The following is a 72,089-nucleotide window of genomic DNA, read 5'->3' as shown; positions in this document are numbered from 1 at the left end:
GATATCTCTGTTGTTTGACCACCTATGACAACCTACTTCACATCGTTGTAAAGGTGCTATTTTCTACTTTCCTTGCCAGGTTTTGCTTTCGATACACCTCTTACAGAAGAAAGATATTCGCTTAGAAATAAAACGTTGGCCTTTTCTCCAAGTAAGTTTTTTTTTCAAATTCCGACCCCTGAATACTATCCGACCATTACCAAATTAATAGATTATTTCTTCTGCGGGACCCCCATAAACACCCAAAATTTCGTGACGATCCAATCAAAATTGCGACGTGTAGCGTGAATATAAAAAATTAAAAAATGGGATGTATTACCGACTATTGCGATATCTCCGTTATTTGGCCACCTACGCAAACCTGCTTTACATCATTGTAAAGATGGGACTTTCTACTTTCATAGTTAGACTTTGTTTTTGAAAGGTCCCCAACCAAAGCTATGATATTCGTCATTATTATTAAAATCGGAAAAATGAAAAGTTGTGTTCTTTTAACGGCTATTGCGATATCTTCGTTATTTGACCACCTTCGACAACCTACACATCGTTGCAAAGGTGATATTTGCTACTTTCATTAGCAGATTTTGTTTTTGATATACCCCTTATAGAAGCGGAGATATTCGCTTTGAAATAAAATGTTGCCTTTTTCTCCAAATAAGTTTTTTGCCAATTCCGACCCCTGAATATTATCCGACCATCACCAAAATCAATATGCTTCTTCCCCTCCCGGACCTTCATCAACACCCAAAATTCGGTGACGATCCGATCAAAATTGCGACCTGTAGCGTGACTACAAGGTTTAGATGGACAGACGGACGGACACACATAGCCAGATCGACTCCGCTCGTCGATACATTAATTTTGATATATATATGTATGGGTCTACGACCATTATTTCGATGCGTCACAAACTTTTTGGCCAAAACAACGTATAATACCCTCCCCACATAGTGGTGTAGTGTACAATAAAAAGGGGTACTTCTATAAAGCCTTTCTGAAAGAAGGGCCTCACTAAAAGAAAGGGTGGCCCTCTCTAAAAGAAAGGGTGCTTCTATAGAGACGTTCTCAAAAAAGGGTGCTTTTATAGACGCTTTCTGGAAACCAGAAGACCTTCTGAATGTCTAATATAGGTAGAAGTAGACGGAATATCTGTTAAAAGCTTCCTGTAGACAGAAGACCTATTAAAAATCTTCTATAGGCAGAAGATCTGTTAAGGGTCTTTTATACACAAAAGGCCTGTTAAAGACCTGTTAAAGGGCTTCCATAGACGAGAGACGGAACAAGGTATTTTATAGTCAGATGACTTATTAAAGGTCTTCTTCTTTTTAAAATATGTTGTAACTGTCCTCTACAGAAGGAGGAACATGTAAAGGCATTCTTTAAATTGAAGGTCATTTAAATATTTTCTAAAGACAGAGTGTCTTTTATCGCCAGCAGATATTTCATATGTCTTCTAAGGACGGAAAACATTTCTTGTCATCCCGAAGAAGATTATAAACGCACATCCCTTATTTTTTGCAAAATATAAAAACATCAACCAATAAATTTTATTGGCGTTTCCCCTTCCCCTCCCAGTCACCAACATAATCTTTCACTTCCTCTTCTCCCTTTGGAAGGGATTCAAACGGATTCAAACGCTTTACAACAACATGCTTACAACAATAAATTCCCACAGCAAAAAAAGAAAAGAAACTGAATATGGTTAAGAATTACAGTAACTTGTCTATGAATGTCTACATTAGTGTGCGTGTCTTTGTTTCCATGTATTTTTCTGTTGCCATCCATATATCCTTTTAACTGGTCCTCAAAAAGGGAGTTTGAGCATTACTGTCAATACAGATGATGTCTCCAAAAATATCCAACATCGTTATTTTGACATTACCTCAGGTGTCACTTGTCGAGTAAATGACACAACAACAACAAAAAAACTCAAAGCAAAATCAAAATAAAAAAAAAACAAACATTGCAAAAACAAAGCGATGGAAATTGCCAAAGACGAAGAAGTAACGGGGCAAAGTAGAAAAAAAGGGAAGACTGATGATGACGATGACAACAACAATAAAAGTAAAACAAGATGACAAGTGGTCGAGAAGGTTTGGCAGCGATGGTTGTAACAACGCCCTCCATACAACATCGGAATAACTCAACGCTTAACTCTCAGAAAAATCCATAGCATGGGTAGTAAAAACAACTATAACAACAAGTTGGGCAATAATAACAGTCAAAGCGGAATATGTAACAGTAATACATATTGCCATCTTCTTTGTTTTTTGCTGGGTTTTATGTGTTTTTGATATTCAAGCAGCTAGTCAGTCACTCGGTCAGTCAGTCATTCAATTGTTGAGATACTGCGAATTGTAACCATACATATGGGCTGAAAAGTTTCGTACCTAAGAAATAAATATTTCACTAAAAATTAATTTAAAAAAACTTGTAAGAAAGTATCAGTCAGCTGTGCCAATAGAGATATACCCTCAGCCTCGGACCTACAGAAAAGAAGCAAGCGTAATTCTTAAGAAGTATGGATTTTGTAATGTGACCGTTTCATACCATCCTTACATCTCCATCGACCCGCTTTAATGTGCATCCCACCTTAAGGTATCTATTATAACTTATAGCAGCATCAGGCAAAGGGTGCACGCACGCTCATTTATTCACGTATACAACATGTGGAGAGAACAAAACAATTAAGTCTCAGCTGAGCAGGCAATGAAGAAGGTTGTGCGTCGCTTCTTTTGTTTTTTTGTGAATGCGTCCCCTTAGCGAAATGACTATTAGGTATGTTACGAGTATGTCCCCAATACTAATGCAAACAACGCAATGTGCGTTGGTATGGTATGCCTGATGTTGACGTATAGCATATGTTAAATTCAATGCTGTCAACGACAACACCATTTTATAATAATTCTCATTCACTTCGTGTAACCGAAGTCGTCGAACACCAGCCGAAATGTACGACAACACTTGTGGCTTGCCGCAGTCTCGTTACTCGTTAGCTACGATTCGAACACTCTCTAAGCAAGCTCCATGTCTCTTAGCAAGCTCTTGGCAAGCTCCAGTCTCTTAGCAAGCTCCAAGCTTTAAGCAAGCTCCAAGCCTCTTAGCAAGCTTTATGCTCTCCAAGCTCTAAGCAAGCTCCAAGCTCTTAGCAAGCTCCAAGCCTCTTAGCAAGCTCCAAGCTCTTAGCAAGCTCCAAGCCTCTTAGCAAGCTCCAAGCTCATAGCCAGCTCAATGCTCATAGCCAGCTCCTAAATATTAACCGAACTCTTCCCCCACAGCAACCCGAATGCCATGAGTCGAGTCATACACACGACGACCGCCGAGCCACTGCCACCCGAGTGCATAACCGAGCCACATCCAACAACTGCCGAGCTGACGGCACCAAGAGTGTATAATAAAGATTTAAATCATAAACACTCGTGTTTTACTTAAGGTTTGTGGGTCCTTAGGCCGACCCTGGCAGCGACTGAGCCTACCTCAGCCCTAGAAAAAACCACCCGTTATAATTTGCCCCAAAAAAAAATTTACCGTCTTTAACGGTCCCAGACGAGTCCTTAATCTGCACACTTTCTAAACTATGTGGGGGAGGTACCCGAAAGAGTGGTCCGATGTAATCGATATTCGGGCATAATTCGAGGCTATAAGAAATAATACGATGTACAGCGTTTGGACCAAATTGGTTTCTCCCTTCGAGGGTTATCTTACGTACTACCCAATTTAGGTGGTAACCGCAGACCTTTTTGGAGATCTTGGACTTGCCCCCGAAAAAAATTTGCGACGTAACCGGGCGCGCAAGAAGAACTTTGAGAAATGAACTGGGCCAATATAGACCATATTCCAACCTGATACATGACTAGATGAAATAATACGATGTGCAAAGTTTGCGAGAGTTATCATGCGGATTTGCCATTTCAGTTGGTGACGTCAAGGTTTCTTGGAGCTTTTAGGCAATTATCTCAGGAAATATGGACTTGCTCCCGAACAAATTCTATAGTCGTTAAGGGAGCCGCAAGAACAACCTGCCTAAGAAAATTTCAAAACGATCTGAGAGGAGCTCTTAAACTTCTCTTTTTCCGAATTTTGTGTGGGAGGTACCCGAAGGAGTAGGACATGGATGGAGGGACATGGCTAAATCGACAACAAGTTGTCTAAAACAGATTTCTTACAAAACATACTTGGGGTCTAAATCCCTTATTTCGATGAGGCACATTTTTGGTCGTATGTACTCGTACCCCCTTTTCCTAAAGGCTGAGGGTATAATTAGACTAGAATTATGTCTGTCGGTTCGTTTTTTACCATTTATTGACAAACTTTCCCGAAGGGACAAAGGAGACTTCTCTCATAACAATAAGAGTTGATAAATATGGGACTGGCTCTGGTTCTATCTCCAGTTCTAGGAATGTGGCTGCTTCGATGGGATGTAACCACAGATCTATTGGAGTTAGTTGAGTAGCTTTATAGAGACAGTTAAAAAGGCGCAGTGCGTCGGGCGGGCCTGCGCCACATGCTGGGCAGATGTTTTGTGCGGTGTCATCAATCCTTGCCCTATAGAAATTTAGACGGTTGCACCATCCCGAGCGTAGTTAAGCCAAAACTACTCTGCTTTGTTGCGGCTGCGATAGATGGTGGATGTTCTCCGAGGACCGCATTGACACGATAATTGTGAATGGCATCTCCGGCTGCATCCCTATTTAAACCCGCTTGATAGACTTGTTGATCTAGAGACCTCTCCAATGTTATAAAAAAGAACCTCTAGATCATTAAGATCACTCCCAACATGCCTGGGTGGGAGGGGGTATTCTATCCACCCTATGGTTATTAGGATGGCTTTCACCCTAAAAAGTAGTGCAAAAGTAGTGTTGCTGTACTGGAAGAATCTTTGCCTCCTCATGTAGGTGGTACACTGGAGATATGAGGAGGCAACATGTTGCTGTTTTCTGGGCGACATCTGACAATTTTGAAGTTTTTCCATCGCATTCGCGGACATTACTAGCGCCCCATAGCTTACCACTGTTCTACCTATCACATTATATGTTGTCAACAAGGTTTCTCTATCTACACCCAAAGTGCTTAGGCTTGAGTACCTTGTACCTACATCTCAGCTTGTCACAGATAGCTGCCGCGAACATACTGTCGAATGTGACAGAATCTTGGGGTAGTTGTTGCTTGGAACTCTACTACCATCGACCATGACCTTCAAGTCAATGCTCACATCTGCATTCCATGTGGTGAACAGTGTGGCCGAAGATTTATTGGCGGATATTTGCATATTCCTCGCGCGGAAAAAAGGTGATAAAATCAGTCAAGTAGGAGCTCAGCCTTTCATAAATGAAATGAAAGGTACCCGATGCCAAGATTGTACAATCATCCGCATACGTTACGATATCAATGCCGCCTGTAGGGGGTGGAATACAGGAGAGATAGAGGTTAAACAGTTCCGGAGATATTACCCCACCTTGGGGAACTCTCTGTTTCATTCTACAGGGCTTGGGCTACTTGTTCTTGAATTCCACGTACGACTGGCGATCACACATACACATAATTGGTTATCCAATATTTCAAACATGACCGGAGGGTTGTTTAATCGAAGTCCTCAAACAGCGTGGAGTGTTTAACAGCATCAAAGACTTTTGATAAGTCTAACGCCACCATCACTGTTCTATCACACGGCGTATCCTGGTTGAATCCCTGTCAAATATCTGTGGAGATGGCGTGCAGCGCTGTTGTCATGCTGTGCTGCTTACTGAACCCATGCTGATGATCAGATGCCTATTTCCGACGCTGGGTAGGACTAAACCTCAAGGGGTTTTGCTGCAGGCGACAAAAGCGAAACCGGTCTGTACGATTCACCGTTGCTGGTATCCTTGCCTGCATTCAGTAGCGAAATCACCCTGCAATTTTTCAGACTTCAGACTAGCGACAGTTTGAGAACTTTTGTAAGTACACGACTTCTGGCTCATCCAGCTGTTTCAGCATTACCATGTAGATTCCATCGGGGCCCAAAGCTTTGGATGATTAAGCGCTCCTGATGACATTCGCAACATCATCAATTGTAAATTGTGGTGGTTCCTAGACGGCAGGAAGAGATCTCATTCGATGTGTTATTATTCTCTTCGCCCCTATTATTTCCGGGGTGCTCGAAAAAACTGTCAATAAGGTGTGCACCTCTTCGGATCAGTTAGCGTAACGTCGCCTTCTTTCCAGGGTTATTTCGGCTCCAATGTTCCAACTCTTCAGATGATTTAACCACTAGTTCCGCTCATGCTCGCCGACCAACCTGTTAACTTTCAGTTTCATCTACCTATCTCTGGAATCACTGGGGTTGACAGGACGAGGCTCATCACGCTCATTTGCTAATCCCGTCGCCACTGCTGAGAAGTTTGGTCCCCCCATACACTCCATGCACGCAAAACTGGAAAAATCGTTGCCACTATCGACAGTATCGATTATTTTTTTAAAAAATCAATATCGATAGATAGTTTTGTCTATCGATATTATCGCATTAAATGCCCTTAACCTAAAATCTATTTAAATGAACAGAAATTACGTGGCTTTTCGGTTTTGTGGATGTGAGAAAGTAAGTCCGTAGTCACAAGTACAAATTTTTCGGAAAAGTAAATTATATTTTGTGTATTTTTTTGAAATGAAATATCAAAAATATCTAATGTTGGGAATATCGATAGTTTGCCAGCTTTACATGTGCGGGTCATTAGATTCAAGCTTAAGCAAGATAGGTCTGTATTGAACAGACTGCTGCAATAGAAAAGCTCATCCCACACCTCCACTTCTGTTGCGATTCTTCCTCAGACCGTTGCAACCATCACAACGCTGTAAGCTGCAGTTTGTTGTTGACACCAACTAAAATGGCAAATTTGCAAGATACCTATCGCAGGTAGTTTCTGATTGGTCCAAACTTTGCACATCATAGTATTTCATCTAGTCATGTATCAGCTTGGAATATGGGCTATATCGGCCGGTTCTTCTGGTACCTTCGACACGAAATTTTGGAAAAGTGTAGTTAAGCAGCTCATTTCGGATCGTTTTAAAAATTTTCCAAAAAGTTCTTCTTGCGGGCCACGTTACCTAGCTTTTTTTGGGAAAGTCCAAAATCTCCGAAAAGGTCTGCGGGTACCAACTAAATTGGGTAGTACGTAAGATAACCCTCGAAGAGAGAAACCGATTTGATCCGAACGTTGTACATCGTATTATTTCATACAGCCTCGAATTCTTACAGATTATCGACTACATCGGACCACACTTTCCGGTACATCCCACACAAAGTCAGAAATATTTTGTTTGCTTCTTTTCTTTAGGTACCTTAAGTTTATTTGACAATGTCAAGCCATTACATTAGGTACCTCCTCCGCAAAATTAAACACTTTTACGCTTCCATCCAGTTTTGCTAGGGAAGCTAATAGTTCCTGAGACATGAGCACCGAAATGTTCTAATATTTACATCCACATCTTTATACACCATTTACGTTATCAACTACACTAGCCGGTGCACGCAACAACTGCCGATGGCAGTATCCTTTTCTTTCTTTTTAGGTTATGTCAAGTTCGAAGTTGGACTACATCGATCCACTCTTTAGTGTTCCTCTCTATCTCTTACTCAAAACTTCATAATACTTTCTGGGTCTTACTGCTATTTCCCTTACTTCATCTTGGAAATTTGGTCCTATTATCTCTACTTAATCGATAGCTACAACCCATTTTTCCACGATTTCCATTGAAAACGTTAAGTTCAAGTCCACGACTTTTCAGACCCTGTCTAAAATTACACATACAAACAAACCTACGTATATTACACATGCATCAATGAATGTGTGTATGAATGGATGGATAAGCACTTAAATCTATGTAGTAACACGAGCACACGCTCTTCAGCACTTCACATGTACATACGTACATAGAAATCTAAATATATACAGTTACAGCTCACTATGACGATGATTTACATACCATTTAACTTGATAGTCTTCTCCGGTATTTACTGTCACAAGCTTTAGGAACAGGAGAACTGTTGTTATTGGAAATGAAAGGAGTTGGAAGATGATGATGAAAGTGACTCTACGTTTTTAGGATTTTTTCAATTAAAAAAATGAGTAACGTAATTCCTACTGTCATCAACTATAACCAAGCCATACTTTATTTTCGTTATATTTTAATTAAATTTTATTTCAATTTTCCCATTTTTATTTACAAAACATTTCTTCTCTTTTTTCGGTTTTGATTAAATTTTATTATTTATTTGCCTCTTACATTTACACTGCACTATGTTGATTTGATTTTTTCATTTGCTTCCTATGTGTTGTTTTTTTTTGTTATTCTTTTTCTTTTCTATTATTTATTTTGACCAAAGCAACCAACCAACAAAAAAAAAACAAAACGTTTCTTTAAGCTATAAAGCAAAAAAACACGCTCGCGCTCTTTTATTTCAATCGGACCGGTAGTTAAATGCCGCGCTATCGATGTTTATTACTATGGCTTACAACCGAAACTGTGATGAAATGTTTGAGTTTGGCCATTCGCTTTCGTTATGTTTCTTTCGTTCATGGAGCGCACAACACGAACGAACGGCAACGACAACGCCAGCTTATTCAGTTATTGGTAATGTTGTTTGGCTTAAAAGCAGATATGTGTTGGTGTGTGTTGTGTCACTCCGTTAGTTCGTTCATTCGTTTCGTACTGTGGCTGCATTCATTGTAGCACCCATTGCCATAACAACATTCACTTTTAACAGAGCCATTCAATTACTCACAGGCTGTTGTTGTGTATCGCTTACTCTTCTCTCAGTGTCGTTTCTCATTGTATTTGCTTTTCCGGTTTTTAACAGGGACTTTGATTTAGTTGAAGTGTTACCATATTTGGAAGAAATTATTGGTATTAAATTCAAATAGACCAAAAATAAAAAACTTTAGCCGTTAAGGGAGCGAGGCACTAAAGGACGGATAAGCGATCTAAACAAAAAAATATTTAAAAACGGTATCAAATCGGCCAAGACGAACCATACATATACATATGTACTTGTTAAGGGTCTATAGAATCACCTTTTCCTTCAGAAAGGATCTATAGAATCACCATTTCCTTCAGAAAGGGTCTAAAGAAGCAGATTTTCCTTCAGAAAGGGTTTATAGAAGCACCCTTTCTTTCAGAAAAGGGTCTACAGAAACACCCTATCTTTCAGAAAAGTAGACCCTTTCTGAAAGATAGGGTGCTTCTGTAGAAGATAGAAGATAGAATAGAAGCACCCTATTTTTAAGAAAAGGGTCCACAGAAGCACCTTTTCATTAAGAAAGGGTCTGCAGAAGTATCCTTTCTTTCAGAAAGGAGAAGCACCCTTTCTTTCAGAAATAATCTATAGAAGCTCCCTTTCTTTCAGAAAGGAGAAGCACCCTTTCTTTCAGAAATAATCTATAGAAGCTCCCTTTCTTTCAGAAATTATCTATAGAAGCACCCTTTCATTCAGAATGGGTCTATAGAAGCTCCCTTTCATTCAGAAATAATCTATAGAAGCTCCCTTTCTATAAAACATAATCTATAGAAGCTCCCTTTCTTTCAGAATGGGTCTATGGAAGCACCCTTTCTTTCAGAAAGGAGTAGCACCCTTTCATTCAGAAAAGAGTCTACTTTCATTAAGAAAGGGCCTATAGAATCACCCTTTCTTTCAGAATGGGTCTATAGAATCACCCTTTCTTTCAGAAAGTGTCTATAGAAGCACCCTTTCTTTCAGAAAGGGTCTACAGAAGCACCCTATATTTCAGAAGAGGGTCTACAGGAGCACCCTTTCCTCCAGAAAGGGTCTGTAGAAGCACCCTTTTCTGAAAGAAAGGGTCTATAGAAGTACCCTTTCCTGAAAGAAAGGGTCTATAGAAACATCATTTCTTTCTGAAAGGAGAAGCACGCGTTCCTTCAGAAAAGGGGCTATATAAGCACCCTTTCTTTCAGATAGAATCTATAGAAGCTCCCTTTCTTTCCGAATGGGTCTATAAAAGCATCCTTCCTTTCAGAAAGAAAAATCACACCCTCCTTCAGAAAGTGTCTATAGAAGCACCCTTTCTTTCAGAAAGGTTCTATGGCTGCACCCCATCTTTCAGAAAGGTTCTATGGCTGCACCCCCTCTTTCAGAAAGGGTCTATAGAACCACCCTTTCTTTCACAGAGGGTTTATAGAAGCACCCTTTCTTTCACAGAGGGTCTATAGAAGTACCCTTTCCTACAGAAAGGGTCTATAGAAGCACCCTTTCCTACAGAAAGGGTCTATAGAAGCACCCTTTCTTTCAGAAAGGCCTATAAAAGCACCCTTTCCTACAGAAAGGGTCTATAGAAGCACCCTTTCTTTCAGAAAGGCCTATAAAAGCACCCTTTCGATCAGAAAGGCCTATAAAAGCACCCTTTCGATCAGAAAGGGTCTATAGAAGCACCCTTTCTCTCAGAAAGAATCTATAGAAGCTCACTTTCTTTCAGAATGGATCCATAGAAGCACCCTTTCTTTCAGAAAGGGTCTATAGAAGCCCCTTGCTTTCAGAAAGAATCTATAGAAGCTCCCTTTCTTTCAGAAAGGGTCTACAGAAGCACACTTTCTTTCAGAAAAAGGTCTACAGAAGCACCCTTCCTTTCAGAAAAGGGTCTACAGAAGCACCCTTCCTTTCAGAAAAGGTCTACAGAAGCACCCTTCCTTACAGAAAAAGGTCTACAGAAGCACCCTTTCATTAAGAAAGGGTCTGCAGAAGCACCTTTTCTTTCAGAAAGAATCTATAGAAGCACCCTTTCTTTCAGAAACGTTATATAGATGCACCCATTCTTTCAGAAATGGCCCAATAGAAGCACCCTTTCTTTCAGAAAGGGTCTACAGAAGTACCCTTTCCTCCAGAAAGGGTCTATAGGAGTACCCTTTCCTGCAGAAATGGTCTATATAGGTCTATATATAAGTAATCTTTCTTTCTGAAAGGGTGTATAGGAGCAACCTTTCTTTCAGAAAGGGTCTATAGAAGCACCCTTTCTTTTAAAAAGGGGTCTATAGAAGCACCCTTTCTTCCTGGAAGGGTCTATAGAAGCACCCTTTTTTCAGAAAGGATCTATAGAATCATCCTTTATTTCAGAGAGAGTTTATATACAAAAGAATTGTAACATTCAACATGCCCGAAGGAACAAGGGAGACTTCTCTCACATTATTTTGGTACTATGATATGGGACCCATTTTTTATCTCCGAGTCCCAAACGCGTGTCTTACGACACCACTTGAAGAGAAGTTTTTCATGGCTGAAATACGCAGGAAATGTAAACCGACACTACGCGGCTGTTGATATTCAGGCCACAGAGCTTCTGAGTGCAAAGGGGACGTGCTTACCACTGCACCATGGTGGCTCCCTAGAAAACTTACTTTTATACACCAAAATAATGAGCGCTTAATTTGGATTTGGTGACAATCTATCGCCCAAAGGGAAATTGGAACTTATGACCGCGGTCTGAGCGATCATAACTTTCAAAATTACTTTTGGGCTGTCGGAGGTATCCATTTAGTAGACAATAATATGGTAACTGTCGATCTGCATCTCTTTGGTCTTCTCTACGATTTTCGGCATGACAAATATGTATTTGTTCAATAGCGTCTTATCTCGTTGACAAGTCAAAGGATACTCATTCTAATCGGGTATTCATCTTGCCAGATGGTGATTACTAGCCAATACATTCACCTTATCAACGTGACTCCTCCGGTGACTCCCCCGATCTTGAACTGCTATACTGTCAAAAATCGGCTCCTGTAGCCTTATTATTTCCGGGCGGCTTTATTTATTTACCTTTGTCACCACTACAAATGGGTACAAACGGTTTGGAAAACTGCTCGTATCAACAGGAGGATGTACCTGAACTAAAGCCTTCCGTTTGTTGTTTCCCTAAAGCCATCAGTGACAATATTTTCTTGGATATTTTTATCTGAAAATATAGTTCCCATCAAAAACTAACCCTATGAAGTCTTTGGCCAGAACTAAATATGTGTCATCAAACTCAATTCCAAAATACTCGATGACAACATTCCGTCGTCTATATTTTGTTGTGTCCATGGTCATAGGCAGTCGGGCATTTACTTCCAGATGTGAAAATCGGATCGAATGTTAATAGCTCCGATAGGCCGATTTAAGCTATTTTGGGCCCTGTACAGCTATATCGAAATCTGATCCGATTTTTAAAATTTTTGGAGGATACGTTTTTAGCCACAAAAATCAACTTGTAAAAAATCTTCATCGATTGGACCGTAAATGCGGCTTTTAGAAATTTTGCGTGAAAATGCACCTTTGCCCCCATAGCGATTACTATGGAAACAAAGATAGCCCGGGTGGCACCATTTCGATGAGACAAAATTATAAAAATACCGAAAATCGGGGGTACCGCTCTTTGGGGGCTATATAAAAACGTGAACCTTTGTCAACAAATGTTGGTATAGAAGTTTTTAACCACTGAGAATCCTAAATGCCAAATTAGGCAGAAACTGTAGATAAAAACGTGAAAATAACTGAAATCTGGTGGTACCGTTATATCGGGCTAAACCAAAACGGGGACTTATGTATATAAACAATTTTTGGTGGAAATGCTTTTTACCCTCTCGAAACGTAAACCAAATCGGTAGTCAAATAGTGTTAATGCCTTCAAACTTCCTTAAAGCTCCGATGTGTCACGCATCAATGTTTATGCTTACTTACTTACTTAGTTGGCCCATTACAGAACATTTGTTCCATAGACCGAACTAAGAAAAGATCTCCATTCCTCTCTGTTTTTCGCTTGACTTTTTGGAATACCGCGCCTTTTCATTTCTTCATCCACTTGTATGCTCCATCGAAGCTTAGGCCTGCCGATTCTGCGTGCACCGCCATGTGGCATGTATTCATACGCCTTTTTAGCGGGTTCATCATCGCTCATTCTCATGATATGGCCTAGCCAACGCAATCTTTGCATCTCGATACGTTTAACTATATTCATGTCTTTGTATAGCTTATATAGCTCGTGGTTCATACGACGTCGATATTCACCGTCAACGCAAATCGGCCCGTAGATCTTTCGAAGAATTTTCCTCTCAAACACACCAAGCACTGCCTTATCTGCTTGCGCAAGTACCCATGCTTCGGAGCCATACATTAGCACGGGTAGTATCAGTGTTTTGTAGAGCGTTATTTTTGTTTGACGAGATGTGGCTTTGTTTTTAAATTGCTTACTTAGACCATAGTAGCATCGTTTGGCAAATACAATTCTTCTTCTTATTTCACAACTGATGTTGTTTGTTGTGTTTATGGCAGTGCCGAGGTAGACGAAGTCTTTAACTACCTCAATATTGTAGGTACCAACTTCCACAGTTGGTCCGAGCTCTATGGACGCTTTGCGCGTCGACACCATCAATTTGGTCTTTTGCCGTTTACCGCCAGACCCACTTTCGCAGATTCTGCTTCGACCTTCCTAAAGGTATCAGTTACTTCCTTTACTGATCGTCCCATGATGTCTATGTCATCAGCATAGGCAAGTAACATGTGGCTATTGGTGTAAATTGTGCCATTTCTTTTGACATTTGCATCTCGTATTACCTTTTCCAGCAAAATGTTGAATAGGTCACACGAAAGGCTGTCTCCTTGTCTGAAACCTCTTTTGGTACAAAATTCTTCGGAGAGGTTCTTTCCAATTTTAACTGAGGACCTAGTATCAGTTAAAGTCATCTTACAAAGCCGGATGAGCTTTGCGGGGATACCAAATTCAGACATTGCGTGGAATACCTTTGATCGGAGGGGACTGTCGAATGCTGCTTTATAATCGACAAAAAGGTGAAATGTGTCGATCTGCATCTCTTGGGTCTTCTCTAGGATTTGCCGCAGGGTAAATATCTGGTCAATGGTGGACTTGCCAGGTCTAAAGCCACATTGGTATGGTCCAATTATTTCGTTGACCAATGGCTTTAGTCGTTCGCACAATATCCCTGACACTATCTTATAGGCAATAGGGAGAAGACTTATGCCCCTATAGTTGGAGCATACAGTCTTATCTCCTTTCTTGTGGACGGGACATAGGATGTTCAGGTTCCAATCGTCGGGTACGCGTTCTTCCTGCCAGATGGTGCTAACTAGCTGATGCATACACCTTATCAGCGCGTCGCCTCCGGTTTTAAACAGCTCGGCTGGTAAGCCATCGGCTCCTGCTGCTTTGTTATTCTTCAGCCGGTTGATTGCTGTTTTTACCTCATCTTGGCCGGGCGGTATACATTCTATACCATCTTCTGGGATTGGATCTGTGGTATCATCGTCTTCGCTACTATTGGATACCAGCAGATTGGAGAAATGTTCCTTCCATATCCTGAGCACGCTATCTGTATCTGTTACCAGATTACCTTGCTGGTCTCTACAGGAGGATGTGCCTGTACCAAAGCCATCTGTTTGATGTTTCACTCTTTGGTAGAATTTTCGGACTTCATTCTGGCTCCTGTACATCTCGATTTTTTCACACTCCCGCTTTTCCATTTCTCTCTTTTTCTTGCGGAAAACACGTTTCTCTTCTCTCCTTTTCTCCCGATATCTCTCTCGTGCGCTACGCGTTGCTACTGATTGTAAAGTAGCTCTGGAATCCAAGTATGGATTTTGCGGCTGTTTGCATGGAGTGGGCAATATGTTGCCATTGTGTTGTTATGTTATCGGGACAAGGAGTGCTCGCGTTAAGCAATTGGGCTAGTTGAGTGGAATATGCTGTAGCTATCTGTTGTGTTTGCAGCCTATCGATGTCCAACTTCCGCGTTGTGTCTGTTCGTGCTTTATTTGCAACGTTTAGACGGGTACGTACCTTTGCTGCAACAAGGTAGTGGTCCGAATCAATGTTTGCGCCTCGGAACGATCGTACATCCAACACGCTGGATGAATGTCTTCCATCTATTACAACATGATCAATTTGATTACTTGTTCTTTGATCTGGAGACAGCCAGGTGCCCTTATGAATATCGAGATGATTAAATCTGGTACTGCTAACTACCATGTTTTTTCCAGCTGCAAAGTCTATCAGCCTCATACCATTGTCAGATGTTTCATTGTGGAGACTGAATTTCCCGACTGTTGGGCCAAAGATATTCTCCTTTCCAATTTTGGCATTAAAATCGCCTAGAATGATTTTAATGTCATGGGCAGGGCAACGGTCATATGTTTCTTCTAAGCGCTCGTAAAATATATCTTTGGTCTGTTCGTCCTTTTCTTCAGTGGGAGCATGAGCGCAAATAAAGCTGATGTTGAAGAATTTAGCTTTTATTCGAATTGCAGCAAGTCTTTCATTCACTGGGGTGAAGCTGGATACCAGATGTTTTAGTCTCCGACTAACTACGAATCCGCAACCAAACTCATGCTTTACGTCATGGCAGCTATAATACAGTGCGTCACCTTTAGGTGTTGTTGTGACGCCTTTCCCAATCAATCGTATTTCCTGTATGGCAGTAATATCGGCCTTGTACTTTTCAAGTACGTCTGCCAATGCGAAGACTGCACCTTCTCTATAAAGAGTGCGAACATTCCAGGTGCAGATTCGCAGATCATGGTCCTTAAAACGTTTGCGGGGTTCGTCAACTTTAGAGAGGTTTGATTTTCTTTTCTTTCGTTTTTTCATAGTAGGATGTTTTTTTCTAGGGGAGGGTTACTAACCCGACGCCCAAACCCAAGTTTTTAACGTTCTTATGGGTGAACGCGCGGCACATGTTAGCTCACTACCTTTAACGGGTGTTAAAGGCAGTTCCCCAGGTGACACCACGGGGAGGTCAGTGTCCACTTGAGATGAAAGAGGGACCAAGATAAATCCTGGGCTTTGGCATGTTAAAGTCGGTCAAGACCGTTGCTTGGTATCATTCATCCCCTATTGGTCACCATATATGTATATACCGCACCCTGTAGACACTTTTGATAGTTCCCAGCTGCGATTCCCCAAAGAACAAAACATTTGGCTAGAGATTTCGAAATTGTTGACATCAAGATATGGCAACTCATTTTCATTGATAAGTCTTCATGAATACTAATGTACATGCAGTGTGCACATGTGTTGTATAAATTAATATTTACGCTGTTTCGTTTATTTTTATTACTTCATTCGGAGTTACTTCATTGCTTCAATAACAGTTAACAACACACATCCATACCCAGCAAAATGTTCGATGCCAAAGATGTCATTCAATCATGGGTGAAAGTGATCCGGCATGTCATCTTTTTAGCATCTTCATCGATGAATTTTATATGAGCGTGGACCCCAAAAGATGCTATTCATTTTTGGATCCAAAGCATGTCATTTACATCAAGGCTTTGAGATACCATTTTTACCAATGCTTTGGCATGTCATTCCCACCAATGCTTTGGCATGTCATTTTCACCAACCCTTTACAATGACTTTATCATTACGACGAGAGTTTTAACAACGTTGGTTGTGATTGTGAGTCTCGGGCAACATCAACCATATTGTAAATAATTAATCTTATATATTTAGAAAAATGTGTATAAATATGAATTGAAATAAATAAATAAATAAAATAAAAATAAATAAAAACGCAAAATTCATCTCTATTGGATCGATTGAATGGGTTCAAATGCTGATGAAAAGATCGGATCTTTCACGACTTCCTATGCATGGGTTCAAATGCTGATGAAAAGATCCGATCTTTCACGACTTCCTTTGCATTGGTTCAAATGCTAATGAAAATATCGGATCTTTCACGACTTCGTTTAAACCAATGCAAAAGATTCTATGAAATCACGTCATCGCATGGAACCCCTTCCTTCAAATTTTGCTGGGTAAGTAAATGTTATGTTAAGCAAAACATAACGGTAATTCTGTTAATGTTAATATCAAGTTAACATAACATAACTTGTACTCTCCGTTGAAGTGTGTTCTGTTTTAATAACATGTAGTAAACATGTTAAACATCAGTGTTACCGTTTCAGTTTTCCGACCAAAAAGGTAACTCTAATGAGCGGAAGCTAAATACAGGGATCATTTGAGGATTGTAGATATCAGTTACATATAAATATGCCGATAATTATCGACATTATAATTTAACTAATCGATTACACAGATGTATAATAGTTTGATCGGAAACACTTCTGTGGCATGTTCGTCTTAAATCCTCCGAAAGAATTGTGGAAATAAAATCTGTTATGGCAACACTGAACGTACATACCTATAAAATTGTCTTCCTAACATTCCAAGTTCCTCCCGGAGAGTATGCCCTGTTAAAATATTGCTGTTGGGGTATGTGAGCCAATGAACATAGGCATGCACTCATGTAATGAGAGTTGAAATATTGTGGCTTTTACTCTGTTGCCGTTGTTACTCTGTGGCAAACTACCTCTTTACCGTTGTTTATTATTATGCAACTAGTGTTAGTTACTGGAAACAACATTTGTGTGAGTGGAAACGGAGGGGGAGCAAGCCTACATATTGTACTGGCGCTCATTTAATTGTTTGTTAAACGTTGCCATGATGCAACAGCCGCAACAACCCGATATTCTCGCAACATTGTTACTTCAAAGTTGACGCTTTGAGGTTGCCACACAGGGCCCCCACACAAAAATTATCTTCATGCGTTGCAACGGTGATTATGGCAGAGTGAATCGTAAAGTTCCAACGTCACATCCTCCATGTCCTTTGTCATTGTCATCATCGTTATCCTCTCTCCTCACTGTCACTGTCAATTGTAAATCACAGCAATCTGTCTATTCCTTGGAGGTTTGTTTTGTTTTTGTTTGGTTTTTTTGTTTGCCTTCATATTTGTGGTTCAAGGTAAAATTTTTATTTTTCACTAGTTTCTTTCATGTTTATGCATGACAGGCATACCTCCGTTATTGCCTTGAGGAGCTAGCGACGATGTTAAGGACATTTGTGGCGACATTTAGAGAGAAAGTTTCTTTTTTAATGCTTTATTTACGCATTTTTTCTTTATTGGCGCTATGTAAATGACGAAGGATTTAGAAAAAGATTTACTATGTCACAGGGGAGAAACATGGGAAAATAAGCATAGGTAGAGTAGATGAATGTGTGTGAAGAGAAGGTGAGATGAAATTTTTAAAAGTGGTTGATGTTATACGCTTATAGCTCTGTTGATAATTGAACACAATATAGGGACATTTTTATAAAAAGGTTTTCCAGCACCCACAATAAACGCGAAAAGTAAAAAGTTAATTTTTTGCCTTCTTAAGGCAAATGTCATTTTATAGAGATATTTGAATTAATTCTCTTTCGAGATGAGCTGCTATGACCTAAGAGGTACATTGAAAAATTAAGAATCCACCGATGTCCCACACATTCAACCATTATGTTACCTCACGGGTAGCTAAGTCCGGTCATCAGGCATCTTAGAATGTTATTTTAGTGGGGTGGAGGGAGGCTAAGCTTGGAAACTAGTATTTATACCACAAATCATTCGAATTATTTATTTGTTTTAATGCCAGTTATTTAATTCCAAACTATTCCTGTAGTCCGACTTGGCTGGCAACCCTATATTTCAATGCTTTACGCCCCGTTTACACATGCTAGTGACAGTTCGAAAAATACCAATACACTCACACATATTCACTGCCATACCAACTATCAACCTCGCTACCGATCAAATTTCCTTGTCAGTAATCAATGTAAGTGCTTTGAAAGTAACTTCAATTTTTTCTGAACGTTTACACATGCACGTGTCATTTCGAACAAATTTAAGTTTCGACTATATTATGTATACACAACTGCCTCCAAGTTACTTGCATGTGTAATCATTGGGTTATTGCAAATACTATGACGGGTTTTCCACCTTTATTTGTATTTGTCCTTATGTATCAGAAGATTTGATCATCAATATTTGTCATCGGAATCTTTGACATGTTCATGGTGGCTTAGAACTCTGAGACGACGGCAACCGTGTCACTTGGTTGTAGAAGACCCAGGTTCGTATCCCAGCCTGGCTCAGGCTGAAATCATTTTTTTTTTGAGTCTCCGACAACCAAGTGACACGTTTGCTGGGTTACAACATAATGGAATTATAAGGTGGCGTAAAACGCCAGCTTCGAAGTAATTTTTTTTGTTATTGTGAATAAATTGTATAAAAACGTAAACAAACATTTTGACATATTAAAGAATTTTCTGCCAAAACTGAGTTGTTGTTGTGCTACTTACGTATTAAACTACTATGCACATAATTTTATCGAAAATTTTTGCACTTTTGTGGGAGATGTAACCAAAGTAGTAGTCGGAAGAATATCACGGTTGCGTCGGTGCAGGAAACCAAACTCAACAACAACTGCAGCATACTTTGATTTCTGTGTTGGGGATGTTGCAGTACTTGGGCAAGGTGTTCCTTGCGTCGGTCCCGGAACACAGATCCAACTGCTGTGTGGACCACCACGAAACAAAGTTTCTCTGGGTGCAAGTATACTGCACACTATTAACAAGACAACCTGCAATTAAATGCACCAAACAGGACCACACAAACAACGAAAGTTACACCAGACCTCACTCTGAAAGAGATGTGCCAATCAGATACGATTTTCGTAAGGAGCTCCCCAACATTCCCCAAATCCCTCAAACCCCATCGAATGATGACATCGGCTCTAATGCCGAGGTAAAATTACTTAACGTATACATCCCGCCGATAAAAAGCTGTACTCCAGATTAAAGGCCCACCATTAGTCCGCTTTGGGAATGTCATAAACACCTTGTCTCGGTGGTCTTTAATGCTCATCATGAGTTGTGGCATTCGGTCCTCTGCAATAAGCAGAGGGGTATAGTGCTCTCTTAACAGATTAATAGCTCTACGTTTTGCACAGTCAATGAGAACGTCCCTACCAGAATAAGCGGAGAGTTCACACTCCGCCAGGCTAACCATCGTGTCAACTGGTTTGACAAATGGCATCACCTGGCAACCCTTCGTTTGTCAGACCATCTCCCCATAATTGACTGCATCAGCAGACCGCCCGCTAGCAACCCACATCGTTCCCGAAATCTAGAAAAATGGGCGCTGTGGCCTCGCTACTGAAACCAGGCAAGGATGCCTGCAAGGTTGAATCGTACAGACCGATTCGGCTTTTGTCGCCGGTAGCAAAGTCTCTTGTGGCGTCAGAAATAGCTATCCCGTTGCCGATCATCAGCATGAGTCCGTAAGCAGCACAGTACGACGACGAATTATTAACATTTGTGAGAGGCTGAACTCCTATTTGACTGATCTTACCGGTCTTTTGTAGCAGCAAGAGGACTCTGGTTGGGCCTCTTGACCTAACTCTCTCCACATTGTGTTTTTTTTTATTTTAGGTGGGAAAAATTGGCTTTGATAGAATCCACACACCCAGGGTTCGGCGCCGGTGCGCCCAACTATCTGTGTCCTTAGTTTATCTTTGCGGCTGATTCTTCTCTTTTGGCAACAAGATCCTTCAAATTCGAATATTAGATATCCGCTTTCATAAGGTTGCTTCAACATTTTAAATGAGATTTCCTTCGGGTCCGACGCCTTCAACGATTTGGCGTTTCGGATGACATCTACAACATCGCTCAACACAACTTGCGTTGGTACCTCGTAGCCTGAAAGGACTCTTATATGTAGCACATTCCTCTTGGGTTTATCATTCTCGGAGTGCTCTATGAAGTGCTACTTACAATAACACATATGTCACCAGCATGGCGTAGTAAATCACTCTGGACCACTGTTGGCATGTATAAATGTTGCATTGCTTGCGGTAGTCTAGTCATGTTTCCGCTTCCTACGAGTATAGTAGGAATGGTCCTCAAGGATCATACGACGAAGAACAACACGCTCGTTTGCTAGTCGCGTGGCCTTTGTAGGAAATTTTTGTCTTATTTTGGGTTATTCGTCAAGGAAGTATACAACAAGCCACTGCAGCAGTGATAATGTCCCGAAAAATTCAATCAGCAAACCTACAATCTAAGTGACTAGGCAGTCCTCTAAAGCTGTTCTTGCTAAGTTCTCTGAATCCTTGCCATCCAGCATTCCCGTGGCTAAGGAAATTACTGCATTAAGAGATTTTGAAATCAGGAGGTCTATTGACAAAGACAATGGTAGGAAGATGGTCTCTGGCAAGAGACATGACGGGTTGCAAGCACAAGTTATTTATTATACCGGTTACCACAATTCGGGATTAATACGAAGTAATGCGGCTGCACTTTTCGAATCTCAATTGTGTCGCTGAGTGCGGCCTTTGCAACAGCATCAGTGTCAATGCTATCCAAGCCTGCCTGATAGGCTGGATGATAAAGAGGTTCCCGTTTGTACTATTGACCTGCCCTAACATGCCTTAGTGGGGGAACTCTCCGTATAAGACGGTATCAGGGATTATCATGACAATAACACCCAAGCAGGTACTGCATCAACAATATCTTGTTTTGCTGTTCTTCGTTGTCTTCGCTAGTATTAGGGGCCTACAGTACTTTTACTACATCCTGAGCACACTATTTGTATCTGTTACCAAATAACCTTGCTGGTCTCTATAGGAGGATGTGCCTTTATCACCAACGTAGCCAGGGGGGTGGGCCGGGGTGCCCCCGAAATGTTAATTTTTCGACATCTTTTGATATTTTTACTCACAAAACATTTCTGACTACGTCCCTGGTGTGAATGCTATCCAAGCTTGCCTGATAGGCTCGTTGGTCTATAGGTTCTCGTTTATGACGATCTCTCGTGACGTGCCTGGGTGGGGGAAGCCTCTCCAGTAGATCGTGACAGTGATGCTCACATCTTGTAGTATTGACGTACAGGCAAATTCTTCGGCTCCTTCTGAAGATGGTCCACTGGTGTCATAATGACGCACCCTATTGCAGTACTCTGGGCCGCATTCTGGATGGTTTGAGTATTCTTCCACTGCGCAGCGCTATCATTTGAATACCACACTGGCGCCGCATAGCTTACCTGATATTGTTTCATAAGAGGTCAACAACGGTTATTTTTCAGCACACCAATTGCTTCCATCCTAGTGTATTGAGGACCTAGTGTCTAGTTCTTTCTTTTCACTTAATAATTTGTGGTAGTTAGTGCCTCTAGAATATTTGCCACTGACTACAGGAGGAAAAAGACCTGTTAGCCTACTAGCTTGATTCACCACTGCTGGCATCCTCGCCTGGCTTCAATAGCGGGACCACTCTGCCAACTTTCCCCACTTCTAGTACAATATAGGTGTCTAACAATAGATTGAGGACACTAGTCAAATACATCCGGTTGCTTAAGCATTACCATTGAGATTCTGCATGGACCCAACGCTTGGGATTATTTCGCGTTTCAGATGACATCTCTCATCTTAAATTTTGGTGGTTCGAAGGTATACCAAAATCCGATCTGATTATCAAAAATTTGTGTAGGATTAGTTCATCGATGGGACCATAAATGCGGATTTTAGAGAATTTTGGTGAATATCTACCTTTGTCCCCATACAAATTATTATGGAATGGGTTAACGTTAACCGATCGCCATAAAATTTCATATATAAAGTTTTTGCATCAAATTGAAAAAATTAGGGGGTAGGCGTTTCAAAAACAAAAACGTTGTCGTGTCATGTCATGTCATGTCATGTACACATACAGCAACACTACCTCGGCAGTCCCATACTTTACTGCTACCACCATATATTCTATGTATGTGTCACTATAGTCAAGCTCCAGCGTGATAGGTCTGTACTTGTCAGACTGGTGTATAAGGAAGACAAGGCCTCCTTCTCGGTCTCATGTGCGATCCTTCCGTAAAGCGTTGTAACCATCGCAACTTTGAAAGCGTCACTTGTGTTGAGCGTTTTTTTTTTTTTCTTGGATGGCTTTGTAGAACGGTATTCATTCAGCGTATAAAATGTGGAATATCGATTTTTCTCTGCGTGGTATCAAAGGCCACTAGAGTCAACTCACCACTGAACAAAACTTCAATACTAGGCAGGTCTCTTTGATATAAAGAGAAGTTTCTCCTTGTTCCTTCTAATATGCCCATAAGTATTTTTTATACATAGGCAAACGTGGATTTTTTAAAGGAATTCATTTACAACAACTAATGCCACTGTTTGGCCCTTTAAAATTATTCCAAACTAAATTTACGATGACTACAGATATTTCGGAATAGTGTTTAAAAATATTATGCTGGCCCTTTGAAAAAATATTCTCCATTATGTGATCGAAGAGCATGACCAACGTTAATATTTTTTTTCTTTCATTTCCAACCCCTCTTTAACATCCATTACCCTCCAATTCAGAGTTCAAAACACCAAGCCTGTGATAACCAATATATTTAATTTTTTTCTTTTTAAATTGCTTTCCAACCTTTTTTCTTCAACTCTATGGTGGTTTGTGCCCACATTTCAAAGCACTTTAAATATTCAATAAAAGTACGCAAAGTATTTCTGATGTGGTTTTTTTTATATTGCCACTCACCATTCACCCACTTTGCTCCAATTCGTTACGTTCGAATAAGGTTTGAAAAGAAGAAAAATTTATTTTTCTCCAAAGAGGTAGTGGTTTCGACGACGACGACAACGAAGCTGACAACAACATCAAAGAATTCAAAAGAAATGAAAATTTTATAAAAAATATAAATTTGTCATTTGGTTGCCGAGTTGTTGTTTGTGTTCGTTCTCAACAGGGCTGGGTAGTGGTTGCAGGGGTTGCAGGAGAAACCAGTCATTTGATTTGTTCGTTTGTGAATATTGAAACAAATAGTTTTTGGTTCTGCTTCAACATTTGCATTTGGTATTCTATAAATTACGTATTCACATTTTTTTTAGTTTTTGTGGAAGACAAAAACAAAGAGTGTTTTTTTAAAGGACCAAGATTGCCATAAGAGGGGATTTTTAAAGAATATTTTCAGCAACCAAAACCGACAGAAGTGTGGCAATCCCACGACGGCGGTTTCTGCGTTACCGGATTGACCCGGACCACGAACCACACAACACCCGTGTTCCAGCCAGTGTCTGCCACCTCAGTCTTCACATGTTTGTATTTCTATAGTTTTTCTGTGTTGGGAGCAGCATATCCTGGACAGATTGCTCCGAATTCTTTTGGTCCGTGCCGGGATGGAGTAAAACCCAGGGCCAAATTTTATGTGTTCAGATTGTCACAATGCAATAGAGCTGTCTGGAGTGGGTGCATCTCAGGGGTTGTCCTGGATTCATCCATGCAAATGACTACGCCAGGGAATATGTTGCTGAGTGAATGCAGCCCCCAGTGATCGTCCTCGTCATCAGAATGGATTTTTTAAACAATATTTTCAAGCGTGTTTTTTAAGAATTTTTTCAAGTGCACTTGTTTTAAAGAATTTTTTTAAGCGTAGATTTTTTAAAGAATATTTTTAATCCAATCTTTTCAGGAGTGGATTTTTTAAAGAATTTCTTTTCAAGGGTGGATTTTTAAAAAAATTCAAACTTGAATTTTTAAAAAAATTTTCAAACTTGGATTTCTAAAGAATTTCTTTTCAAGTGTGGATTTTTAAAAAATTTTCAAACATGGATTTTTTAAAGATTTTTTCAAGCGTGAATTTTTAAGACTATTTTTTCCTGCATGGATTTTTTTAAGAATTTTTTTCAATCGTGGAATTTTTATATTTTCAAGCCGGGATTTTATTAAATAATATTTTTTTCAAGCTTGGACTTTTAAAGATTTTTAAAGAATATTTTTCAAGCGTTCATTTTTAAAGTATATTTTCTAAACATGGATTTTTAAATAATATTTTTTCAATCGTGCATTTTTAAAGAATATTTTCTAAGCGTGAATTTTTAAAGAATATTTTTCAAGCGTGCATTTTTAAAGAATATTTTCTAAGCGTGAATTTTTAAAGAATATTTTTCAAGCGTGCATTTTTAAAGAATGTTTTCTAAGCGTGGATTTTTAAAGAATATTTTTCAAGCGTGCATTTTTAAAGAATATTTTTTAAGCGTGGATTTTTAAAGAATATTTTTCAAGCGTGCATTTTTAAAGAATATTTTTTAATCGTGCATTTTTAAAGAATATTTTTCAAGCGTGCATGTTTAAAGAATATTTTTTAAGCGTGGATTTTTAAAGAATATTTTCTATGCGTGGATTTTTAAAGAATATTTTCTAAGCGGGGATTTTTAAAGAATATTTTCTAAGCGTGGATTTTTAAAGAATATTTTCTAAGCGTGGATTTTTAAAGAATATTTTCTAAGCGTGGATTTTTAAACAATATTTCCTAAGCGTGGATTTTTAAAGAATATTTTCTAAGCGTGGATTTTTAAAGAATATTTTCTAAGCGTGGATTTTTAAAGAATATTTTCTAAGCGTGGATTTTTAAAGAATATTTTCTAAGCGTGGATTTTTAAAGAATATTTTCTAAGCGTGGATTTTTAAACAATATTTTCTAAGCGTGGATTTTTAAACAATATTTTCTAAGCGTGGATTTTTAAAGAATATTTTTTAAGCGTGGATTTTTAAAGAATATTTTCTAAGCGTGGATTTTTAAAGAATATTTTCTAAGCGTGGATTTTTAGAGAATATTTTCTAAGCGTGGATTTTTAAAGAATATTTTCTAAGCGTGGATTTTTAAAGAATATTTTCTAAGCGTGGATTTTTAAAGAATATTTTCTAAGCGTGGATTTTTAAAGAATATTTTCTAAGCGTGGATTTTTAAAGAATATTTTCTAAGCGTGGATTTTTAAAGAATATTTTCTAAGCGTGGATTTTTAAAGAATATTTTTTAAGCGTGGATTTTTAAAGAATATTTTCTAAGCGAGGATTTTTAAAGAATATTTTCTAAGCGCGGATTTTTAAAGAATATTTTCTAAGCGTGGATTTTTAAAGAATATTTTCTAAGCGTAGATTTTTAAAGAATATTTTCTAAGCGTGGATTTTTAAAGAATATTTTCTAAGCGTGGATTTTTAAAGAATATTTTCTAAGCGTGGATTTTTAAAGAATATTTTCTAAGCGTGGATTTTTAAAGAATATTTTCTAAGCGTGGATTTTTAAAGAATATTTTTTAAGCGTGGATTTTTAAAGAATATTTTTTAAGCGTGGATTTTTAAAGAATATTTTTTAAGCGTGGATTTTTAAAGAATATTTTCTAAGCGTGGATTTTTAAAGAATATTTTCTAAGCGTGGATTTTTAAAGAATATTTTCTAAGCGTGGATTTTTAAAGAATATTTTCTAAGCGTGGATTTTTAAAGAATATTTTCTAAGCGTGGATTTTTAAAGAATATTTTCTAAGCGTGGATTTTTAAAGAATATTTTCTAAGCGTGGATTTTTAAAGAATATTTTCTAAGCGTGGATTTTTAAAGAATATTTTCTAAGCGTGGATTTTTAAAGAATATTTTCTAAGCGTGGATTTTTAAAGAATATTTTCTAAGCGTGGATTTTTAAAGAATATTTTCTAAGCGTGGATTTTTAAAGAATATTTTCTAAGCGTGGATTTTTAAAGAATATTTTCTAAGCGTGGATTTTTAAAGAATATTTTCTAAGCGTGGATTTTTAAAGAATATTTTCTAAGCGTGGATTTTTAAAGAATATTTTCTAAGCGTGGATTTTTAAAGAATATTTTCTAAGCGTGGATTTTTAAAGAATATTTTCTAAGCGTGGATTTTTAAAGAATATTTTCTAAGCGTGGATTTTTAAAGAATATTTTCTAAGCGTGGATTTTTAAAGAATATTTTCTAAGCGTGGATTTTTAAAGAATATTTTCTAAGCGTGGATTTTTAAAGAATATTTTCTAAGCGTGGATTTTTAAAGAATATTTTCTAAGCGTGGATTTTTAAAGAATATTTTCTAAGCGTGGATTTTTAAAGAATATTTTCTAAGCGTGGATTTTTAAAGAATATTTTCTAAGCGTGGATTTTTAAAGAATATTTTCTAAGCGTGGATTTTTAAAGAATATTTTCTAAGCGTGGATTTTTAAAGAATATTTTCTAAGCGTGGATTTTTAAAGAATATTTTCTAAGCGTGGATTTTTAAAGAATATTTTCTAAGCGTGGATTTTTAAAGAATATTTTCTAAGCGTGGATTTTTAAAGAATATTTTCTAAGCGTGGATTTTTAAAGAATATTTTCTAAGCGTGGATTTTTAAAGAATATTTTCTAAGCGTGGATTTTTAAAGAATATTTTCTAAGCGTGGATTTTTAAAGAATATTTTCTGGTGCAGGAATCCAAAATCAACATAAACTGTAGGTTACAGCATTGTGATGGCTATAACGTACTGAGGAGGGTTCGCACCAGATATGGAGGTGGGTGATTAGCCTTCCTCTTGCACCAGTCTTTTAAATACAGACCTATTTTGCTAGAGCCTAGCTCTAATGACTCATACATGTAATGTATGGGGGTAGCAATCTGGAGTGACACTGCTGCACACATACATACATTCCGCCGATACATAGCAGTACTCCAGGTTATAGGCTCAAAATTAGCCCGCTTTTGGAAGGTCATAACCGTCTGATCTTGGGGGAGGGAGGCTTTAATGCTCATCATGAGTTGTGGCATTCAGCCCTACCAGAATTAATGGAGAGTATCACAGTTCGCCAGATATAACCATCGGGTCACCTGATCTGAGAAATTACACCACCTGGCAACCCGTCGTTTCTCTTGGGTCAGACCATCCTCCCATAATTGTCTCCATCAGCAGACCACCAGATTTCCTCACCTCTGAACGCTAAAGAGATCTGTCCAAACCTTCTGAAGTTCGGGTAGCAGAAAGGACGTTCCGATACATCGACACCTCCAAATAAAAATATGCAAAGTCTAAAAAGTGAGTTTTGCAGGAGAAGCTGTCAAAGTGTGGAAATTTTTTTTGAACTTCAGTACTATGCTAAGTCAATATTTGTTTATAACTTTTGTTCGGATTGACCGATCATTACCAAAATTTGACAGAATTTAAGTTAAAGGATGTTCGACACCTCCAAATAATAGTTTGCTAATTCTGAACAGTGAGTTTTGCAGGACAAGCTCTAAAAGTTTGGAAATTTCTTTGATCTTCAGTACTATGCTAAGTAAATATTTGTTTATAACTTCTGTTCGGATTGTCCGATTATTACCAAAATTTGACAGAATTTAAGTTAAAGGACGTTAAATATAAAAATGTAAAGAACTTGAAAACATGCTAAGTCGACTTAGCATACTATTGTTTGGAGGCGTCGACATTACCACTACTGCGGCCACCCGCCATATAACTGTTGGTCGAATATTAAACTTCCCAGAAGAACCAAACTTCCCAGCAAAAACGACGGGTTTAGCCAATGACTGACAAATTGCATCACCTGGCAACCCGTCGTTTCTCTTTGATCAGACCATCTCCCCATAATTGTCTTCATCAGCAGACCGCCCGACTGCATCACCTCTGAACGCCACACTTTAATCAATCATGGGAAAGCTAATTGGCCTACTTTCTGAGATTTCACTAATCACCTCTTCAGAGACCTGCCCAACCCATCTGATCTTCGGGTAGCAGAAAGGACGTTTCGAGACATCATCATTGCTGTAACCGCTCACCCTATACCTGATGGTCGAATATCCGAAGTGAGACCAAACTTTTCTGCAGAGGCGACGGGATTAGCAAATGAGCGTGATGAGCTTCGTCGTGGCAATCCCAGTGACCCCAGAGTCAGGGAGCTGACATTGGAAGTTAACAGGTTGGTCGGTAAGCAAAAGCGAAACAAGTGGTTAAATCATCGGAAGAGTTGCAACATTGGAGCAGGAATAAGTGATTTGTGAGCAACGGTTAAGTTACTCTCCAACCCTGGAAAAAGTATGTTATTTTAATCGACAGCTTGTCGGGCACCCTTGAATTGGCAGGGCGAAGAGAAGAGTACTATCTCGCATTAGATTTCTTCCTGCCGAGAATGGAACCACCCCAAATTTACAATGGATGATGTTGTGAATGTCATCAGGAACGCTAAATCATAAAACCTCGATGCAATCTCAATGGTAAGTCGAGTATCTCACTAAAGTTATCAATCTATCGCTAGCTACCCACATCGTTCCCGAAGTCTGGAAACCAGGCAAGAATGCCAACAAGGGTGAATCGTACAGACCGATTTTTGTAGCCCGTTGCAAAGACACTTGAGGCTTTACACCTCCCCATTGTGAGAAATAGCTATCCAGTTGCCGATTATCTGAATGTCTCCGTAAGCAGCACAGGACGACAACAGCGCTGCACGACAACTATACACATATTAGTCGAGTATTCGACCAGACCGAAGCTTGAGATAGAACAGTGATGGTGACGTTCGACTTATCAACAACATTTGATGCTGTCCGCGCTGTTTGAGGGCATCGAGCAGACAACTCTCCGGCCAAGTTTGAAACGTTGGATAATCAATTATATGTGTGGACGTTAGTCGTAGGCGAAATTCAGGAACAAGAATGATATCTCCGGAACTCTTTAACCTCTACCTCACCTGGAATACCACCCTCTTCATACGGCATTGAGATCGTAACGTATGCAGATGATTGCATGATCTTGGCGTCAGTTACCTTCCCTGATGCCATTTGTGAAAGGTGGAACTCCTATTTGACTGATCTTACCACCGTTTTTCATGTGAGGAATATGCAAATATCCGCCACTAAATCTACGGCCACTCTGTTCACAACATGGACTGCAGAGGTGTGAACAGAGTTGAATGCCAGAGACGATGGTAGCAGAATTCCGACCACAAACTATCCCAAAATTCTAGGGGTCACATACAACAGTATGTTGATGCCGTCTGCGCATGCCAAAGCTATCTGCGAAAAGCTGAGATGTAGGATCAAGGTCATCAAGAACCTAACCGGCTGCATTTGGGGTGCAGATAACGCGATAGTCGGTCTGTGGTAAGCTAAGCGGCGCCAGCGTGGCCCGCGAGTATACATGAAACGCGATGGAAAACTATTTTAACCTGTCACAATACCGCTCTGAGAACTTCAACGAAGTGCCTCCTTATGTCTTCAGGGTACCATCTACATGAGGGTACAAAGATTCTTCCAATACAGCAACCCAATGGCATGATTTCGTTGTTGTTCTTGTTAGGGTGTTACTGTCAAAGCTATCCTAATCACAATAGAGTGGATAGGACTCCCCTACCTAGGCATGTCAGAAGGAATCTTCATGATATAGAAAGAGAGGTCCAGCGTTACAAAAGAGATCCGCAAGATCAACAAGCCTACTAAGCAGGTTTAAATTGAATTCATACAGATGCAGTGGCAGATGCCATAAACAACTATCGTGTAAATGCGGTCCTTGGAGGACATTCCCCATATATTGCAGCTGCCATGACAAACCAGAGAAATTTTGTCTCAACTACACTAGGGATGGTTCAGCCGTCAAAATTCCTATAGAACGATGACACCATGCAAAACATCTACCCAGCATGCGGCAGACGAGCACGACAACGGCACATTTTCAACTGCTTTGACAAACTTGACCAACTCATTGAAACAGCCAGATTTCTAAAACTAGACATATACCCCGAGCCCAATTAAGCAGAAAAAGGAACATACATATCAAATACTGTTACAAGAACAACATAAACGGGGGATTTTGAAGTAAATTGTACAAACACCAAAAGAGATATTTTAAGGAATATATTTGTAATAAGTCACAGACCCAAAATCTGGCATGCCATCAGTTTTACGTTAGGTTGATTTTTAATGTGTGGTTCTTTAGAAAGCTGCAATTATTTCTCCTGCCATAATTCAATTTTTAAATCTTTTTCCAATACCACTATCCCAACAGTGTACTTTCAATAACATCCAAGCTTGTTAACATCTGTGAAATCTTCCTTGAATTCGATGTGGTTTTTACACCTGCACCACTTTAATTTACACCATTAAAGCAACACCACTGTGCAGCGGCAACAACACAACACATTGTCAATGCCACCAAAAACAACAAAATACTTTTCAGAGCCACAGAATGAAGTGGCTGAGATTGCACAAATAAGCCAACAACTTTCAACAACAACACACAACACAAACAACAACAACTATAAAAAATCAACCACAATGACAAGACACACACACAGCAACAGAATTGGCAACAATGACATTGTGTAAAAGGATTGAAGTGCTGTTGTTCTTGTTGTTCAACTAAATTCTTCAGTGTGGGTGACAATTGTGTTCACACACAGGAACACACGCACACGCCCACACACACACACACGACCACCTTGCCAGCCAGCAAGCAAGCACTCACCTGCAATGTTAAACAAATACTAAACTTGTAGCACACAACACTCAGTCAGGCGACCCATAAACTTTATCATCACTCCCTTCCATGCAAATGCAAATGACTAAAACAACCAACAACAACAAGAACAACAGCAACAAACATACATTTTCTTAGAAAATCTCACTTAACGAATTTATTTGTTAAAGGGAGGGAGACACGGAGAGAGGAAGAGTAAATCATAGTGAACGAGGAGAGGTTGATGGCATGGAAAGTCAGTGAGTTGCAATGTTGCCGTTTGAAATGTAAATTTCATGTGCAACTTTCAAAGTTGACCAAAGAGGACAAACAAAGGCTATCACAGGACCTTTTTATATCCTTCACCAAGAAGTGTCTTTTGTTTGCAGGCAGGTCAAGTTCAATAGTGAGCTATATCGGCCCACGGTACCTCCCGATTTTCAACATTTTGAGGATTTTTGCTAAAATTTTGAAACGGAATTTGACATTTGAGGTTCCCAGTGGTCACGAAACTTATCCATCAAAAATCTTCAAATAGGTCTATGTCTTGATATAGCCCCCATATAACGGTTCCTTCCGATTTTCGGTATTTTGAGGATTTTAGCTACAATTGTATACCGAACTAGATGTGGTGTATACCGAACAGTGCACAGTGGTCCCACTTGTATGGAAAAGAGTGCCAAAAATAGTTCTAATCGAGCTACCGCCTCCAAATTTTAAACATAGGTTTATAACACGCCAAAAAGATAGAAAACCATTTTTAGTGGATGTAGGTCCACATTTGGGTATAGCTCCCCTAGAAAGGTACCGCCCGATTTGTGGTATTTTGAAGATTTTGACCAAATTAACCAACCGATTTGGATGTTATTTTGCATTTTGAGTTCTGAGTGAATAAACTACCTCCTTGCAAAAAATATTCAATATAGGTCCACGTTTAGATATAGCCGCCATATAAATGTACCCTCAGATTTTCGGTATTTCGACAATTTTAGCGAAATTTTCCAACTGATTTGGCTGTAATTTGGCATTTTGAGTTCTGAGTGAACCAAATACCTCTATGCAAAAAATGGTCAATATCGGTCTACGTTTAGGTATAGCCCCCATATAAACGTACCTCCCGATTTTCGGAATTTTGACGATTTTACCCAAATTTTCCAACCGATTTGGCTGTAATATTGCATTTTGAGTTCTGAGTGAACAAAATACCTCCTTGCCAAAAATGTTCAGTATAGGTCCAAGTTTAGGAATAGCTCCCATATAAATATACCTCCCGATTTTCGGAATTTTGACGATTTTACGGGCGTGGTATAAGAGGTATAACATAGCGGGTGGCAGATGGGGGCAGCTGGACTTTTTTTAGTCGTAAACTAGAGACTTTTCCCTGCATTCTAAAAAAAATTTCGAAACTCACAAATGCTCACAACATTAGTAAAACTCAACCTAAATTAATAGTAATTATATTAAAAATAGCAGAAAAAGTCATTTATTAAGAATTTATTTTTAATGAAGTTAGGAAACGAATTATGAATTTGTTTTTTCATAAAAATATTGCCAATGCCATCGTCTATAAGTTTCATTTTGAAAATTGCACATTTACCTCTCCAATTTTTTATAATTTTACTCATAACCTACGAATGCTTTGCGGATGTATTTTTCGTTTTTAAGGGCTCACATACAAATCATAACTTCTTCGACTTAACTTGGCGTATAACCGCTGTTAATTTACAAAAACAAGGCTGGATGTTAAAAATTTGATATGTTTAGAGAATATTTATTTCAATCGCAATAAAATTTGTCGCCATCAATTTTTCGATTTTTGTCCACGGGCGGAACCACTGTGCAGTGGTCTCGAAACTTATCCACCAAAAATCGGCAGCATCGGTTTATGTTTTGATTTAGCCCCCATATAGAGGTACCTCCCGAATTTCGGTATTTTGAGAATTTTAGCAACAATTTTTAACTGGACTACGTGTAATTTAACATTTGAGGTTATCTGTGGTTTCGAAAGTTTTCCACCAAAAATCGTCAACATAGGTTCATGTCTTGATATCGCCCCCATACAAAGGTACCTCCCGATTTTCGGTATTTTTAACACTTTAGCTACAATTTTAAACCAAACTAAAATTTTTAATCGAACTAGATGTAATTTGACATTTGAGGTTCCCAGTGGTCATTAAACATTCTCACTAAAAATTTTCAATATAGTTCCCCTTTTTTACAGGCCCCATCCTAGCGTACCCCCGATTTTCGGAATTTTTAGCTGTATTTCTTGACCGAACTTGCTGTAACTTCACATTTTAAGCTCCTATTGGTAACAACACTTCCCCACCAAAAGTTGTCAATATAGGTCCATGTTTTGGTGTAGGCACCATATAACGACACCTCTCAGTTTCCGGTATATTGAGGGGTTTGGCAATATTTATTGACGGAACTACCAGAAATTTGGCATTTAAGGTTCTCTGCAGTCAAGAAACTTCCTAACAAAAAGTTGTACATGTTTTTGTATAGCACCCCATATAACGGTACCTTCCGATTTTCAGTATTTTGAAGGGTTTAGCTACATTGTTTGACGGAACTACCCGTAATTTGGCATATGTGCAGTAACGAATTATTCAAACCTGTCTGAATGCCACCCTGAGAACTTCAATAGTGTGCCTCCTCATGTCTACAGTTGCCCATCTGTCATCCATGAGGAGACAAAGATTCTTCCAGTGCAGGAACACAATGATATGATCTCGTTGCAGTTACCGTGAGAACCATCCTAATCCCCATATGCCCAGCATGCGACACTGACCCGTACGACACACTGCACCTTTTTAACTGCCCTGTCAAATCTACTCAACTAACTCCAGTAGCTTTGTGGTTACAACAAATCGAAGCAGCCACATTCCTAGAAATGGGGATAGACCCAGAGCAAGATTAAGCAGAAAACTAACAAAATATCTGTAAGAGCCAACTCGAAGTACTTGGGGAATAGGGTCTACAGATACCTGCGTTGTTATGGTCGACAAGGTAGTAGGGATGGTAGCGTTTGACCCCATATAGGTCATTGGTGGCGCAGAATTTAAGAAAGAAAATGTTGTAGCAGTGCAAATTCTCTACAAGATTGACTTTTATGATATTTTCGTAGATTTTACCACTTTGACGTATAGAGGTTAAAATTGGGACAATGCACTGACTGTATCGCCTCTTTATAAAAAAATGCCATGCTTTGAGCGACAAAAGCAAAGTCGATGTGTACGATTCACCTTTGCTGGCATCATTGCATGGTTTCAACAGCCGGATCACTCTGCCAATTTTACAGAGTGGGTGGCTAGCGATAGGTTGAGAACTTTAGTGACATGCTGTTTCAGCATTACCATGGAATTTATATCAGGGCTCAACGCTTTGGGTGATTTAGTGTTCCTGATGACATTGCAAAATCATCCATTGTAAATTGCAGGAAGAGATCAAATGCGATGCCTCTTCGTCCTGTCACTCCGGGGGTTCTCGACGAACTGTCGATTGAAATAACTTGCGCACATCTTCGGATCAGTTAGCGTAACGCCGCCACACGTGACTGAGATTCTATATACCTTCATTCCACGGTTCGATAGCGATAAATAGACTTAAAGCTGTAAACAGATACAACGTTTGGGTAAAGTTTTGTGTCGTTTTGGCCGTTTTTACACTGTTGGGCATGATGCCGAAAAATTCAAATTCATTTGAAATATATGCCGGCAAACAGATAAACGCTGGACTTTGGTATCGTCGTCGCCCTGTTGTTGTTGTTGTTGTTTTCTCGACGCCCAACGCAAAACTTTAATCAAACGTTGTATCTGTTTTCAGCTTTACAGTTGCCCACAATTTACTTATTTCGGCTCCAATGTTGCAACTCTTCAAAAGATTTAGCCATTTGTTCCGCATATGTTTGCCGAATAATCTGTGCCAGCTCTCTGACTCTGGCATCACGTATGTTGGCACGACGAAGCTCATCATGCTCATTTGCTAATCCCGTCGGAACTGCTGAAGCGGTATTTAATGAGCTCTCTGAAACTAGGCCAATTAACTTTCCCATGATTGATGAAAATGCGCCGTTCAGAGGTGATGAAATGGGACGGTCTGCTGATGGAGATAATTGTGGAGAGATGGTCTGATCCAAGAGAAAATATGTGTTGCTAGGTGCCACGATGGTTAAATCAGGCGAACTGTGACACTCTCCACTATTTCTAGTAGTAGCGTAGATATAAATCTGCTCAGCCCTCTGGTCATTGCCGAGGACCGAATGCCACAACTCATGATTGATGGTGCCCGGATATAATGATTTTAGTTATTTCCTGTTTGCTTTGCGGACATAACTTCCCAAAAATTTTGCCCTCGAAGTAGGTTATGTCCTCTAGTTAGGGTCGGACATAACTCCTAAAATCGTTTTAGGAGTTAGGTCCGTTGGGCAGCCATCTTGAGCATTAAAGTCCCCTAAGACTAAACGTCTATGACCATCCAAAAGCGGGCTAAAGTTGGACCTATAACCTGGAGTACAGTTATTGATCGTCGGGACGTATACTTTATCGTTTTGGGAGTTATGTCCGTTGGGCGTTATGTCATGTCCGCCTTAAAGTCCCCTAAGACTATACGTCTATGACCATCCAAAAGCGGGCTAAAGGTGGATCTATGTATAACGTGGGGTACAGTTATTTATCGTCGGGACGTATACTTTAGGCAACTGTACCTCGGCAATTTCACTTCTGACTGCTACCCCGATACATTCCATGTAGAGGTCATTAGAACCGAGCAAAGCGAGATAGGTCTGTATTGAAAATACTGGTCCAATGTGAAAGCTAATCGTCCACCTTCACTTCTGGTGCCATCCTTCCTCAGTACGTCGTACGTAGTTGTTGTTGAGCTTGGTTTTCTGCACCGCCGCGACCATCATATTCTTCCGACTTATAAAATCAACTGTTTCCTCGACCTTACCTGTGCAATTAAAATATAAAACAAGTAAAAAAGAGTCAGTCGGCTTTGCATACAGATATATACCCTCAGTCAACGTGAAGTGAAACTTTCACCTACAGACAGATCGAATGTATTTAAGGTCTCTTCAGAATTTGGTGGCCCTTTTTGGACATTTGAACTTGCCGACAAAAATGTGGATTAGGAATTAACTGCACTAAGACAAAAATGTTGAACCTTTGTGGGGGAGGTACCTTTACGGAGGACCGATATGGTCCTTTTTAGAAGTTAAACTAAATTTTGACAAAATATTAGGAGATCCAAAGTTTGGACCAAATTGGTTGCCCCATTCAAGTGATATCGTCCTAGCATTTTTTTTAAATATTGCGGTAAAGTACCGGAAGTTGTGGACTGGTATTGCCCTATGAAACTAAGTTTGGATATAATATGACGAAGACCAAATGTTGGACCAAATCGGTTGAACGGTTCGAGAGTTATCGTGCTCTCCCACAGCCACATATGGTGACATAGGGATTTTTTACACCTTTCGGGCTGTTTTCCTAATAAATATGGACTTGCCCCTGAAAAACCTTTTACCGTCGTAATGGAGGTAGCGAATGCAAATCGCTTCAACAAAAATCAAAGCGATTCGAGAGCAGGTCCTAAACTGAACTTATCCGAAATTTTGTGTGGAAGGTACCCGAAGGAGTGAACCCATTTTGGAACCTCATCTAAGTTTAGTAGAAATTTCACGATGTGCAAAGTATGGATAAAATGGGTTACTTCCTTCAAGAGTTATCGTGCGCTCAAATTTTCCGAACATTTTCGAACTTTTGTGGGGGACGTACCGGAAGCAGTGAACCGATATAGCCCATCTTCGAACTTAAACTAAGTTTGGACAAAATATTACGAAAGCCAAATTTTGGATCAATCGGTTGATCCGTTCGAGAGTTATCGTGCGCTCCAGCCAGCCAGCCAGACAGATGGACGGACGGAAATTGCTCAATCGACTCCAAATTGTCTGAAACACATTTCGTCCAAACATACATACTTGGGGCTAAAACAATTATTTCGATGAGGCACATTTTGCCCGTTTGAAAGTGTATGTACCCTCGTTAGCTGAGGGTATAAAGAATACATTTTCAGGAATATAAACAGCACCGACGACTCGCTGGAATGTGTTCACGCAGCAACATAGTCCCTGTCGTAGTCCATTACATGGACAAGTCCAGAGCAAACCCAGAGATGTTCCCACTCCCGGCATCTATTGCATTTCACCGAAGTTTATGTGTGGTCGTGAGTTTTCCCTCTTCCCGACATGGGCCAAAAGAATTCGGAGCAGGCATTCCGGGATATACTGCTACTAACACAGAAAACCGATAGAAATATGTGTACACTAAAGGACATTATCACTGCTGCAGTCGTTTTTTTTTTTTGAAGCAACGGGATTAATTGAGGATCGTGATGAGCTTCCTACCAACCCTGAGATCCCTTACTCTTGAAATCAACAGGCTAGCAGGCATTGATATCCGATTTAGGTTTAGATTACTCTCTAAACGCCTTAGAAATGTTAATAACAGAGATTTTTACTTTCAACAACGTGACATTTCCGAAGAGGTGCTCGTGTTATTTTAGCCGCGGTATAAGAAACCTATAAGCCTTTTCTCTTTTGCCACCACTATAGAAGAATTTTTAAGCAATATTCCTACCCTTGACGAGAAGCTCTTTTCCAGTTGCCCAATATCAGCATGGATTCTGGAAAATGCCCAGCACCACAACAGCGCTACGCGCCATATCCACATATGTCAGTGGAGTACTGAACTAAAACTGATCGTGCGACCGAAGGGTCATGGTGGCTTTTGACCTATAGAAAGCTTTTGATCAACTATATGTGTGAACGCCAAATGTTTGTGGAAATGAAACGTGGAAGACCCTTAGAGTGAAGCAGGGATTTTCCCAAGACGGAGTGATATCTCCGAAACTGTTTAATATGTGCTTTTCGGAAATTCCACACCCTGCAGACGGCATAGAGTTCGTAATGTATGCGGATGATAGTACGATCTTGCTGCCGCGTCCTATTGTCGATGACATTTGGGATAGGTTAAATGTCTACATAGCAGACTTAGTTCATCTGAGGAATATGAAAATATCCGCCACTAAATCCACTTCTACACTGTTAACCACCTGTGCGACTGGTATGAGGTTCCCTATAAAAATATTGGTCAATTTTATACTGATCTCGACTAACTTTTCCAAAATATTGGGTATAACGTTCGATGTCATCTGTAAGTCGTCCGCGCATGCAACAGCTATTTGCAACAAGATCAGAAGTCTTACTAAGGTTCTCAAGTCCCCGGCTGACAGCACTTGAGGTGCTGACAAAGAGCTTTTACAAAGCAATGAGCTAACATGTGCCGCGCGTTCACCCATAAGAACGTTAAAAACTTGGGTTTGGGCGTCGGGTTAGTAACCCTCCACTAGAAAAAACAGCCTACTATGAAAAAACGAAAGAAAAGAAAAACAAACCCCTCTAAAGTTGACGAACCCCGCAAACGTTTTAAGGACCATGATCTGCGAATCTGCACCTGGAATGTTCGCACTCTTTATAGAGAAGGTGCAGTCTTCGCATTGGCAGACGTACTTGAAAAATACTGCCATACAGGAAATACGATTGATTGGGAAAGGCGTCACAACAACACCTAAAGGTGACGCACTGTATTATAGCTGCCATGACGTAAAGCATGAGTTTGGTTGTGGATTCGTAGTTAGTCGGAGACTAAAACATCTGGTATCCAGCTTCACCCCAGTGAATGAAAGACTTGCTGCAATTCGAATAAAAGCTAAATTCTCCAACATCAGCTTTATTTGCGCTCATGCTCCAACTAAAGAAAAGGACGAACAGACCAAAGATATATTTTACGAGCGCTTAGAAGAAGCATATGACCGTTGCCCTGCCCATGACATTAAAATCATTCTAGGCGATTTTAATGCCAAAATTGGAAAGGAGAATATCTTTGGCCCAACAGTCGGGAAATTCAGTCTCCACAGTGAAACATCTGACAATGGTATGAGGCTGATAGACTTTGCAGCTGCAAAAAACATGGTAGTTAGCAGTACCAGATTTAATCATCTCGATATTCATAAGGGCACCTGGCTGTCTCCAGATCAGAAAACAAGAAACTAAATTGATCATGTTGTGATAGATGGAAGACATTCATCGAGCGTGTTGGATGTACATTCGTTCCCAGGCGCAAACATTGATTCGGACCACTACCTTGTTGCAGCAAAGGTACGCACCCGCTTAAACGTAGCAAACAAAGTACGAACAGACACAACACGAAAGTTAGACATCGGTAAGCTGCAATCACAACAGATAGCCACAGCATATTCCACTCAACTAGCCCAATTGCTTAATCAAAGCACTCCTCATCCCGATAACATATCAGCGCAATGGCAAAGCATTGCCCACTCCATGCAAACAGCCGCAAAATCCATACTTGGATACCAGAGACCTCCACCAAGGAATCCATGGTATGATGAGGAGTGTCGTGCTGCCACCGAAGAGAAAAATGCGGCATATAAGGCTACTTTACAATCCGTAGCAACGCGTGGCGCACGAGAGAGATACAGGGAGAAAAGGAGAGAGGAGAAACGTCTTTTCCGCAGGAAAAAGAGAGAGATGGAAAAGCGGGAGTGTGAAAAAATCGAGATGTACAGGAGCCAGAATGAAGTCCGAAAATTCTACCAAAGAGTCAAGCATCAAACTGATGGCTTTGGTACAGGCACATCCTCCTGTAGAGACCAGCAAGGTAATTTGGTAACTGATACAGATAGTGTACTCAGGATATGGAAAGAACATTTTTCAAATCTGTTGGTATCCAATAGCAGCGAAGACGACGAAGATACCACAGTCCCAATCCCAGAAGATGGTATTGAATGTATAACGCCCAGCCAAGATGAGGTAAAGACAGCAATAAATCGGCTGAAGAATAATAAGGCAGCAGGGGCCGATGGCTTACCAGCCGAGCTGTTCAAAACCGGAGGCCACATGTTACTTGCTTATGCTGATGATATAGACATCATGGGCAGATCAGTAAAAGAAGTAACTGATACCTTTATAAAGGTCGAAGGAGAATCTGCTAAAGTGGGTCTGGTGGTAAACGGTGAGAAGACCAAGTTGATGGTGTCGACGCGCAATGCGTCCATTGAGCTCGGACCGACTGTGGAAGTTGTTTCCTATAATATTGAGGTAGTAAAAGACTTCGTCTACCTCGGCACCTCCGTAAACACAACAAACGACATCAGTTGTGAAATAAAAAGAAGAATTGTATTGGCCAACAGACGCTACTTTGGTTTAAGTAAGCAGTTTAAAAACAAGGCCACATCTCGTCAAACAAAAATAACGTTCTACAAAACACTGATACTACCCGTGCTGATGTATGGCTCCGAAGCCTGGGTACTTGCGCAAGCAGACATGGCAGTGCTTGGTGTGTTTGAGAGAAAAATTTTTCGAAAGATCTACGGACCAATCTGCGTTGACGGTGAATATCGACGTCGCATGAACCACGAGCTGTATCTGCTATACAACGACATCAGTATAGTTAAACGTATCGAGATGCAGCGATTGCGTTGGCTAGGCCATATCATAAGAATGAGCGATGATGAACCCGCTAAAAAGGCGTATGAATACATGCCACATGGCGGTGCACGCAGAATTGGCAGGCCAAGGAATAGATGGCGCAAACAAATGGACGATGAGATGAAAAGGCGCGGTATTCCAGAATGCAAAGCAACAAATAGAGAGGAATGGAGATCCCTTCTTAGTTCGGCCTATAGAACAAATGTTCTGTAATGGGCCAGCTAAGTAAGTAAAGTAAGTACATGCAAAAAAGTGATATTGTAGGAGCAATCATATTCTAAGAACAAAATGTTGCATTTTAAAAATCTGTTTCCTGACACAAAATATATGTTTGAAACAACAATATATATTTTGGGATTTTTAAAATACACTATTTTGTTCTTAAAATATAGTTGCTCCTACAATATCTCTTCTCTGCGTGTGTACAACAAGATGTTGTCCACAGTGGACCACAGTGGCTTTCCCCACCCAGGCACGTCAGGAGAGATCTCCATTATGTAGGGAGAGAGAGGTATAAAAGAGAGCCTCAGGATCAACGAGTCTGGATAGTACTCACTCTGATGCATTTCAAACAAAGGTGTAATGTGAATGCCGTATTCGGAGACCACTCCCGATCCATCGCAACAGAAGAACGCCAGCTGTCAAAGCAAACGCGCTTCTATTCGTATTTGGCCCGAAATGATAGCACGATACCCAACACATGTCCTGAATTTAGACTGATAGATAACTGCCCAGCTAAACCCACTCACCTATCTCTAGATTCTTTATGGATGCATATTCAGGTTGCAGAATTTTTGAACCTTGATGCAGAGCAACCAGAACCAGAAAACTGAAACATATACGTACGAACCAATTTGTGTTGCTAACTAACCTAACGATTGCCCATTACAATTTACGCACAATTTCATAATCCGCAACGGTAACCCTGGTCCCCCGTAAGGTGTGCACCATCATGCCGAATGCATGTCAAAGCATATTCTAAAGCTGTTGAATGTTTATGGATGAGTATAACTTTTCTGCTGCTGCTACTTCTACTGCCAAGAGTCCTTGTTTGCCATTGTTCTTGGCGTTGCTGTTGTTGTTGTTGCAGCAGTGATTGTCCTCGTTGCATGCATTCATTCATCAACATTCAGTATTCAGATTTTAGTATTGTCTTTGCCCAGGCCAAGCTAAGCTATATAGCTAGCAAAATGAACAACAAACAAGCAAACAAAATAAACAAACATTCAAACAATATCAACAATATGAAAAAAAAAAACAAAAACAACAGCAACAAGAAGAGGAAGAATACTATGAAACTTAGATCAAAGCTAACCACAAGCAAACACTTACCCGCACACACAAACACACTCATATGTAGGATGAACTTCTATAGCTTTTGCCAACTCATAAGAAAAGTGCAAATAATGGACATGACTTTACACAACAAAAATAAAAAACAAAAAAACCAATGGACGACGGAAAGGCAAATGTGGGTCTGTAGGGTTGCGGAGCACATGAGTTGACTACGTAAAAGTGATATGAGTGGATAGTATGAGTGTGCCAGTTAGAAATTTGAATATGTATGTGTACTTCATGTAAACATCAATAGGACAACTATTGAATGCAGGCCACCGCCACTATCTGCACGCACACACATAAAAGTCAGGTGAATGGAATTACCCGGACATTTCTTCCGTACAGCTTAAATTGTTTATTCAATGAAAATGACTGCTTTTGAAAACCATTGCAATGGACAAAGTCGAGAGTTTAGATAAGTTACAATAGCAAGCGGTAGCAAACTTCGAATCATAGGGTCAATGTTATAAAAGAAATATAAAGTTCTTCTTATTTGGTCGTGAAAAATGCGTCCTCCTTTATCCGGGCTAAGTACCGACAGACTACTTAGTGATCTTGACATAGTTGTTGCCTTGCTCGCAGTTAAACAAATGAAAAGCGAAGTAGACGTAGGGTTGAACTTTTTCATGCTCTACCATGAAATATTCTGGATTAAAATTGAAAAATTATTTTCTGCTGCAAAAGTACCCAGCAAAATTCGAAGGAAATGGTTCCGTGCGATGCCATAATTATCTTAGGATCTTATGCCTTGGTTCAAAGAAAGTCATGAAAGGTCCGATTTTTTCATCAGCTTTTGAACCACTTTCACTGATCCAATAGAGATGAATTTTCTGTTTTTATTATACCCTCAGCATTTATGCTAATGAGAGTACATACACTTTCATACGGGCAAAATGTGTCTCCTCGAAATAATGCACGGTGCTCTTGAAGCAACTTTAAATGGAAGGTGCTTACACCTGGTAAGTTTTTGCGGATTCTGAAACTACGATGTCTGTCCTTCGGGTAGCTCCCACACCCAATTTTGAAAAAGTTGGGTTTAGGACCTGCACTCGAATCGCTTTGGTTTTTGTTGTTACAAGTTGTATTCACTGCCCCATACGTCGGTACAAGTTTCAATAGGGGCAAGTTCATACTTCCTGAGAATATAGCCTGAAAGTTGACAAAAAAAAACCCTATGACACCGTGTGTAGCGGTTGGAGCGCAAGACAACTCTCGAACGGATCTGCCGATTCGCTCCAAAATTTGGCCTTCGTAATATTTTGTCCAAGCTTAGCTTAAGTTCGAAGATAAGCCATATCGGTCCACTCCCTCAGGTACCTCCCCCACAAAAATTCAAAAATGTGCGGAAAAATTGTGCGCATGATAACTCTTAAAGGGAGTGAACGATTTGGTCAATACTTTACACATCCTAATATATCTACCAGATATAGATTAGGCTCGAATATGGACTATATTTGTCCACTCCTTCGGGTACCTCGCACACAAAATTTCGGATAAGTTATTTTTAAGAGCTGCTCTCCAATCACTTTGATTTTTGTTGAAGCAACTTGCATTCGCTTCCTCCATTACTACAACAAAAGTGTTTTTAGGGGCAAGTCCATACTTCTTGAGAAAACAGCCCAAAAGGTGTAAAAGCCCCCTATGGCACCATATGTAGTGGCTAGAGAGCACGATAACTTTCGAATTGATCAACCGATTTGGTACAAAATTTTGTTTTAGTTGTATTTTGTCTAAACTTAGTTACAGTTCGAAGATGAGCAACACGGACCTACAACTTCCGGTACTTCCCCCCAATATTTAAAAAAAAAATCACTAAAATGGTATGCACGATATCTCTTAAACGGGCCAGCCAATTTGGTCCAAACTTTGAATTTCCTAATAATTTGTCCAAATTTAGTTTAACATCCAAAATGGCCCATATCGGTACTCTCCTTAGGGTACCTCCTCCACAAAAGTTTAACAGTTATGTCGAAGTGCAGTTTAGGGTCTGTTCGAAGATCCTTTGGAAATGTATACCGAAGCTGTTTTCCGTGGGCAAGTCCATGCTTGGGCCAGAAGTTGTACGATGACCCGCTGAAATGACTAGTTGGCGCGATATTTATAGCAATGTACCTCCTTTCGATATACTCGATGTTACCCAATTGTAACGATGTGCCAAGGATAGACCAATATTACACACTCCTTTCAATAGTTATCAATCATACTCCTGAGCTATTTTAGTTGTTCGTGGAGGGTATAAAAAATTATCAAATCACCCATATCGTATGAGTTATACAACGGTGAAAAATATGATGTATTCGCCCCTTTGCCGATACCTTTTGTAAACATCCTTACGTAACGGTGATGATGGTGAATTTACCAGATGGAAAACCCAGAAATCAGATCAGATCGGTCATTTGGTGATAGACGGCAGACACCCTTCCAGTGTGTTGGTTGTTCGATCGATACGTGGAGAGAACATCGTCGATTCGGACCATTTGTAGCAACCTGCCTGATAGGCTCGTTGGTCTATAGGTTCTCGTTTATACCTTTGGACATCTCTCTCTAGATCATGAAGATCTCCTGAAGTGCCTGCGTGTGGAAAGCATGTCCATTGTGATAGAGATGCTCACTGCGATAACACCCATCGACAACATCCTGTTGTGCTGATGCATTGGTAAAACCTTCGTCTCCTCATGAATATGGCTGGTGTCATGAGGAGGTACCCTGTTACAGTTATTCTTCCATAGCTTACCACAGACCGGTCTATTGTTTCGTAAGAGGTCAATAAGGTTTCTTTGTCAACAACGCAAGTGCCAACGACTTGAGTACCTTGTTCCTACTTTTGATATTATAGCAAATAACTGTGGCTTGCGTGAACGACTTAAACATGCTTTCGAAAGTTACAACCAATATTTTGGAGTAGCTAGAGGTCGAAATCATGACGATATTGATCAATACGATCAGTGGGAGCCTCATTTCAGCCGTCCAGGTGATGAACAGTGTGGCAGTGGATATAGCGGCGGATATTTTCATATTCCTCAGATGTAAGAACTGCACTAGATTAGCTATGTAGGTGCTTACACCTGGGAAATTTTTGCAGATTCTGAAACTACAATGCTCATAGATGAGAAATATCAAGAAACAAAAAAAAATCGCCGGAGGGATTTTTAAATAAATCGCGATTTAAGTTCACATCTTTAGGGGTTCCTTAGGTTTTCATAGTAAAGAATTTTCACAGCTTCAACATTTTCTTTAGTCCCATTTTGATATGACTTGCGGTTTCCAAGCAAAATCTTGAAGACTTAAGATAAAAACCTAAAAATTTGAACTGAAATCTATATCTCACAAATGGTAAAACCTACGAAAAACTAAAACTCAGTCTTGTAGAGAATTTTCACAGCTACAACATTTTCTTTAGACTTATTTCGATACGATTTTGCGGTTTCCAAGCAAAATTGTGAAAACCTAAAAAAACCCTAGAATTGTGAATTTTAATCGCGATTTATTTAAAAATCCCTCCGGCGATTTTTTCTGTCTTTTTTATTTTTCTTATCTATGAACATTGCTGTTTCAGAATCCGCGAAATTTTCCCATGTGTAAGCGGTTTTCATCAAAAGTTAGTTAAGGCGCACTGAGCATGATATTGTTTTATAAGGAGGCGATACAGTCAGTGCATTGTCTCAATTTGAACTTCTATATCTCAAAAACGGTAAAACCTACGATAATATCATAAAGATAATCTTGTAGAGAATTTTCACGGCTACAACATTTTTTTAGGCCCATTTACATAAGACTCGCGGTTTTCAAGCAAAATCGTGAAAACCTAAAGAACCCCTAAAAATGTGAACTTAAATAGCGATTTATTTGAAAATCCCTCCGGCGATTTTTTTTTTTTGTTTCTTGATATTTATCATCTATGAGCATTGCAGTTTCAGAATCTGCAAAAACTTCCCAGGTGTAAGCACCTTCCATTTAAATTTGGTTAAGGCACACCGTGATATGTCATCAACGATACGATCCAACGCACATACGGCTAACATAGGCCAAAAGTTGATCAAAACCCAACATATAAAAATCGCGTTTTTAAGAACGAACTATTCGTAAGCAGTCACCTGACGCTTTTCCCCATTCGCTATGACCATCCGCAACTATCTGCGGTTAACCAATCCCAAGCAGCCGATTGAACTCAGCTATAATGAAAGCAAAAAAGTACATGTTCAAATATTATAAAATGAAGTAAACATTGAAATAAAAATATTTTCGCGAAAATTTATAATTTTCAAGGTTTTTTTGTTTTTGTATATTCTCCGTACAAGATATGCTTATAAAAGTTCCAAATTGTTTTTGAAGCTTCACTCTTTAAAAATGGTGGTACGTCTCTTCCTTCATGCATATTTTTTATGATAATTTTTAAGATAACTCAAATTTCAAAAGCGAAAAAGTGCATGGTGCGAACGTTTGCGGACCATAATTACTTTTGGTGATTTATGCACTGAAGTCTCCAACATTAGATCCAATAATAATATATTGCGCATATTTGCGCCATTCTGAAAAAATCTCATTTTTATTAACTAAAACCATTGAGATATTTAAATATGGAAGTATTTAAGAAAAACATTTACAAAATAGAAATATATTTTGGTTCCAGCGTTCGCCAAATCTACTTATTTTATTTGTACTCATGTGTATTAGAGCTCATAAAAATCACCAAAGATAATTGTTTTGGCATCTTCACTATTAGTTTATTGTGACACATCCCGTTATTCATAGATATCTTTTATGATAACTCAAATTTCAATGGTGAAATACTACATGATGCGAACGTTTGCGGACCATAGTTACTTTTGATGTTTTATGCAAGATTCTGCAGATTATGCTGATTCAAAGATAATACGCTACGCATAGTTGCGCCAATCTGAAATAATCCTATTTTTCTCCACTGCTGTATAATTATTAGATAGTTGTGCGATGCTCGGTGCATCGAACAATTTCAATAAGAAGAAGCAGCAGACAACTGCTTTGGTTGAGTGGTTGTGAGGCACTGAATTTTTATTTTCAAATTTTAACTTACATACTAGTTTACAAAATATTTCTTAACCTAAGTACAATCTAGCGACTCTTATCTTCTATTCGATAAGTAATAGAAACTAGTGCTAGATTGCTGCGACCTTTTTCAAGTGGTTTTGACCTGCGTGCATATGTTTGTGAAAGGTCATAAAATATTTATTATTCTTTTGCGTTATCATATCGACGCCTCCAAACAATAGTATGCTAAGTCGACTTAGCATGTTTTCAAGTTCTTTACATTTTTATATTTAACGTCCTTTAACTTAAATTCTGTCAAATTTTGGTAATGATCGGACAATCCGAACAGAAGTGATAAACAAATATTTACTTAGCATAGTACTGAAGGTCAAAGAAATTTCCAAACTTTTAGAGCTTGTCCTGCAAAACTCGCTTTTCAGAATTAGCAAACTATTATTTGGAGGTGTCGAACGTCCTTTAACTTAAATTCTGTCTAATTTTGGTAATGATCGGTCAATCCGAACAGAAGTTATAAACAAATATTGACTTAGCATAGTACTGAAGTCCAAAAAAATTTCCAAACTTTGAGAGCTTCTCCTGCAAAACTCACTTTTTAGACTTAGCATACTATTATTTGGAGGTGTCGATATGTAAGAGGCAAGCCCAACATTCTGTTTACCATATGCTTCCTAAATAAATTTCTACAATTGATAAAAACAATGGAAACATATGCCGTAAATGTCTAATATTTTGTTAGGCCGCTGGAAAATCGATTTGAATGTTTATTTGAAATTGTAAGACTTTCCAGCGCCTCGACATAAGCCGAAAGTATGTACAAAAGTTATTTGTACAACTGCAATCATGAAAACCTTTAAATTTGTTTCTGCAGTTAAATTGGAATAATTTATGAAAATAATTTAAAAAAAATTAACAAAATATTTTGGCAACGTTTGCCAACGCTAATTTTTGATCTGTCTTAAAGCCGGGGCTCTTATTTATCAGACTAAATCAAAACTTTTGATATTTTTTTGCGCCATTCGGAAAAATCACGGGTTTTTCTGAAGTAAAATGTCGGTAAGACAGCAAGTGCGCACTAGGGTTATAACTTTTTGCACTTTTTTGCAAATATCAAAAATACCACCACATAGCCGTGTAGAAATTTTTTCCTTAACCTCCATACTACAAATCGTAGATGTACTCGCAAAAACATTTTGTATTTTTTTTTTCAAATGCTAATATATATGAGAGCTATATCCAAATCTGGACCGATTTTCATTATTTTCTACAAAAATAGTCTTTGGACCAAAGATATGATTTGTGCAAAATATTATATCAATCGGATTATAAATGAGTTTTTTAGGAGTTTTCATCAACTTTTAACATACATTGCTCCAATGTGCAACGCCAAGATCGTACAATCATCCTCATACATTACGATCTCTATGCCGTCTGGAGGTGTGGAATTTCAGAAAATTAGAGTTTAAACATCATGTGGTTGTTGTTTTCTTCACCCATACATACACACATACCAAACCATTGATGGAAAATCTTAGGCGACACTGGTTTAAACAGTTAACAGACCACCCGACTTCATAACCTCTTACCTTCATACTTTGTTGAAACATCGAATTTACCAATCAACGCATAAGAGAGCTGCCAATTCCCAAAAAATCCTCAGATAGCTGAGAGAATTTCCCGGGACAGAGAATTTTCCGAAATTAGACCAAATTTCCCAATAGAGGCGACTGGACTAGCAAATTAACATGATGAGCTGCGTCTACATCACCTGAAAACCGAAGTGTTGAACTAACTACTCTTGATGTCAACAACATTATCAAAAAAGTGGCTAGACCACCTGAAGAAATTCATAATTGGTACAGGATTAAGCAAATTGTGGGCAACGGTTAAATCACTCTCGAATCCAGGAAAGAAGGAGTATAGAATAGGCAGTTACTTTCAATGGCGTGACAGTAACTGGCCCAAAGAGCTGCGCGTGTTATTTAAAACGGCAGTTCATAGAGCACCCCGAGAGTGATAGACGAAGAGGAGTGTGCTACGCCGTACAAGGATAACCCTCCGAAGAGGTACAAGAGGTCATCCGAAACGCGAAATCATCCAAAGCGTTGGGCCCACTTGTCAATAATAACGCTTAAGTAACTGGAGGAACCCGGATTGGAAAGTTGGCAGGGTGGTCCCGCTACTGAAGCAGGTAAGGATGCAGAGGTGAATCGTACAGGTCGATTTCCCTCCTGCCGCCTATAGCGAAGATTCTTGAGGTACTACTCCTCTTCATGACTAGAAGCTGTTTCCAAGTTGCCCAACATCAACATGGATTCCGGAGAGTGCACAGCTCCACAACAGCATTACACGCCATATTCACACATATATGTCAAGGACTGAACCAAAACAGACAGTGCGACTGAACAGTCATGATGGCTTTTGACTTATCAAAGGCCTTCGATACCATTAAACATACCAAGCTGTTCCAGGACATAGAGAAGACTTGCCTCCAGCCGTGTTTGAAACGATGGATAATAAACGATGAGTGTGGACGCCAGTCGTTTATGGAATTCAGAAATAATAAGTTGTAGACCCGTATATTAAAACAGGATCCTTCCAAGTCGGTCTGATGTCTCCGGAGTTGTTTAATTCTATCTTTCTGAAATTCCACACCCTCCAGACGACATAAAGATGATTTTATGATCTTGGCGATGGGTCTTATCGTCGCTAAAATACATATGTGATATGATAAACTCTGACTTAGTGCAGTTCTTCTATCTGAGGAATATGAAAATATCCGCCGCTAAATCCACCACCTGAACGGTAGAAATGAGGCCTCCCCCTGGAAATTTTGGTCGATGGTACGGTAAATCCGACCACTTACTATCCAAAGATCGTGAATGTAACGTTGCGACAAGATCAGAAGTAGGAACAAGATTCTCAAGTTAATGACTGGCAGCAAAGAACCCCTGTTGACCTCTTATATAGCAATAGGGCGGCCTGTGGTAAGCTATGCGGAACCAGGGTAGAATGTAAATGTTAGCGCTACGCTATGGAATAATATTCAAAGCTACCAGAACGCCACCGTGAGGAATCCAATAGGATGCCTCGTCGTGACGCCAGTGAACCACCTTCATGAGGAGATGAAGATTTTACCGGTGCATCAGCACAACAAGATGTTGTCTATGCAATACCTGCTTGGGTGTTACCAACATGAGCCCCCGCCACGATCTAGTGGACAGGTTTCCCCACCCAGCCACATCAGGATCCAAAGGTAAAAGCGAGAACCTCTAGATCAACAAGCCTATCAGAAAAAAATACGAATAGTTTTAGCGTTAAGATCCGGACAATGCAGCCGCCACAATTCATATTGGGTCAGAATTTATGGCACCATACCCAACATATGGCCAGCATGTGGATTAGGAAATCACGACACGCTTCATGTTTAGTTGTTTTCAGTTAAAACCACTCACCTGTCTCCACGTTGCAGAATTTTTGAGTCTGTACACAGAGGCACCAAAACCAGGTAACTAAATAAAATATACAAATGAACATAATTGCGTTGTTACAACAACAGTGTCCACTTGAGATGAAAGAGGAAGCTAATTAAATCCTAGGTTTTATCATGTTAAAGCCGGTCAGGACCGTTCCTTGGTATCTCTCATCCCCTATGTCACCCATATCCATATTCTGCAGTTTATATTGTATCTTACTCCCCTCTTATTCCCCTTTTTTTGGGCCTCATAACTGTGTCGGTGCATCCATGAATTTATAAACTGCACGTTCTCTGTAAGGAGCCACCAGCTGCGGAATTTCTGTGGTTTTCAACATCATCTTTTTCATAATCACGAATTCCTCGTTTTTATGTGCGAATGTTTTGCGCGGAACATGATCGCTCACTACTCCTAACTATTATTAGAGATAGCTCCCCAAATGACACTACGTGGAAGTTCATATGTATCCACTTTATATGAAAGAGGGGCCAACTTGAATCTTGTACTTTGCCATCTTAAGGCCAATAAGGTCAATTATTTTGTTACTATCATCCCCTAGGTGACCCGACAATTCTCTCAGTAAAACACAAAAGTTATTTTTGCTGCGTACATACATATATCTTGATAAATTTATTTAGCTTCTAGGTACATAGTATATACAAACTCACTACACAGCTATTGCCAAGCCCAGATACAAATTATTTCAATATTAACCGTGAACTGCATTGAATATCAAAAAAGAAAACGTCCATACATATCGCTGTCTGCCTTATTCACGGCGGCGTCTGATCAGCATTTTAACATTGGTTATGGAATGATTGGAGGGTCTATAGGTTTGCCAATTGATGCCCTTGCCAAATGTGTGATCACCATATTTTCCATTCAAGTTGCTAAAAAAAAAAAAACTTTAGTCTTCAAATCTACTCCTCATTTTCCCAACCCCACCTCTGATGACATTTATTATACCACCAGGCACCGGTGTAACGTTGAGCACAATTACTAACATCTTTATCGAGGTCACGATCACGCGTTGTAAATTCCATATTGATGTGACTTTTTAACGAATCTCCAGCTGTGCCTGAATATTTTCCCAACGATTTCAAAATATAATACTTCTCCTCATCGCCAATGGCAAATGAATTATAACGGGCATATTTATAAACACCCTCCTCCTCGATAACAACCAACAGTTCCTGTGGTCCCAAATAGTTGGTTAGGGCATGCAGCTTATCCAAGCCTATAAAGAATTCTCCTTGTAGGGTGCCAAAACCTTCCTTATAATAGATCCAATCACGATAGAAGTTTTCCGAACCATCATGACGTCGTTGTATTAGTATCCAACCACCGTTGAGGGTCTTTGCATCACATTCCACCAAGAAGGGTTCACTGCTGAACTCCTTAACCAAAATCTTATAGATGCCATTGCGTTTAATGCATGCTGTAGCCTCATCACAGTTAATGGGAAGTTCTTTCTTTTGACTAGAGATTAGGGGTGAGGTTTTAAAATCATTTTGAAAAAAAACAAGATTGTCCTGAACTTACCAATGCTCAGGTATGGCATCAACGCGTATGTCAAAAATTGCAGTTTCTGTGGGAAATATTAAAATTAAAATTGTATAATTTTCAGAATTGACTGTTGTCTCAGTATATTTACCGTTATTGGGTCCAACATTAACATCTTCGAACCTGTAAAAATACAAAATCACTTCGTATCAAAAACATATCGTCGGTATCAAGCTTAAGTATTCCATACGCCATTTTCCCGTATTGAGATAATCGCATTTTAATGTTTTGCGTTACAACTGCGTGGAACTGACTGAAGAAAATATGTCTATCTTTGACTAGATTTATTAGTATTGGTATATGGAACATATTTCCCAAAAGTTAGACGAATATCTGATAGAATATAAAAGTTATAGAGAATTTTTTAAAAATAGATTTTTTTTCGATTTGTTCCATATCCACACTTATGACATAAATGCAAAATATTGTAAATCACATGGAACAAAGTGACAAAAAACTGTTCCCATTTTTGCCTCAATAATTTCAAACCTTCTAAATCGAAAAATAAAGTTCTGATTTTTGGTATGTGTTTTTAAATTTGTTGTCATTAAAATATTAATTGCATACCTGAAAAGAACTTAAGCCTTCGGGCCGAAACTAGAGCAGATAGGAAAAAGCCGACCACAAATTCAGAAAGAGCTTCACCTATATCTCAAAAAGTCAAAAGTGGCGTATGGAACACTTAAGCGTGATACCGAGATATCTAAACAAAGTAAGGACGGTGTTAAGCTCGGTCCCGCCAAACTTTTTATACCCTTCACCATCAAATATTCTTAACAAAAATGGAATAATTAGTATCCATTACTGCTCACAATTTTTAGGTGCAAAATTTTTTCGGCCACAGATACCCCAAATACCTAAATTATCTAATCGGTTCTATATCAAATTGTGTACCTATCTTGACAATTTTTGGTGAAAAACTTTAGTTACGTCAAACTGTGTTGCTAAGACCCTCAAAATACCGAAAATCCGGAGGCACAACTGAGAACCTCAAATGTCAAATTACAGCTAGTTCGATTAAAATTTTTTGCTAAAATCCTCAATGTACCGAAAATCGGGAGTATCATTATATGATGGTTATAACAAAATATGGAACTATGTTGACGATTTTCGGTGGAGAAGTTTCGTGAGCACTGGAAACCTCAAGTGTTAAATTACAGCTAGTTCGATTAAAAATTGTAGCTAAAATCCTCAAAATAACGAAAATCGGGGGTACCGTTATATTAAGGCTATAACAAAACATGGACCTATGTTGACGATTTATGGTGGAGGAGTTTCGTGACAACAAAAAACCCTAAATGTCAAATTAAAGCTAGTTCGGTTAAAAATTTTAGCTAAAATACTTAATATACCGAAAATCGGGAGGTACGCTTTAAAGGGGCTTATACCAAAACATGGACCTATTTAAATTTTTGTGGAGAAGTGCTGTGGCGCCACTAAGAACCCCAAATGTCAAATTACAGTAAGTTTGGTTACAAATTGTATCTAATATCCTCAAAATACCGAAAATCGGGAGGTACCGTTATATGGGGGCTATATCAAAACATTGACCTATATTCACAATTGTTAGTGGGGAAGTTTCGTGACAACAGAAAACCTCAAATGTCAAATTACAGCTAGTTCGGTTAAAAATTTTAGCTAATACACTTAAAATACCGAAAATCGGGAGGTACTGTTATATGGGGGCTATATCAAAACATGGTCCTATGTTGACGATTTTTGATGGAGAAGTTTCGTGACTACAGAGAACCTTAAATTTCAAATTACAGCTAGTTCGATTAAAAATTGGAGATAAACCTTCAAAATGCCGAAAATAGGGAGATACCGTTATATGGGGGCTTTACCAAAACATGGATCTATGTTGGCAATTTTTTGTTGAGAAGTGCTGGAGCCACTAAGAACCTTAATTGTGAAATTACAGCTAGTTTGGTTAAACATTGTAGCTAATATCCTCAAAATACCGAAAATCGGAAGGACCGTTATATGGGGGCTATATCAAAACATTGACCTATATTGACGATTGTTGGTGGTGAAGTTTCGTGACAACAGAAAACCTCAAATGTCAAACACTTAAAATGCCAAAAATAGGGAGGCACCATTATATGGGGGCTATACCAAAACATGGACCTATGTTGGCAATTTTTTGTTGAGAAGTGATGGAGCCACTAAGAACCTTAATTGTCAAATTACAGCTAGTTTGGTTACACTTTGTAGCTAAAATCTTCAAAATACCGAAAATCGGGAGGTACCGTTATATGGGGACTATATCACAACATTGACCTATATTGACAATTGTTGGTGGGGAGGTTTCGTGACAACAGAAAACCTCAAATGTCAAATTACAGCTAGTTCGGTTAAAAATTTTAGCTAAAACACTTAAAAAATCGAAAATCGGTAGGTACCGTTATATGGGGTTATACTAAAACGTGGGCCTATCTTGATAATTTTTAGTGGAGAAGTTTCGTGACTACAGAGAACCTTAAATTTCAAATTACAGCTAGTTCTATTAAAAATTGGAGCTAAAAGCTTCAAAATTCCGAAAATAGGGAGGTACCGTTATATGGGGGCTATACCAAAACGTGGGCCTATCTTGATAATTTTTAGTGGAGAAGTTTTTTTGGACATTTGGAACCTTAAATGTCAAATTTCAGCTAATTCGGTCAAAAAATGTAGCTCAAATCCTCAAAATGCTTAAATCCGGTGGTACCGTTATATACCATTACGTGGACGTATATAGCCCATCTTCTTTCCTGCCTATGGAAAAAAATACACTCGTGTGAAAATTTTTAGCATTCTATCTCAATTATTGCAGACGCTCGAGTAATTACAACAGACGGACGGACAGACGGACGGACAGACGGACAGATGGCTAGATCGTCTTAGAATTTTATCCTGATCAAGAACTTTATACGGTCGCAAATGATTAGTTCGATGTGTTACAAACAGAAAAACAAACTGTAGCAAGACGTTATATTATTTTATTCAAATTATCATTATTTCTTAACTGTCATTTCGTTAATTATCATAAGCTCAATTATGATCATTATTGTTTCATTGTTAAACTATCGTTAATGCTTGCTACAACGTTTTGATTCACTGTGCATTGTTTTGTTTAGTTTTATGAACACCTGCAGCAACGATATTTCTAATGCTTGTAAAGTAAATTCGAAACACATTGAGTGGTTAACCAAACGAAGAGTTACAATGTAACAGTTATTGAGTTTTGTTCGATCACTGATTGAGTGTTATGCTTGAGCTTTTGTTTGTTGTCTCTTTTTTCTTTATTGTGTTAACGTAAAGAGCTTTCGTTTTGATTATTACAATATTGAGTATTAATGTAATGTATTGAGAGATTATTAGTTTAAAGCTTTGTTTGGATCGCTATAAAAGGACGATGCGTTCATACGAAGAACCTTGATTCTCTTATAGACAATCCATACGGTAAGAACTAAGTCTTCTTGGAAACACGATAGTGTGGCCGGTTGACTTTTTCTTCCAAAGCTAATAACATAGAATACTTGGCGAAAGCGATGGCAGTCCCTTGTATTCATGTTTGAGGCATATGGAATTATTGTCAAAACCATGTAAGATATTTTATCAATAAATTAATATTATAACGTTTATGTAGAAATCTTGGTGTTTTATTTGGAATATTGGACAACGAAACTATTTTAAAATAATCACACCAAAACCTGCTACATAATTGGCGCCCAACGTGTTTTACCTGTTTTGAAAATTGTATGGAAATTCCTGAAACTCCAAGAAGAAGCCCACGATTACAAACAATGACTAGTACATCGTTAACAACCGAGCAGTTTGAGAAGTTGGTGAAGGCTGTAGCTGCGGCTAATGTTAAAGTTGGCACCTTTAGTCATTGTACGGCACGTTATAATGGAGAAAAGGATCCGACTAAGCTGGAGGAGTTCATCTCGGCGATAACCACGTTTAAAACGGTGGAGAATATTGGTGATGTTGATGCTATCAATAGCATGCCGATGTTGTTGTTGGGTGACGCTTCTGAGTGGTGGAGTGGCGTTAAATCAAAAGCAAAGAAGTTTGATGATGTGATAAAAATGCTTCGTGATTCCTTTTGTCCAGCGAAGCCTGCTTGGCGTATATATGCTGAGATTTTTGAGGGAAAGCAGCAGAAAAATGAAGCCACGGATGTTTTTATTAGAAAGAAGAGGGCATTATTTGCTAAACTTCTAAGAACAGTCTTGGAAAGTGACCAAATCGACATCCTGTATGGAATGCTTCATGTCCATATTCGTGATCGAGTTCTTCGGCATAAGGTTTCAAATTTCGACGAATTGCTCAAAGATGCACGAGAGGCAGAAGATTCCTTAAGTGAGCGTGGAAAAGCTGTGAACACCGAGAATATAGGTGCAGGTGGTCCAGTTCGATGCACGTATTGTCGCAAAAAGGGTCATACAAGAGACAATTGTTTTAAGAAGGAGAAAGTTGAATCTGAGGCTAGGCAACAAGCTAATTACATTGCTCAAACCAGTACGGAAAAGCCGAAATTAGCATGCTATGGTTGTAATGCCCCTGGATTTGTTCGCGCAAATTGTCCAAATTGCAGTGGAAAGAAAAATAAAGGACATGCGGAAGGACATGTCGGTTTTAACAATATGTCGATGCGGTTAGTTGGAAGAGAAATTCCATTAGCTAACATACAGATGTTTGGTGTACCAGGACAAGCATATATGGACACAGGAGCTCGTACCAGTATCGCTAGTGCTAACCTGAAAAAGGTTATGGATTTTCATGGCTGCATTTATAACAAGGTCAGAATGGAAATATCCTTAGCAGATGGAAGCAGATCGGTGCAGGAATGTTTGTCCACTATTTGCAAAATATTTATTGGAGGCAGATCATTAAATATTCAGTTCGTCATTTTGCCAAACGCCCCAAATAATCGAACACTATTGGGAGCAGATTTTCTAGAACAAGCGGCTATTGTTATGAATATGGGTCAAGGATATTGGTATTTTGAGGACGATCCAAATAGTCATTTTGAATTTCCGGATTGTTTGCCATTAGATCTGAATCTACTCGAAACTGTTAAAGTGGTTGGTCGGATTACAAAGTCAATCCCAAAAGTGGCATCCGCAGCAACATCAGAAGCTGTCAAAAGAAAACGTGCAGACGAAGTACATGTGGAGAAAAAGTACCACCGTGAAGTCTACATGTCTGAATTTGAGAGTTTTGGTCCAGAAGTGACGGGAAACGATTATTCCCCTCACTCAATTCAAGCTATCTTTAAAGATTCTCTACCTCTGCATGAGCAGGATACTCCAGAGCGTAGTAAGAAATCGGAACTTTTTGGTGTTAAATCACAAGACGAAGAGTATCTAGACTCAGTTTTTACTCCCTTATTTATGGTGGACTATAAGATTTTGAAGCCTTCGGACGGAGTTTGTCTGGCCATTGAGGAAAAGTCAGAATTGGATAAGCTTCTACAAAGTCATTGGGAAATTTTTGGAGAAATTGGTGAACCAACACCATTTATGGAACACACAATTAATACAGGGAATAAATCCCCAATATTTTCACCTGCTTATCGACTATCCTTCGTGAAGACTAAGGAATTGAGGACAGAAGTTGATCAAATGCTAGAGCTTGGTATAGTCGAAGAATGTGAATCTGCTTGGGCATCACCTGTTGTAATGGTTCCGAAACGAGATGGAGGCATACGCGTGTGTGTGGACTACCGAAAGTTGAATAGTTTTACTGAGCCCGATCGTTATCCTTTGCCCAGGATGGATGACCTACTCCAAGCTGCTAAAAGTACAAAATTTATGACCACACTTGACCTTCAGAGTGGATATTACCAAGTGGCTGTTGCTGAAAAAGATCGCGATAAAACATGTTTTATTACCCCATTCGGATTATTTCGTTTTACAAGAATGCCATTCGGACTTCGAAATGCTCCTGCAACATTTCAACGCCTTATAGACCGTTTTAAATCTGGCTTGAATGACATGCTTTTATTTGCCTATTTGGATGATCTGATTATATGTTCAGGAAGTTTTAAAGACCATTTGCGAGATTTGAAGTTGGTGTTTTCCCGTCTAGGACATTATAAATTACGTGTCAACAATTCAAAATGTCGTTTTTGTTGCAGAGAAGTAAAATATCTGGGACATATTTTAACCCCAGATGGTATAGCTGTAGATCCTGCGAAAACAGAGGCAATTTCAGGAAAAAGGGAACCCAAAAATGTGAAAGAGCTGATATCTTTCATACAGACTTGCTCATGGTATCGAAAGTTTATCGATAATTATGCCCAAATTGCAAAACCCCTTACAGATTTGACAAAGAAAACTGCAACTTGGATTTGGGGAGATCGCCAGAAAGTAGCTTACAATGAATTGAAGCAAAAGCTAATATCCCCACCAATACTAAAACAAGCTCGAGATGATTTGCCGTTCATAATGAAAACAGATGCAAGTTCTTTTGCACTCGGAGCAGTTTTGATCCAGGGGGAGGAAGGTGATGAACACCCCATAGAGTATATATGCAGGTTGCTCTCTAATGCTGAAAGAAATTACTCTACTACGGAGAGAGAAGCTCTTGCAATTGTGTGGGCATGTTCCAAATTCAGAGGATATATTGAAGGAGCAGAGATAATCCTTATGACTGACCATCAACCCTTGAAATGGTTGTTAACTGTCAAGTGTCCCGTAGGTCGTATAGCAAGATGGGCATTGCAGATACAACAGTACAACTTTCGAGTGGAATACACCCCAGGAAGATCTAATTCTGTTGCTGACATGTTGTCTCGTCCAAGTGGTTTTGATGATGGATCAAATACTGCTCCTCTTCTATCGTTTCAAATTGATTTTCCCACTAGAACTCCTGAGGAAGTACGAACAGAGCAGATGAAAGATGAATCCATAAAACGCATTATCATTTCCTTGGAATCCGAAGATGAAGATTTGAGTCATTGGACTAATCGCGGTTATATTATGAATGAAGGTGTTCTATATCGTTACAATGACGATGAAACCGATGAGGCACAGCTTGTGGTTCCAGAGCACGAGCGAGCCCAAATTTTAAAAACGTATCACGATGATAGTACTGCTGGACATTATGGTGTGGAGAGAACCATTCAAAGAATTTCCAAAAGATATTTCTGGCCTGGCATGAGAGCAGAAATAACCAAATATGTCAAGTCATGCATAGAATGTCAACGATTTAAGGCAACCAACATGAAGCCAGTTGGACTTATGAAGACAACAAGCTCTCATCAACGTTTTGAGGTATTAGCCGTAGATCTCTTTGGTCCACTGCCTGCAACTGCTGATGGTTGTCAATGGATACTTATCGCAGAAGATGTTGCTTCACGCTGGATTGAGCTGTTTGCCCTTAAAGAAGCTACTGCCGAAGTATGCGCAAAAGTTCTCATTGAAGAGGTGTTTCTTCGTTATGGAATTCCACGACGACTAAAAACTGACAATGGAGTTCAGTTTATTTCTGCCATAATGCAACAAGTTACCTTTTGTTTGAACATACAACAACAATTTACGCCTGTGTACCACCCACAAGCCAACCCAGTTGAGCGCAAGAATCGTGACATGAAAGCGCAACTGGCTATTCTTGTACAAGGTCATCACAACACTTGGTCCACCCACATCAGTGCCATTAGATTTGCCATGAATACAGCCAAATGTCAATCTACGGGTTATTCTGCCGCATTTCTGACTTTTGGGAGAGAATTGAGGACATTAGATGATGTCCAGAACGACTTGAGGTCAATAGTTGAGAGAGAAAACTTTGTTCCCCAAATCTCGACATATTTAAGAAATCTATCAAGCATTCTTAAGGATTCAAAGGAGTGTGAACAAGGAAGACAAGATGCAAACAAGAATTTATATGACTCCCACAGGAGGTCGCAGCCGAATTTTAATGTTGGAGCCACTGTAATGGTTACCACACACGTCCTAAGCCAAGCGTCAAAAGGTGTTACTTCCAAGTTTGTTCCAAAAAGAGATGGTCCCTATATTATAACGAAGAAGATTGGTTCGACGTCCTATGAAGTAGCTTCTCCTGAAAATATTAACACTCCACTGGGAACATACCATGCGTCCGCTTTAACGCTTTACACTGATGACAACAGCGACATTATTCCAAAACCTGTGCATCCCATCCGTAAGAGAGGAAGACCAAGGAAGTCCTAAACATGTTGTCGTGCTTTCGGGCCGAAGCCGCACTCCAAAGGGGGAGATTGTAGCAAGACGTTATATTATTTTATTCAAATTATCATTATTTCTTAACTGTCATTTCGTTAATTATCATAAGCTCAATTATGATCATTATTGTTTCATTGTTAAACTATCGTTAATGCTTGCTACAACGTTTTGATTCACTGTGCATTGTTTTGTTTAGTTTTATGAACACCTGCAGCAACGATATTTCTAATGCTTGTAAAGTAAATTCGAAACACATTGAGTGGTTAACCAAACGAAGAGTTACAATGTAACAGTTATTGAGTTTTGTTCGATCACTGATTGAGTGTTATGCTTGAGCTTTTGTTTGTTGTCTCTTTTTTCTTTATTGTGTTAACGTAAAGAGCTTTCGTTTTGATTATTACAATATTGAGTATTAATGTAATGTATTGAGAGATTATTAGTTTAAAGCTTTGTTTGGATCGCTATAAAAGGACGATGCGTTCATACGAAGAACCTTGATTCTCTTATAGACAATCCATACGGTAAGAACTAAGTCTTCTTGGAAACACGATAGTGTGGCCGGTTGACTTTTTCTTCCAAAGCTAATAACATAGAATACTTGGCGAAAGCGATGGCAGTCCCTTGTATTCATGTTTGAGGCATATGGAATTATTGTCAAAACCATGTAAGATATTTTATCAATAAATTAATATTATAACGTTTATGTAGAAATCTTGGTGTTTTATTTGGAATATTGGACAACGAAACTATTTTAAAATAATCACACCAAAACCTGCTACAAAACTTAATATACCCTCCATACTATGTGGAGAGTATAAAAATGAGGAAAATTACAAACGAAGCAAAGGCTATCGCGTTAGCGATCTTCTCCTGCAAAAATATCTCCAACCTAAAAAGAGATCTCCAAACGCCGAAAGCGCCGGGAGCCTAGTTGATACCTGGGTGCCTCAATGAGCAGCAGACTTATTTGTCAAGTCCTTTCCGTGGAGGAGAAGCCTATGGCCAGTACGACCTCAGTCCCTCCACAAAATCAATATCTCATGGATACACAACTGGATGCTTTGTTACTTTGCATCACACACCCTGACTATTACAAATATTCACAACGACATAAACTCACAGATCAGGTTCTCCTCAACTTCATCGATGAGAAAGTCCCCAAAAAGTTTCGGGGAAAATAGCATCACGGATGACATTTGGGATAAAGCTATAGACACAACAGTAATCCATATCTTCATCTCCGGTCAAGATAATTCACCTCAAATCGTCGGAAAGGATGTTGAAGCGACCTGTTTCATTAGACCCGACTTATTTACGTCAGATTAACCCGAGAAACCATTACTTCTTTGGTAGAAAGCATTGGAGGAGGAAGTTGGGAGAAGGGAGAATCATCTGAAAATGCCAAAGCAAAAGAAGTAATGGATCATACTGCAATCGATACATAAAAAAAACGGATCCAAAACCAGCACTGAACAGGAATTTCAGCTGATAAGAACACACCACAAGTTTGTGAGAAAGTTTGAAAGTAACTATCCTCATCTTGCTACTTGGAAGCTTCCTATCAGCGAAATTTCCATTTTAACTGCAGGAGTGACGCCTGTCGAGACCCATATGGGGATGATAATCCTGCTGTTCTGGTTCATTGCAACACTGCTACTGCTGAACTCCTGGAAACCATCCCGACCACAGATGTCGACTTGCAAGAGTCAAGGAATCTAATTTATTTAAAAATAAGGTAAGTGTTCCTAACCTCTGATCTCACCACAGGACGGATGGAAGGAGAACTCAACATTAACATCCATGTACATGCCGTACGATGAGCCCGTCCCACCAAACAAGGCCACGCAGGAACTATTGAATGAGATGGAGAACATAGGTCGGTTTTATGCACCGGATTGACTTGAAGGAATCTGCAACCACGGACCGTCACTTCAACAATTATATGTTTATGTATTTTTTCATCATGGGAACGGCAATATATCCCAGAATGCCTGCTCCAAGCTCTTTTGTTCCGTGTTAGAATAGAACCCCAGACTGTGGGTCGGTTTCGTTTGCATCCAGCATATGTAAACGTCAGTGAGTTGTAATGGGTGTTTTTCCGAAACTGCTTTGGTCTACTGAGACAGAAGTTATATTGCTGCCTGCTGCGCCAAAACATCTCACAGCGTCGTCGGAATACAATACACAATGTCTTACCAACAGCATCTTACACCCATGTCAGCGAAATTGTAGACTTCTGCGTACTTTGTTTCATCGATCCAGGAAACAAAGTACGCAGTCACCTATAACTTGCAACATTGTGATTTTTAAAACACCAGTCCATCTAATATTAACCTATCTCGCATGAGCTCACCAGGTTAACCGTACATTGGGACATGGGGTACCGATTGCCGAGGTAAAATTGCTTATTTCGCTTGGTTCAGACCACCTTCCTGTCATCGTCTCCGTTAATTGAGCGCCCGTTTTCGTAACCTCTGACTGGCGTACATTTCTGATCCATAGAAAAGCTGATTGGTAAGGGTTCAGAGAATTTATCACTCGTCGCTTCAAGGATATTCCAGCTTCCTCAGATCCTCGGCTAGCTGAGTGAATTTTCCGGAGCTCCTTGCTACATACCTGTTGGTTGAATACCATAAATAAGACCAAACATCCCAGCAGAGGCGACGGGACTAGCAAATGAGCTTGATGAGCTTCGTCGTACGAACCTAAAGACCCAAGAGATAAAGAGCTTACTCTTGAAGTCAACAGCCTAGTTGACGAACATAAGCGGAAAAAGTAATTAGACCACCTGAAGCAATGCAACATTGGCACAGGATTGCGTAAATTGCGGGCAACGATTAAATCACTCTCAAATCCGGGAAAGATGGAAGATGGCTGTTCTTTCAAGGGAGTGACAGATCCGAATAGTTGCCCGTGTTATTTTAACCAGCAATTTATAGAGCACCCGAGAGTGAAAGGGCGAAAACAACTCCGTATAAGATCCCACTCAACCGAGGCATTACGTACCTCCACACTTCTCTATGAGCCAAGTTGAAAATGTCATCCAAAACGTGAAATCATAAACGGGGTTGGGCCAACAGGGAATCTCGATGGTAATGCTTAAGCAACTGGATAAACCCGAGGTTAAGTATTTGACCATTGTCCTCAATATAGCCACCCATACTGTACAAGAAGCCTGAAAAGTTGACAGGGTGTAAGGAAAATGTCATCCGAAACGCGAAATCATAATCAGCGTTGGGCCAACAGGGAATCTCGATGGTAATGCTTAAGCAACTGGATAAACCCGAGGTTAAGTATTTGACCATTGTCCTCAATATAGCCACCCATACTGTACAAGAAGCCTGAAAAGTTGACAGGGTGTAAGGAAAATGTCATCCGAAACGCGAAATCATAATCAGCGTTGGGCCAACAGGGAATCTCGATGGTAATGCTTAAGCAACTGGACAAACCCGAGGTTATGTATTTAGCCATTGTCCTCAATATAGCCACCCATACCGTACAAGAATCCTGAAAAGTTGGCAGGGTGGTAAGGATGTCAGCCAGGGTGAATCGTAATGGCCGATCTCCCTATTGTCGCCAGGATGTCAGCCAGGGTGAATCGTAATGGCCGATCTCCCTATTGTCGCCAGAATATCAGCCAGGGTGAATCGTAATGGCCGATCCCCCTATTGTCGCCAGGAGCAATGATGCAATGATTCTAGGGGCACTACGACAAGTCCTAGGCCGGTAGAGTGAAATAGAGAGAGGGTGTTATCTCCGGAACTGTTTAATATCCGCTTTTCTGGAATTTCCCACCCTTCAGACGTTATAGATATCGTCTAGTATGCGGATAATTGGCATCGGATCCTATTGTCGTTGACATATGTATGTCATCGAAGACATATGTCTACATAGCTGAGTTAGTGCAGTTCTTTCATCTGAGGAATATGAAAATATCCGCCTTTAAATCTACTGCCACACTGGCTTAAATGGGGCTCGCTCTGAACTGATTCCGACCATTAACTCCTGATTCCGACCATTAACTACCCCATGATATTGGGTGTAGCGTTCGAAAGCATGCTAAAGTCGTCGGCGCAAGCTACAGGTATTAGTGACAAGATCTGAAGTGGGATCAAAGTCCTCAACTCGTGGGTAATAAACACTTAGGGTCTTCTTCTTCTTTTCCGTTCAACTCCTTGAGGAGCATAGGGCCCTGAGGAGCACTTAGGGTGCTGACAAATAAATCTTTTTGACCACTTCCACAGCAATAGGTCGGTTTGGAGCTCCAGTGTGGTAAGCAAATGGTTACGTTACGGTTTTTAACAATATTCAAACCTGCCAAAATACCACATGGACTGCATGGTATCAGTGGACCACCATCATGATGGTGATTGGTCGTTATCGCCGTGAGCATCTCCACCACAATCTAATGGACAGGCTTTCCCTACCGAAGCACGTGGCAAGAACCTGTTAATCCACTAGCCTATCAGGCAAACTTGGATAGAATTCACACAGTTGTAGTTGCGCGGTGTGAATGCCGCAATTGGAAAGCACCCCATCCATAGCAGCAATGGAACGCTAGCTGCCAAGGCAAACACATGTGGTTTTAGCTCAAAAAATTCGGACGTTGCAGCAACCTCAATTGATATTAGTCCCGAATTGATAGCACAATATCCAACACATGAACTGCATTCCGATTGGGACCGCACGACACCTTGCATTTGTTGAACTGACCAGCTAAATCCACTCACATGTCTTCTGATTCGTTATGAAAGCAGCCAGTCCAATTGAAGAATTTTTGAATCTGGACACAGACGAACCCGAACCAGATAACAGAAAAAGATATACGAACGAACATATGTGTTTGCGTTTTTACAATAACAACAATAGGTATGGTTTTTGTAACATCATATGATATGTTTGTAAGTGCATTTCACTGCTTAATTTAACTCAGGGTCTATCTGCAGTTGTAGGAATGTGGTTGCTTAGTTGGGTTGTAACCACAAAGCTACTGAAGTTAGTTCAGTGGGTTTAGCAGGACAGTAGAAAAGATGCAGTGTGTCGTGCAGGCCTGAGCCACATACTAGGCAGATGTTTTGCATGGTGTCACCGATCTTTGCCCTATAGGAATTTAGACGGCTGCATTATCCCGAGCGTAGTTGAGCCAAAACTACTCTGGTTTGTTGTGGCAACTGGCGCTCCTCACTTGTGATACGATAAATGTTTATGGCATCTGCGACTCTATCTGTATAGGATGGACCTTCTTTTTAGATAATGAAGATCCCTCCTGACATGCTTGGGGTCCTATCCACCATATGGTGATTAGGATGGCTCTCACGGTAACAGCCTACCAAGTACTGCAACAAAAGCACGTCATTGTGATGTTGTACCGGAATAATTTTTGTCTCCTCATGCAAATGGTCCATTGAAGACATAAGAAGGCACCCTGCTACAATTCTCAGGGCGGCATTCTGGTAGGTTTGTATATTTTACTATCACGCTTAGCACGGACCGAATTATCGCGTTATATGTGGTTAACAAGGTTTCTATACCTGCACTTGGGGTGCTGCCAGCTAGGGACTTGAGGACATTTTCCCTATATCTCAGCTTGTCGCAGATAGCTGTAGACGACGTGAACATGCTCTCGAATGTGACCCCTAGAATCTTGGGGTAGTTTGTGGTGAGACTTCTGCGACCATCGGCCATGACATTAGTGGCAGTAGATTTAGAATAGAGTGGCATTAGATTTAGTGGCGGATATTTGCATATTCCTCGCGTGGAAAAAGGTGATAAGATCAGTCAACTAGAAGTTCAACATTTCACGAACGACATCAGGGAAGGTACCCGATGCCAAGACCGTGCAATTATCCGCATACGTTACTATCTCAATTCCATCTGGAGGGGTTGGAATTAGAGTTGTTAAATCCAGTGAAATAGTTCGTTGCGTATGAGTTATTTCATAAAAACAAAGATATAATATAACTCATACGCAGTTCGTTCATAAAAACGGCCGGTGTCCACTGAACTATATAGTGAACTAGGTTGTTCAAACGAACTAGATATGAACAACTCTAGTTGGAATATAGGAGACGTAGAGGTTAAACATTTCTGGAGATATCACTCCCTCTTTCACTCTACAGGGCTTGGACTTCTCGTTCCTTAATTCCATATACAACTGGCAACTACACATATAATTGATTATCCAACGTTTCAGACTTTCTGCTCGATGTCCTCAAACAGCGTGGAATGCTTGACATTATGAAAGGCTTTTGATAAGTCGAGCGCCACCATCGCTGTTCTATAGCACGGAATCCATGTTGATAATCGGCAACTGGATAGCTGTTTGTGACGCTGGGGAGGATTAAGCCTCAAGGTTCTTTACGATTCAACTTTGCAGACTTCCTTGCCTGGCTTCATCAGTGGGACCACCAAGCCCATTTTCCAGACTTCGGAAATGATGAGGGATGCTAGTGACAGGTTGAGAACTTTAATAAGATACTCGACTCCCGACACATCCAGCTGTTTCTGCCTTACCATGAAGATTCCATCAGGCGCCAACGCTTTGAATGATTTTGCGTTTCTAAATTTTGGTGGTTCATTCTCGGCAGGAAGAGATCTAATGCGACGAAATACTCTTCTCCTCGCCCTGTGACGCCTGGGGTTCACGACGATCTGTTTGATTGAAATAACTTGCGCACCTCTTCGGAACAGTCAGCGCAACGTCGTCAAACGTGACTGAGGTCCTATCTTCGTTCTTTCCATGGTTCGAGAGTGGCTTAACCATTGCCCACAATTCACTTATTGCGGCTCTAATGTTGCAACTCTTCAGATGATTTAACCACTTGTTCCGCTTATGCTCACCGTCCTTTCACTTATTGCGGCTCTAATGTTGCAACTCTTCAGATGATTCAACCACTTGTTCCGCTTATGCTCACCGTCCTTTCTGCTACTCGAACACCAAAAGAATTGGGCAGATCGGGCGGTCTGCTGATGGAGACAATTATGGGGAGATGGTCTGAAAAACGGCGGGTTGCCAGTTGACGTCATTTGTCAGACAAGGTGAACAAGGTGTCTGGCGACACCTTGGTAGGGGCGTCCTCAGCGCAGAGCTATAATTCTGCTCAGCCAGCGCCATACCCATCTGGTGGTTTCCGAGGACCGAATGCCACAACTAATGATGATAAGCGGTCTAATATTGGTTATAGGCCCTGGAGTACAGCTTCAAAACATTGTGGTCTACACTCAGTGGAAGAAGTCGAAAGATCTTTGCAGGTACACCCACCAGCGCATAATCTACAAATTCTCTAAATAGAGTTCCTAAATAGCCCTTAAAACATTTGCGGTAGTCGTCACAGGGATATCAGTGTCTACATAAGATGAAAGAGAAGCCCAGATAATTTCAGGACTTTTTCATGTTAATCAACTCTCAGCTCTACTTCAGCCCATTTCTGAATACTAGTAGCTGCAAATTATAAAAACTAAAGTCCTTAAATTCCTTAATAAAGTTTTTTCTAATAAATTGTCTAAAAGTGAACATTGTTCCTAAAATTGGCCATCGATGTCTAAAGTAACTTAGTATTTTCTATGTCTCACATCATCTTGCTAGAAGTTTCATTAAAAAATATACATTACTCAAATCACCACGAATTTACCTTCTATACATTTTCTCCAATACACTTTTCATTTCACCCAAATCCGTTACAATTTTCTGTCGCATTGCTACATCGTCAGGAACACTAGCGGCCGGATTCTAAAAGGAAGACATTTAACATTATTTTTCCTGTATGGATCACAAAAGGACACTGTTTTTACCTCCGTGCTACCAATGAAAAGTTTACACGCGAGCAGTATCACGAACACAAATTGAATTACTTTAAGACGTCCGAACATTTTGATAGACTCGCGATGACTGTTTAGTTGTCACGACTTTATGTGACGACGAAAGTTTGTTTTGCCAAGCGAATGCAATGCGCATTCAATTCAATTAATTAGTCAAATTATGCATCGAATCGAAAATTCTTCATTCTCTTATTTAAGAAAGTAAATTGTAGTGCAGGTAAGTGGGCACACAATCTTTCTGAGGGCCTATTGTAAATTATGTTAATTAAAGTGGACTTCTTCTTATGCAATGATGAGTGATAGTCATAATTATGATTACGTTATGATAAATGCAAATTTTTTTCAATCTTGGAAGAGATAAATCATTGTCATGACTTAAAGAGAGGAGGGCTCAGGTGCTTAGGGTAAATTTACAATGGAGGCAAAATCACCTTTTTTAGGAGAACATACGTTTTTTTGACGTAGATTCATTGAAATTTATTATTTTAATGACGAGTTTTATAAAACCCCTTTGGTGACCACGGCTTTAGAGCACATTAACATTTTTTACCAATGGAAAGAGTGAAAGAGTCTGTTCGCTAGTATCAATTCACCAAAATTTCTGGTCAACACCGACATCTGAATTCAAGGCAGCATTAATGCAAAGACATAAAATATTACCAATACCAATGAGTCTATTGCTCTGTTCCAGAACCTGCAAGAAGCTACTATTTTTTACTACGATAACATTTTTCCCTTTATGTTATCGGAAAAAATAGTAAAAATTTGTTGATTCTTGAAGTTCAGGAAGACTACTTATATTTTTAAAAAAATTAAAAATTTTTAATAACTGCATTTATTATCCCCATCTATTGCCAATTTATTTAGTCTATTTATTGTTCGTCCATAGCATAGACATAAACCGTAAAGAAGCCTCATAATTTCCCGTTACTTCAAAATGGGAAAAGTCAATTGTGCAAAATTATCAATAGATGGAGTTAAATTTTGTTACGATATCATAACAACATTAATGCTTAGTTTACATTTGGCGTCGTTTCGGGATTTCGAAGGCGTTTCGTGATTTCACGCGGAATCAAGCAAAATTTTTCATGATTTCGCATACAAAAATGAAATCATCTCATTTCGTGATTTCAGCGAAATCAACATCGAAATCACAGTACACATGATATACAACCCTGCTTTTGCCTAAAAAAGTACCAAAAGTTGCAACACTTTTCACGTATCACAATAAACAAGGTAGATGGCAATTGCTGCAACAAAAAATTTTAGTGTCAAAATTTGTAAACAATGTGAAAAAAATATTAAATTACTTTGTTGCAATGCTATTTTTCATTGTGTTCCCGTACTTTTTTAATGGTAATGTTAGAAAAAGAGCGAATTGTCAAAAATTGCTTCCCAATACAAATTTCTTAAAAAATACGGGAACGAAAAAATGACGGAAATTGCAAAAACTCATATTATCTATTATCATATTAGATGCCAATGAACATGCTTGCTGCTAGTCTCTACTAGGCCAAAATTGTATGGCGAAAACAGGAGAAGAGGGTGTTATTCGGCGCTATTTTTGTTTAAAGATAAGTGCAAGTCTTGCTAGATTTCGGAGTACGGGAACGCATTTTTAGCACTAAACGGGAAAACTACTGCAAGTACTAATATTGTGCAGGTTCTGAGCACAACTTTTACCTATCAAAATTTATTATAACGATGTCTCAACAATAAAATCATTTTTTTATTTTTTCATTTGTTAGTACTATACACAATTAATACGATATATAGATAATTTTACGATAAGTTTCAAATAAAGTTGTAAAGTTCTATATTGTCGTATATTTTTGATGATTAATTCAATTTACAACAACTTGTTTTGAAATTTCCTGTTGCGATCAGCTGCGCATATGCATCTACCTTGATCATTGTGATATCTTTGAAATCAACAAAAAATAAATGTAAACATCGAGGTGTATTTCAGGATTTCGTGAAATCCAGTGGATTTTGGAGCGCAAGTGTAAACTTGGCATAAGCCTGTTCAATAACTTCGTAAGTAAAAATTACTTGCAAGTTCTTGAAAATACTTGCAACTACTTCTCATTTCTCTTTTACTAGGCGTTTACACCAGAAAGTTTGTCTTGAAATACAACTCTGAGTTACTAACACATGTACATTTGTCGGCTGTCTTCCAGCTGTCCATAATTTTTTCATAAACAGTCTGGTTAACAAATTTTTGAAATTTTTGTAAATATAACAAATTTTTGACATTTTTGTAAAAATAAGTGAGATAATAATTGAAATGTGTTGAAAACAAAAGAACATGAACAAAATATTTGAACCGAAAACAAAATTATATCGATGATTTTTATACCCTCAGCATTTATGCTAACGAGGGTATATACATACACTAGCTCTGTTCCAGAACTAAAAAGTTTTTACAATTTTTACCACTTTTACACATTTTGCGTTCCTGTACACAAAATTTATATGAAAATCGTTTACGATTTTTACAACTTTTACTACTTTATAAAGTACGGGAACAGGCCAACATTCATACGGGCAAAATGTGCCTCATCGAAATAATGGTTTTAGACCCCAAGTATGTTTGGACGAAATGTGTTCCAGACAATTTGGAGTTGATTTAGCCATGTCCGTCCGTCTGTCGGTCTGGCTGCCTGGTGCGCACGATAACTCTCGAACGGAGCAACTGACTCGTTTCAAAATTTGGCTTTCGTAATATTTTTCCCAAACTTAGTTTAAGTTCGAAGATGGGTTATATCGGTTCACTCCTTCCGGTACCTCCCCCACAAAAGTTCGAAAATTTTCGGAAAATTTGTGCGCACGATAACGCTTGAAGGGAGTAACCGATTTGGCTCACACTTTGTACATCGTGAAAGTTCTATCAGACTTAGATGAAGTTCAAATATTGACTCAATCGATCCACGTCTTCGGGGACCTCCAACACAAAATTTCGGAAAAGTCAGTTTAGGACCTGCTCTCGAATCGCTTTGATTTTTGTTGTAGCAACTTGTATTTGCTGTCCCCCATACGACGTACAAGTTTCATAAGGCGCAAGTCCATACTTCCTGAGAAAATAGCCTGAAAGGTGCAACAAAATCCCTATGACCCCGTGAGTAGTGGTTGGAGCGCAAGATAAATCTCGAACGGATCTGCCAATTCGGTCCAAAATTTGGCCTTCGTAATATTTTGTCCAAACATAGTTTATGTTCGAAGATAAACCATGTCGGTCCACTCCTTCAGGTACCTCCCTCAGAAAAATTCAAAAATCTTCGGAAAAAATATGAGCACGATAACTCTTGAAGGGAGTGACTGATGTAATCCATACTCTGCACATCCTAATATATCTACCAGAAACGGAGAATGATATATAGGGACTATATTAAAATCTGAACCGATTTTTGTCAAAATCGATAAAACTGAAGGAAATTCAATAAAATTGACCGATTTATTAAAATCGGTAAAACTGATTAGGGGCCTAAGAAAATATCAGATATTTAATTTAGAGGCTATTCTCGCTATTCTCCTAAAATTGACCGAATAATAGCAATATCGAGGAAAGATATATATGGGGGCTATATCCAAATCTGAACCGATATGGACCGAAGTTGGTATTTTTCATTCCTATGCCCTCATAAGTACTTGTACAAAAATTCATCATCCTAGGTTAACTCCTTCTAATTTTGTCCACGTTTACAAGGAAGCGGCACCACTGTGTGACTTACCGTGGAAACGGGCTATTGCATTTTAAATATTTTTAGTGAAGATTTATGCCAGATTTAAAACAGATCCACTCAATACGAGGATTTATTTTCGTATGGGAAATCTGGTATATTTTGGATGGATTTAGCAAATAAAACCTGGTAATGTGCTTAATCCGGCTAATGAAGTCATATCTAAAATGTTAGCACATTATGCTACTAATGCTAACTAAAGAGCAAATAAAGAATTATTTTATCGCAGTTTGCCCATCTAAAATAAATAAAC

At 39.3% G+C, this 72,089-nt stretch overlaps 2 protein-coding genes across 18 annotated transcripts in view; both read right to left on the bottom strand.

The window, feature by feature from the left end:
• The window catches only part of myd (stromal cell derived factor mayday), a 229,025-nt gene extending 220,335 nt beyond the window's left edge, over nucleotides 1–8,690 (bottom strand). For 6 of the 17 annotated variants that reach the window (XM_073987803.1, XM_073987738.1, XM_073987731.1 and 3 more), the window contains exon 1: nucleotides 8,263–8,634. The gene's annotated coding sequence lies outside the window, so the exon portion shown is untranslated. Of the gene's footprint in view, nucleotides 1–7,962 lie in introns of all 17 variants that reach the window. The other 11 variants (XM_073987706.1, XM_073987698.1, XM_073987714.1 and 8 more) reach the window with 9 other exon arrangements.
• A 42,426-nt stretch (nucleotides 8,691–51,116) lies between these two features.
• On the bottom strand, nucleotides 51,117–68,175 carry LOC141390753 (ficolin-2-like). Its single transcript, XM_073963708.1, has 6 exons — nucleotides 68,070–68,175; nucleotides 67,910–68,007; nucleotides 52,175–52,206; nucleotides 52,063–52,108; nucleotides 51,466–51,999; nucleotides 51,117–51,410 (listed from the first exon to the last, which is right to left on the bottom strand). Exons 1-6 carry the CDS (start codon nucleotides 68,145–68,147, stop codon nucleotides 51,290–51,292), a joined length of 909 nt encoding a protein of 302 aa, XP_073819809.1. The 5' UTR covers nucleotides 68,148–68,175; the 3' UTR covers nucleotides 51,117–51,289.
• Between the last annotated feature and the right edge of the window lie 3,914 nt (nucleotides 68,176–72,089).

The sequence above is a fragment of the Musca autumnalis genome, unplaced genomic scaffold, assembly GCF_047663935.1.
Source record: "Musca autumnalis isolate F117 unplaced genomic scaffold, ASM4766393v1 scaffold_1, whole genome shotgun sequence".
Classification (NCBI taxonomy): Eukaryota; Metazoa; Arthropoda; class Insecta; order Diptera; family Muscidae; genus Musca; species Musca autumnalis.
This window is presented reverse-complemented; position numbering and strand designations above follow the sequence as displayed.

Excerpts from the sequence above, each read along its gene's own strand:
- LOC141390753 (XM_073963708.1), bottom strand. The coding sequence starts at position 68,147 with ATGTTCGGACGTCTTAAAGTAATTCAATTTGTGTTCGTGATACTGCTC. Across the intron at positions 52,207-67,909 it reads TTGGAGAAAATGTATAGAAG|GTTCGAAGATGTTAATGTTG; the intron begins GTAAATTCGTGG and ends GTATTTTTACAG. Across the intron at positions 51,411-51,465 it reads TATAATAAATGTCATCAGAG|CAACTTGAATGGAAAATATG; the intron begins GTGGGGTTGGGA and ends TTTTTTTTTTAG.